Below are 52,069 nucleotides of genomic sequence, written 5' to 3'. Positions count from 1 at the left end.
ATTACACGTAAAACCATAAAGGACCAAAAATTTGGGACGTGGAACGGAGAGAGTATTAAATGTATATACATATATCCCTACTAGTATCGTCAATAAAGTTTGTGCATCCTACTCCGACGAAGTCCATTGAGGCTAAATATATCCATACGCCTATATATATCGAACTCTGAAAACATTTTTCATTGAATAAAACTTTATTTTAGGCCTATCTAGTTTTGTAGAAAAAAAAATCACCGAAAATGAAATTCTTATTCCTAATACAAATAGTACAACAAAACTAGAATCAAACAAAAAAAAGTAATATTTCTAGGTTAACAAATTGAAATCCAATTATAGAATAACCTAATTAATATAACAGTAAAATCTTCCAAATTTCATCACACAAGATGTAGATAGAAGACCTACAGCACCCCCGGATCCTTGAAAAGCAAAGACAAGGGTTCTTACGTATAGAGGATCATCTTTTTCAGATGGTACGCACAATTGTATTCCGAAAACCCTAGTACTCTGTCTCTCCGGGGTTTTTTTTTTGGGAGTTACTTGGTGACTTAAGCATCATAGGGTGTCAGAATTCAGAAACCCTAACACGCTGTCCCTACGTCCTCAAGAATCATTTTTATGATGTTTGCGTTCTAAAGCATCGGAGGGGCTTGTCCAACCAAATCCTGGTCAAGCAAGCTAACCAAATCCCGGCAAGTCTTTCAGGGGCACTACGTCGTTCGAAATGTACAGAGGCGACTCGGGCTCGATTTCCATTGGAGTCGGATTCATTTCACTACACTTGCTTTACTCTCTATCTAAACAGTCAGCTGGAATGTAGCAAGCAGCACAAGTAGCAGAGGTGAAGCATATTCTATGCAAGAGGTCATGAGTTCAAGACTTTTCTAGAGCATGAACTTTATTTATTAAAAAGAAAAGAAAAAAACTGATAAAAAAGAACAGTCAGCAGGTGGATCCTTCGCAATTTCACTGGTTGATTGCAGAAATCTTGCAAATTCAACATTCTCTCTCTTTCTCTCCGCAATCGGATCGATCAAGTTAGCTCTTACTATGCAAACAAAAAGAAGAGAAAAAGTTACACACCCAGATGAATAATACGCTTCTCATCAAGCTTCATCCGGCCGGATGTACTACATATATCGTTCAGAAATTAGAATACTGATGGAGAATGTTTAGACAACAGAAACACGTATCGTGGCAGTTATGAACACAACAGAGATAAAAGACAATAACATGATGGGCAATTTGACTGACAATTTCAGAGCATCTCTTCAAATCCTTAAAAGTTAACGGGAACACGGGGAATGGCATCTACCAAGCTTACTAAAACCAGCACTGGACGTGAACATCTATTCGGTATGGTATTGTACAAGGACCATAAAAAAGAGAGAACACAACATGTACAAGTGACGAGTTCATGAACCAGGAGATGAAATCAAACCGAGCAGAAATGGAGCTTCGGGGAAACACCGTAGTGATTATTTCTTCAGCCTCTTTTGTGCTTGACCTAGGTCCTCACCGTTGCCTGCATCCTCAAAACGTCCCATTGATGGATGCGATGGACTGTTCTGAGGATCCTGGTGAGGGATACCAAAAAGATATTTATATCACCCATCAAAAGGAAGGAGAGAGAGAGAGAGAGAGAGAGAGAGAGAGAGAGAGAGAGAGAGAGAGAGAGAGAGAGAGAGAGAGAGAGAGAGAGAGCATTGAAGCATAAAATACTAACTTTTCCCAATTTTCGACAAGTCAAGAGGAAAAACAAAAGATCATTTATGTTCACCTAAAAAATATCTACGTTACAAAAGGCTTTTACCTTAGGTATGGATATACCAGGAGTCGGTCCAGTATTTGCTCGCTTGCCTAGATCAATCTGCACTGAGATGGTGGCCTGGGACAGATCAACACCCGCACTCTGCAGTGCTTGAGTCAGGTTATTAAGTAACCTATTTAACACCAAATCCGCCCATTAGGTATCAGCTTACCAACTTTTCACTAAAATTCTCCATAATCAAGAAAAATGGTGCTTGAGAAAAAACACTTGATACCATCCTCGAAATGATCTAGAGCTGCCATGGAACATTCTACAACTATTACTTTAGTGGCGATGTTTGAATGCTGGTAATCTTGTATACGAATGAACTTTGATCACCAGGAATCAAATAACAAGCAATCCAATTCCGATGTAATCCCATTTCAGTACTAGGATTACTTCAGAAATCAATGTTATCAATACCGTTCCGTACCAGCCAGTACCGGCTGGTACGTATCGTTTTTGATAGAATCCGGTACCCTACACCTCTAATTCCGTTCCGGCTCAAATACCGGTCAGTACCGGACATACCGGCCAATACCGGATAGTACCGGACTACTTTTAAATTTATTTTTTTCTTCAAGAACCGAACAATACCAGACGGTACCGGGCAAATTCCGGACGGTACCGGACAAATACCGGATATTTTTATTTTTTTTATTTAAAAAAAGTGTATATTATACTATAAATTCTTTTAAGTAGAAAAATAACACTAATAGCGATCAATCCAAAACGGTACCTGGTATTTGACCGGTACCGGTACCTACCGTACCAGTAGGAAAACCAATACCCTGGCCGGTACAGTATTCAGAACATTGTCAGAAATGTATCAAGGCAAAAATTTATGAATTTAGAGTAAACATGTTCTTTTTTTTAAGGATTGAGTTAGAAATCCGAATACCATGGATGAGGGCATTGGGGAATAGATTCCTACATAGTTTGGGGATGTGATTACCATCAAGAATCACATTTATATTCCAGTCTGTTCCAAACACATGTATCATGGAGATACTACTCCACGTTCCCTTTCCCTCAATATTCCCACCATTCAAACTAAGCCTACAAGAAATCAAGCTAACGATACATGTGAATTGTGACTCGAAAAAAATGAACTAATGGATCAGTAAAATACATAACTAAAGGTGAACTGTGAAACCAAGATTCCTGAAGATACAACAGCTTTCAAGAACCAGTTACTTGCAGTCAAAGCATGCCCCCTAAGGCCCTAACTGAGCTATAGCAATCAAATATTGAAGTTCAGGCCTTATGAATTTGAGGTGCTAACACCAAACCAAAAGACCAAATACAAAGCCTAGAAAAGGAAAGGAAAATAACTTGCAATTTCCCGAAATAATAAAGATTAAATAGCATTATACCTTTTGATGGACTCAAACTAGATATGTTTATAGTTTCAGTACTCACCCTTGAGAATAAGCACTTCTGATATTAATTGTTCCACCTTCAACCATCAAATCCTCTTCATGATTTGACCCATCATTCCGGCTTGGGAACTCAGTAGATTGTGCCTCAGAGATCGGCCTCTGAAGAGAATGAGAAAATACACCATCGCATTGGATAGAACTAGGTATTGTTGCCTGCAACGGCATGGGCATGGCCATAGACTTGTTTGTTAATTCAGGTTGCAGATCCACCATTTTGCCACTGGGATCACCACTAGAATCGGATTCAATCGAATGCTGTTGGTTTGGATGGACCGTTGGAGAAATAGTGCTGTTATTCTCATCTAACCTCCCAGTAAAAGCTGAACCTGGACTGGAACCATTTGTTATGGGTTGAGGATGCCCAACAAAACTCTGAACACGCCAGTGACTGTTTCTCTGTTCAAGCAAAAGTAGAGACAGAGACTTGATACAACAGAAAAATGAGGAATGGTCATCACGAATCCAGGGGAAAAGGCATAACTCAACTATAGGTAATACAACCTACGAAAAGTGCCCATTGGGATGCCAAAGAGGTCCACGAGGATACAACTAAACACTATGCCAATAAAAAACTTCAAAGTGTAGGTAAAAAAAGGAACTCCTCGAAAAAAATTAGCAAATGGCCCAATATCAATTAGGCATAAGAAGTTGAACGGGATCGACTCTGATGGGTCCAAAACTGTAGCTTACAAATAGTGTATTCAGATCAAAAAATTATACAAAACCACCTAAAACAAATAACACGAGCAAGTCAACTTCAGCTTTAAGCTCCCTCCCACTACTTTATTCCATAAAAGAATTAGGTGCAAGTTACAGAGTAACCATAGAAATTAATTTCCGAAATGTTTAATCATGATATTCATCCTTCAGCTTAACTCAGACAATATTTTGATGACTGGCCTTAAAACGCCAACACATAACTCTTTTTTTTTTTGTTTTGGATAAGCGCCAACACATAACTTTTATCAAAAAAATTATACCTAATCTTTTCATAGGAGTTGGCAATGTTCTAAAAGTCGCTAGGCACTAGTCAGGCGGTCGGCCACCTACGAGCGATTAATCAGATTAATCAACGATTAACCGGTGCATATTAATTAGTAATCGGATAAGCCCCACCAGCGATTAATTGCCGATTATCGCCGATTAATTCCTTATTTTAGAACACTGGAAGTTCGACCCTCACAGATTAAGAAATTTATTTGCTTCTATATTCTTCCCATGAATCCCACTTCACCATCGAAAATTGTATCTGGCATCTTATAAATCAATATAAGAAGGTCAAATGTCGAACTTTACCCATGGCATCAGCTTTGAGGGCTCCGAAACCCACCCTTGATATGATCCCTCATACTTTTGTACCTTTTCCTGCATATAATGAACATAGTCAATCACCTGCACACAAAAGAACATGATCAGTTCACTGGAACCACTGTCAAAATTACAGAGATATTTCATGTTCCTCTACATTAGACCTACCTCCAATAAGAATGATGCTGTATCTCTCTTCTGATCGCTATGAGGTATCAAATCTCTCAATATCTGAAACCTAAACAATATGAAAAGGAAGAAAAAAAAAAGGTTCACAAGGTTTTGTCAAGCATATACTTGGGAGGCAATTACACAAAAAAGAACTGTGACATTACATCCAACATCTCAAGGCCTTTGCTCCTCTCCAATCCATAGGGAATTGGAGAATCCTCCAATTCCAATTCATGGTCAAGATTACTCTAGTAACTCAAGCCCCAAAACTCATATGGTATTCTACGGGCACCCAATTACTCCCCAAATATTTCTCAATTACATAAATGTCTTCCCTCTCCATTTTTTTTGAACGGCAAAAAAAAATCGTTAATCTTCGAAGTATACAAAAAATTCATTAATTTTTTTTGAACGGCGTCTTCTCTCCCCTTTTAACCTGCCTTTGAATTTTTTTTTTATATACTCATGAGGATTTTTTTCGACTGATATCTCTTACTAGCCCATGAGAATTTTTTTACTAATATTATATCAATAATTTTTTTTCTTTTCAGCATGGTTTTTTTCGCTGATATTATCTTATTATGTAGCTCATGAGACTTTTTTTTATTGATACTAGTGTATTTTCACGTGTGCTTCGCACTGTGTCGTGTGCCCATTGATGTAGTTGTTCTTGTATGTAAGAAAATTGAAATTAAGATTCAGTTATGGAAATTAGAAAGAAATCGTAAGAGTAAGTAATTGAACGTAAGATAATTTTTACAGAAATAATATTTTAGAAGAAATGCAAAAGGAGTTCTTTGATTAACCCTGTGAATCTGATAGTTCTTTGAACCTGCACCTGTTGTTAAAGTTGCGATATGAAATTTTCCTAATGTTTGGAATTTGGTAAATTGGTGCCTGGAATGTGATAATTGGGGAATATTAGGGGAGTAATTGGGTGCCCGTAGGATACCATATGAGTTTTAGGGCTGGAGATACTAGGGTAATCCTGACCATTGAATTGGAATTGGAGGATCCTCCAATTTCCTATGGATTGGAGAGGAGCCAGACTCCTTATCAACCACCTCTGCTCGATATACAGTACCAATCAAGAACAACTTTCCCCTCCTCCATTTTCCGCTGTCAATATGAGTCCAAAAGGAAGGTGAGTCCAAAAGGAAGGAGCTTTTGATCACCGGATCATGCTTCTAAGGGAAGTCCCCTCCTCCAATCAACAACATCCCAAGTCCCAACCAATAACCTGAAACGCTGGAGCGCCCTATCCCGCAAAGATCTAGAATAAGCGCCAAAATAATCTTAGTAGGATTAACTAAAAAAATCCACCATCGAGCCCTTTTGATTACTCGTCATTTGAAAGGGTTTGGAAAAACCACCCTCAAAAAATCATCCCTAAACCTTATACTAGTTCCCAAAAGCACGCACCATCTGGTCCCTGAGCTGGTAGTGGACCCTTCTGCACTAGCTCTCCTTATTACATGCAAATCTCATCAACAACTTGATAAGGTCTCGGTAAACAATTCTAACATTGCGAACTCCCAAACCCACTTTTCAAGGGAAAATGAACCCACTCCCAGCCCACAAGCCAGGAGTGTTTAGCAAGACGTTATTAAAAATGAGTCTTCCCCTTAGATTGATATTAGGGCTTTTTACCACTTGGTACAGAAAATAAAAAGTATTTCCCACCAGGTCATCTCCAATTAATGAAACACAAAAACCCTATGAAAGTACCTAAATCCTGAAAGTGCCTAAACACTACGATACCCTATGAAAGTGCTCAAACCCTAGGGTACCCTATAAAAGCACATTAACCATAGGGTATCCTATGAAAATGCCTAAACCCTAGTAGGGTACCTATGAAAGTGCCTAAATCGCTAAAACCCTATAATAGGAAAATGCACCCTAAAACCCCTATGAAAGTGCCTAAACCCTAGGGTATCCTAAACCCTAAAATCCTAGGGCACCCTAAAACCCTAGGGTACCCTAAAATTCTATGGTATCCTAAAACCCTAAGGTTTAAAGTACCCTAAAACCCTAGGTTAATGGTAAATGTATTTTGTAAAAAGTGGACCTAGTGGTAATTAAGTATTCTATCTTACCTTAATGGGAAATACTTTTTTATTTTCTGTACCTAGTGGTAATAATCCCTTGATATTATTGACAGTTTTTATAATGAAAAAGGAAGCCAACGGGGGGGGGGGGTTTGGGGACTCCCTATTGTCGGTTTAAATGTGCATTGTATCTCCCAAGTGGCAAATCTATTTTCAAATGTAACCATTATCACAACTCTTGGACGGACGCTAGGTGGGTCTACGTCTCACATCCTGCCAAGGTAGATGCCAGGTGGGCCAAGTCTCGGTTGACACTTGGCCAACTACATGGTTACATGTAAATAAGGAAATAAAGTTGCGCATTGACTACCACCTGTGGGTTATGGTGAGATGGTAAGCGCTTCATCCTAACAAGTGGTATAAGAGTAGGGGTGTAAACGAGCCGAGCCAAACCGAATATTGGCATGTTCTCTGGCTCGAGTTCGAATCGAGCCAGAAAGTCTCGGCTCGACAAGAATGTACAAAACTCGAGCTCGGCTCATTAGTATTCAGTCTGGAATAAACGAGCCGGCTCGGCTCGAATTCGGGCTCGAATTTGTCAACTTTTCAGCCTTGATATTGAAAAATTGGCTAAACGAGCTGAGTCGAACCGAATATTGGCATGTTCAAGCCTAGCCGAGCCGAGCCGAACCTATATATTTCAAGCCAAGACGAACCTGTTCGCGAACCTATTTATTGGCATGTTCGAGCCAAGCCGAACCTATATATTTCGAGCCGAGACGAACCTGTTCGAGCTCGGCTCGTTTATCAAACGAGCCTCAAAATCGAGCTCGAGCTTGCTCATTTATCCTTTGAACCGAGCCCTTACCGAGCCGAACTCGCGAGCTGCTCAGCTCATTTACAGCCCTATATAAGAGCCAAGGTCAAGGGTTCAATTTTCCTAAATAGCATGTTGATTGCGAGCAAGTGTTGCATTGGGGATGGTTGGGTAGAGGCCAGGTGGGCCAAGTTCAGCATACTGTTTGGGGGGAAGCCAAGTGGGCCAAGTCTCTGTTGGCCTATTTTGTGATTGGGCTCACTAAGTGGTATAAGTAAATAATAAATTAAAGTTCTGCCTTTACCAACACTTGCAGTTTTAGGTGAGATGGTTAGCGCTTCCTAAAAACAACAAACTAGCTAATCCTTGAAAGACGAACTGAAAAGAGTCGATAGCACAAACCCAGTACTACTACCTCCTAAGTTCAATAACAATAATTCCACATTCACCACCTTCTCTATAGATGCTCTTACTCATTGCTAAAATGACCCCGTGCAATAAGGACCCCTTGAAAGTTGATACAAAGCTTAATACACCTTACAACTCTTACCTATTATTACTTTCTCCCTAGAAAGATCATTTTATTGTCAGCAAATAACAGAAATCCATACCTTTGTAGCTGTGAAAGATGCATTGGTTTCTATTGGGCCAACAACTACATCGGTCGGAAACAAGTTTGGATGCGAACCTTAAATACTATGTTAAAGAAAGGAAGAAGGCTTTGCCAAAGTTCATCCCCATTTTGACCTAAAAGCCTACTTTCCACTTTCAACAAATGATAAGCTATCCTACCTAATGGCCATGAGAGTGAAAATGTAGCACCAATTAACTCAAAAAGCCTCAAAACTAGAATCCAACTCATACAGGACCTTTCACATGAATTCCACAATATGAAGCATTTAAGAATAGATACGCCATAAGCATATTGCTAAATGTAATTTGAGTGATAAAACGGATATAGTTCTCCCATTATAGTAGAAAATTCCAATGAGAGCACAAAGTTCAATTTAATCTCAAAGTTCTCCACATCAAACCTTTTGGCTTTAATCTAAGCACAAAATGAGAATGCCTAGATGTCTGCAAAACTTTCAGCCAAAAAGAGAGTAGTTTACATTACTCATAAACAACAAAGCCACCACATTATGTTCCATTGTAAACAAAGCCAAAATGGCAATATCTCAAGGAACTGGAACCAAACCTCTCATTTATCTTGCTCCTTCGGCGCTGCTCTGTGACAGAATGCTTTGATCGTGTGGCACTAGCTTTATCGTTGCTCTTCCCATCTGCTTCCACAAAACCAAATCCAAAACCATAAGACACAATTCTACCATAAACTCCTTTGGCAAACAGTTTTTGACACATATTTTAAGCAATGTTTTTCAAAACAAACCATCATTGTGGAAAACAATCAAAAATACGTTTTCAAATTTTCAAAAACTATCTCCACATGAGCATGATTAGATATGAAAACCTCATCTTTTTGCAAATTCACGCGAGCTGATTACAGTTTCTGAAAAGTGTTTCAAAATGGCAAACAAACAGTGGGTAAAACAAATATACATACAACAGTAGATTTATTCAAGGATTAGTGTGCGTGCAAACTGGCCCAGACACCTACTTATAATATATATATATATATATATATATATATATATATATATATATATATATATATATATTTGTTTAAGGAACAAGGATATACATACACAAATACGTTACCTTTACTATTGGAAGGGGGAGTTTCTTCCTCTTCTTCTTCTTCTTCTAGGTGAACCTTGGCTGATTTCATCTGGGTATAATAAATAGTGCCTGTACCGACACGAATTTCACAAAATATAATTTTTATGGTAAATAGAAAGAAACCCAATTGGAATCTTGGGTAGGGAGACATGGGAGAGAGAGATCTGTTGAACAATACCTGAGAGAAGATTATGACTGAAGTCCTTTTGATGTCTCAAAATTACAGTATTATAGAGAGAGAGAGATTATGACTGAAGTCCTTTGATGTCTCAAAATTACAGTATTAGAGAGAGAGAGAGAAGGGGGGGGTTGTAATCGGCCTCGCCGGCGACCTGCACCACCGTACCGCACTCACTATTAACTACTCCGTGGAAAATAATTCAAAATTAGAATTTTTGGGCCAGTGTTTGGCCGGCAGAGAAGCGAAGGGGTAATAGCAGGAACAAGTTAATTTGGGCTCCCCTTATCCAGTGTTTGGTTATCCTTTGCACCCGGACTACTTATCTGGGGAATTTGGATGGCGAACTTATCAGGGGACAGGGGTCTAAACCCATACTAATGCTTTGTTTGGAACTAGAGAAAATTGGAAGGAAAAAAAAAAAAGGGATGAGAGAAATGGTAATGTGCATAATATTATAATCTACTTTCTCCCCAAACCAATCAATGAAAGAGAAAATCTCATTAATTTTGAAAAATGATAATGTGAAAACTGTTTTGGTAAAAATCATTTACACCCCCTCATCTATCACTCTTTATAACTTACACCCTCTTATCTTTAAAATCGATCAGACACACCACCATCAATCTTTATCACTTAACACCCTTCCGTTTATATTTTGGACGGAAAGTGGCAAGTTCCATCCGAATTAATTTTTTTAGATCATTTTTACCCTCTATTTTGGGGAAAAATTTCCTTCTATAGATCATTTCCCTCCTAATGCTTTCGATCATTTTTACCCTCCATTCAAGGCTAGTAGTTATAAGAAGTAGGATTCTATAAACTTTAGGAGGGAAATGATCAAAAGGAGGGAATTTTCCATCCAAAATGGAGGGTAAAAATGACCCAAAAATTTAATTGGGATGGAACATACCAATTTCCATCCAAAATATAAACGGAATGGTGTTAAAGTGATAAGATTGCTAGATGAGGAGGTGTATCTGATTAATTTTAAAGATGAGGGGGTGTAAGTGATAAAAGAGTGGGTGTAAATCATTTTGTGTAGCGATAATGCCACAACTGTTTTTGTTTAAATGCCAAAATTTTAATGCATAAAAGTTTTGTACATGTACCCACTACAGTTTTGACATACACAAAAACAGTTCTGGCATTATCAACACCCGTAATTTTGCTTTCGTTTCTTTTACACAAGTAACAAACAAGTTAAGGGCTAGTATGGCAAAAAAATAAGCCATTTAGCTTATTTATTTAAAAAAATTGCATTTATTAGTATTGCGTCAAATTTTGTGAAATATTGATTCGTCTTGTCTAAAGAATAGAAAAAGTATAAAATTGAAAATCATAATTTTTTGAATAAAAAAATAAATCAAACAAACAAACTGTTTTATTGATTTATTTTTATGTTTATTCAAAAAAAATTTGAGATTGATCGTACATATTGTTTTTGTTACAGTATTTTCTAATTTCTTACATTGAGACAAATCAATAATTAAAAACACTTGATGCAAAATAAAAAATTCAGAAAGAAATTAAACATGGTCAAAAGATAAAAGGAAAATGATTTAAACACTCCTTTTTTTTATTAATGCTGTTTGTTGGGTGAATTTACTAAACTACCCGTCAATGCTCTGTGCAATAATAAATCTTTACAAAATGCATGGATTGTTTTGTAATTTCATACACTAAAAGACAAAAAGAAGAAGAGGAGTTTATTCCAAATCCTCACCAGACTCCCCCGTCAAATCCATACTTCGATTAAAATGCATCTCCAAATCATGGCTTTTCCCACCCCAAATTCCCTTCATCCAAACCCACCTCCATCTCCAATCCCCCAAACTACTTCTCAAAACGGACGGATCCTCTGTCTCCTTCGCTTCCATCGATTCCGAAAACCCGAATCCCTACTGGAAAGTGCTGCATTGTCCAGGCGAGGACCCTAGTGCCTAGTTCCAGCCCCTGTGCTCTTGCGACGGTCTAATCCTCGTGCACGTCCATGACGGCATCGACGTCGACGGAGCCAGATCGGGTGAGTCCTTCATTCTTTGGAACCCAGCGAACGGATCGCACAGGAGGACGTCATGCCCTTATGAGCTTCCCATTACCTCACTTTACGGACTCTGTTACGATTCCGCTGCTGATGATTATAGGGTTTTTATTGTTTCGCATGATAAAGTAACCTCGGTGGCGGTTTACAGTTTGAGAAACAATTCCTGGGACATTTTTGTTGACAATCGTTATGGTCTTTATGTGTCGGTTTATCGGGCCGTTGTGAATGGAGCAGTTCACTGGGTGATGTTTTCGATGGAGTCGGGGTTGTGGGTCATCGTTTATTTTGATTTGGTGGAGGGTCAGTTCAAGGAGGTGCCACCGCCAAGCTCTTGGAAAGAAGATGATGTGATGAATTTGGTGGTGTTGGGGGGATTCCTTCGCGTGTATTGTGAAATTCGTGAAAAGCAGATTGAGGTCTATGCAATGAAAGAGTATGGGAAGAAAGAATCATGGGCTAGATTGTTTGTAATTCCTAGTCCGTCAGAAAGTAAGTGTTCTTGGGTTCATACGGTTCCTAGTTCTGCCTATGTGAAGCTGTTGTGTCTTACAAAGAAAGGTCAAGTTTTGATATCGATGGGGACAAGAGGAAGACGGTACAGTTTTACGGTATCTCGGGGGTTGGATGCCGATTCCATATGTGGAGAGTCTAGTTCCCCTGAATGAGGGGGTGTGAAGTTTTGGGGGCAAAACCATGCATGTCCGAAGTAAAGAAACATGAAGAGCAGGTAACTTGCATGTTTTACATTACATACACGTGTATATAGTATGCGGCAATGAACTGAAAACTCAGTTTGCTTTGGTTTTGGCGTCATTTCTTCCACTGGATATGGGTATTCTTGGAACATGAAACGATAAAAAGGCTTTCGTGGTTAAAATTTACGTAAGATTAATAGGTATACAAGTTCGGAAAATTTGTTTGACAAAAGGGGTTGGCTCCCCTTCCACTCTCAAACATGTTAGTTGTGTCCCACAAGTGCAAGACTAAGGTCGTCACCTGTAATCTACCGTTGCTGATTGCTGAAAACATGCCTGTTCTATAAATTTTCACAAGCATGCCAGGAGATGTTTGTGCCATTCCAGCACAAGGCATAACCACCAAAGCCCCTCACTGTCACATTCCTTTATTCAAAGTCAGACGGAAGGAGAATTGGAAAGCCAAAGACATGCAAGGAATAAGGCATTAATAAACAATTGGCAGAGCTACAAATTTTTACTAGCTCGTGGTTTTCCCTGTAAGAATATAAATGGTTCGATCTGTATAAGGAAGGGGTGTTCGGATTATCCGGGGTTTTCCTATGAATTTTCTTTAGGAACAATGGCGACTCATGTTTCGCCATTGCTAGGAATTGCAAGTTGTGGATTTGAGGAGGTGTCTGAGTTCGATTGATGTTCAAGCACTTGAACTTTAACCCAAGTCTAATATTGAAGATTGAATTCAATTCATGCTCATTAGTCGTTTCTGTCAAGTATTCATCTCCCAATTGATGGAGAGATGACCAATAAGTGTTAAATAATTACATCACTAAGTCCTCGTAAGAATTAAAAAGTTAATTTAAATCTCCCAATCTCATAATTAACATTCTACAGAGTTTTTTCTGTTCTTTCTGATTTTGCCGTAGTAATCGCTTTGAGCTTGCAATTTGAAAGGGCCCTGATGGGCCCTTTCAAATTCACGAATGGGGAGAGCCAAAACTTCAAAAAATATATTTGTAATCATATATATGCATGACTAATGATATAGTCATAGGCGATTAAAAATTGAAAATGAAGAATTATTTCAGTTGTAAACGTCAACTCCCTCTACATTGTTTAAACATAAATATTTTGATCATTGACATCAGAATCAATATAGAAGTAAGTCATGCATGATGCATCCATACTATATTGGGCAATCACTAGTTTTCCCCTAAGAAGCACAAACACGTCTACCAGCCTCACATATTCGTATTCAACAAGCCAGACATGGACACAACACGTGTTATACATGCCTAAATACTTGTCTATTGATTTTATTGTATTGTTTTAATGGGGGGCTTTGGGGACACTCTAGGACGCCTTTGGAGCACTCTTGGGACACATTAAAGATACACTAGGAGGTTAAAATGCAATTCTTAAAACTTGGCCCAAAGTTAAAATTTCCATGGATGTTGAGTTCGTGAATACTTATATTGTGACCATTGTTTTCTATCGTCATGATGTTAATAATATTTGTCTTTTTTATCTTAATTGATAGAAATGTTTGATCTCTTATATAGATTCACAAGATATCTCTATGATACAAGTATGTATTTTTACGTTCTAGCGTTCACAGCCTGGAAGAATCGAGGTGTCCACATGTTTGTGTCCTGTCCGTGTCTGTGTGCTGTATCGGGATGGCAATGGTTAGGTTTGGGTTTGGGTTTGGGTTTTGGTTTTGTTTTGATAAAACCAAAACCAAAAAACCAAACCCGAAATTTGTTACTGAAACCGTAACTATAACCAAAACAATCGGGGATCGGTTTCCGAACCCAATGGTTAACCTGTTTAATCACTGAATTAACCCGAAACCGACTGGAACTTGTAGTAACGTTTAATTTTAAACCATTGAATTCAAGCAGCCTAAAAGCATGAACTACTACCCCAAATGGCTCACAATCAAACATGAACAAACAATAACCAAATTTAATGACACACCATAGTCCATGGAAAAGCAAATCCAACTTAGTTCACAACACAATCAACATAAAATAATTCAGGGAAATAGTTTACCAACGTAATATTAATGCACCATAGACTTCAAATCCATAGAGTCAAGACAAGAAGAGATAAAATAGTTTAGGGTGGTAACTTGAGGGGCATATTCGCAAAATCCTAGTTGAAATATAGTGTTGTGAATGCTGTAATGGAGTGTTTGTGTGTGCGTGCGCTCGCGTGCGTGTGGGTACTTTTGTAAATATATTGTGGTTCGGTTTCCGTTACGGATACGGTTACAGTTCGGATTTTGGTTCAGTTATCATATAAAACCAAAACCAAAACCAAACCAACCAACATTTTCAAGTCAAAGACCGCAACCGATCCTGCAGTTAAAAAATTGGATAAAAACTGTCCTATTCGGTTCTGTTAGGTTCGGGGGAGATTTCCATCCCAATTTAGGTTCTCCACCAGAGAATACTTTATAGATATCAAACATGAACGTGAGTATCTCTAATCATCTGCTTTGTTGGGGAGAGAGAGAGAACTCAAAGTCTCTAGAAAATGCAAAATGAAGAACAAGACAATCCTACACATGAACTTGGTGGTTAGCTACGATAAGTCAACTGATTCAATAGTATCCAGTCAAGAAACAATGTGTTCATAAAAATGTTCAGACTGCGTAGATGTAGGAAAGAACGTACAATCTCTGTAAATATCAAGCACATAAGGGTATGAATTTGACGTGTGAAAAGGGATGGTGCAGGAGTTGCTTTCACATAATAGTGACAAGGCATGTTGAAAACATAGGTAGAAACCTCTTTTATGTACCTAACCTATACTTTTAAATGGTTTCTTCTGAGATAAGTCTGGTCAAACAGTGACCAATATAGAACAGTGGTCTAAACTCTAAAATGGATGAGCCAAGAACAGTGCTTCACTATGAGGGAAGGTATCCATAACAAGAGACCTATCAATCTTGCTTTTGTTATCCCCCATGTCACCCCTCTTGTTAGACCAAGTGAACCAAAACCTTCTACAAGGCATGTCTTCCATTTCAAATTTTGCCCACATTATGAGGCAGCATTCTGATCAAAGCCCTCCAACCTGTCCCCAATCATGATCACATTGAAATTCCGTTACTGAATCCAGGTGTATATAAACCAATAACAAACTTCATAAACCTCATACACCCCATGAAGCCCTTCTCTCAGTAATCTGATCTCAGGCATATAGAATAGAGACATATAACAGTTTTTGATTAGGTAAACTAACTACGCTTGCTAGGATCATTTGAGGGAAATGGAGCATGATAGAAATGTTCAGCTATTTGGGGTAACAACCCTGGCCTCCTCCATCCCTCTCTCAATGTTATTCTAATAACCAACCAATCCACAGGAAAACAAGCAGCTAGAGTTCTCACCATATTTTTCCTTCTTAGCTTTTAGACAGTATTGTTTTAAGGCATATTGTAGATTGGACATGAGATGAATTCAAAGAAATTGAACAAACATAAGAGTATATTCTGTTTGATCACTCTGTGGCCCGGTTATCTAACGATTGTGACAGGAAAAACTAATATTGATTAGCTGCAAATTTATTTTCCTCTAAATAGTTAAAAATTGATCATTAATGTTTTGTTTTTTTTTTGGTTTTGACATATTTGTATGTTTAGTAGCTTTTTTTTTTTTTTTTTTGATAAGTAAGTAATTATATTACCACAAAGGCATTAGTAGCTTCTCAACATGGATAAAAAACTATTCTTGTATATTTCTTCAATTAATTGTTGTACTGGTATGATTATGGAGGTCAAGTTTGGACACATATAACTGCAGGTTGATTGTTGAAGCTCCCTGCTTAATCTTTTTACCGACTCATATTGAGTTGCATGATTGCTTTGCCTGTAGGTTATACAGTATCTTCTAGGTACTGGCATGATTCGCACGATAAGGCAGTTTGAGAGACATAGTTATATGGTCGCATATCGATTCTCTTTTGTGAGACAACAGACTTGGCTACAACCTAGTTTTCTTATTGTAGTTGTATGATGACATGTGTGATACTTTTGTGTATTGAAGTTAGTTTTGGAGGATATGTAATGCCAATGACTGTATGAGGAGCATCTATATGCCTTGTATTCCTGAAGTTTTATATGTAAGTAATGTTGTGATTTCTGGTTTACAATAATCAAATTAGTGGATATATTTCTTCCTTTTTCTTCTAGTCTGCCAAATTGTGCCCTGTGAGCTTGACAGATTCTTGTGTTAGGTAATCTTATCAAGTAAGAAGCAGCATGCATTTGAGAACACCAAAATTGGACAAACATTTTGGGACATTCGAAGTCAAAAAGTAAACAAAAAATTGGGACGGAGAGAGTATCCTTTAGGGCTTTGATAATATTCAGTAGATAAGATGAAGGATCTAAATTGGCATGCGGTTGCCGTTCAAAAAAAAATTGGCATGTGGTTTTATCTGATCTTTTGATTAATTATGGATGATATAAACATGAAGTCCTAGAATGCAAACAGACTAATCATTAAGGGAAGTCACTTAAATGTTACTGAACAATTTTTTCTTTTCAATCGAGTGAAAAAGAAAATAGAGATTATTACTTTTCAGAGATTATTTTTAATCCGGGCCGTCCAATGTCGAAACAGACGGTTGAAATCACTCAACTTCGTAAAAAACCGTTTTGTAGCGGTTCCGCAAACAAGTATATCTCGTCTAGTCTACCTACCTTGTCTTATGTCCCAATTGTTCTCTACTTTTGTCTGCTAGTGTTTTGAACAAGCTTCTATAACCATGGCTCCTTTGTCATTTAACTTTGATCCCTTTGTCACGTGTAATGCCCGCACACACCCATGCAACACCTCAATTCCACCTTAATGTCTATAACCCTATTACTTAACTCAAAATACCCACAAACCTTCCAATTATATTAATTCCCTTTATTAACTGTTAACCAGAAGAAAAATGAAGTACACGGGTCTCAAAGGGTGAACGGAGGGCCCTGTAGAATATTCTCTCAATATTCTTTAAATGAGGAAAAGTTATTGGATAGTCTTGTTGAGGAACTAGAGAAAATTAGAAGGAAAAAAAAATGGGATGAGAGAAATGGTAATGCTTAATACTATAATTTACTTTCTCTCCAAACCAACCATGAAAGAGAAAATCTTAGTATGGAGTACATTATTTTGAAAAATGATAATGTCAAAACTGTTTTTGTTTGTGTCAAAACTTTAGTGCATAAAAATCTTGTACCTTACACATGATACAATGATTTTATGCACTACAGTTTTGACACAAATAAAAATAGTTTTGGCATTAACAACCCCTTTTTTTTTTCTTTTCTTTTTCCACAAGTAACAAACAAGTTTAGGACTGATTTGGCAAAAAATAGCCAATTGGCTTATTTATTTGTCTTTATTCATTTTTATTTTTTTTTTGCGTTTGTTAGTATTACGTTAAATTTTGTAAAAATTTGATTTGTCTCGTCGAAAAGATTAGAGAAAGTAGAAAATTATAATCGAAAATCATAGTTTTTTAATAAAAAATAAATCAAACAAATTGTCTTTTATCTTATTCTTATCTTTATCAAAAAAATTGAGATTAATCGTACGTATTTAAATAAAAAAAGAACTCGATAGTATAACTACTCCAAGCTAGAAGAGGAGAGAGAGAGAGAAATCAATGGAAGGGACTGAGGCTCCGTTCCAGAACACTCTTTAAAAAATAAATACTTATTTCACATTTTCAAATTCAAAAATAATATAAATAAAAAAAAAATTCAATTTTTTTTTCACCGTATAAAAAATCTCTATGAGATCTATCAAATAAGATCATATTGATAGAAAAATTATTTACATAAACACATAATTTTTAAGCTTGAAATTATTTTCTTACAAAATAAGTATTTATTTCCGTTCCAAGCTAGAGACAAGAAGAAGAACAAGACCCGAGCGCAGCAGCACCATATCCCCGACGAACTAGTTTTCCTCATCCTCACCGGACTCCCCCCCAAATCCGTACTCCGATTCAAATGCATCTGCAAATCATGGCTATCCATGATTTCCCACCCCAAATTCATCCAAACCCACCTTGGCCACCTCCATCTCCAATCTCCCAAACTACTTCTCCAAACGGACGGATCCCATATCTCCATCGATTCCGAAAACCCGAATCCCTATTGGAAAGTTCTGCATTGTCCGTGTGAGAACCCTAGTGCCTATTTCCAGCCCCTGTGCTCCTGCGACGGTGTAATCCTGGGGCATGTTCATGGCATCGGCATCAACTTCGACGGAACTAGATCGGGTAATGAGTCCTTTATTCTTTGGAACCCATCGAACAGATCGCACAGGAGGATATCATGCCCTTATGAGCTTCCTTTTACCTCGCTTCACGGACTCTGTTACGATTCCACTGCTGATGATTATAGGGTTTTTATTGTTTCGTACGAGAAAGTAACCTCGGTGGCGGTTTACAGTTTGAGAAACAATACCTGGGATATTTTTGTCGACAATCGTTATCGTCTTTATGTGTCGGAACATCGGGCCGCGGTTGTGAATGGAGCTGTTCACTGGGTGATGTTTTCGGACGAGTCGGGCTTGTGGGTCGTCGTTTATTTTGATTTGGTGGAGGGTCAGTTCAAGGAGGTGCCACCGCCAAGCTCTTGGAAAGAAGGTGATGAGATGAATTTGGTGGTGTTGGGGGGATTCCTTTGTGTGTATTGTAATGTTGGTAAAAAGCAGATTTAGGTCTATGCAATGAAAGAGTATGGGAAGAAAGAATCATGGGCTAGATTGTTTGTAATTCCTAGTGCGTCAGAAAGAAGGTTTCCTTGGCTTCCTAGTTCTACCTATGTGAAGCCGTTGTGTCTTACAAAGAACGGTCAAGTTTTGATATCGATAGGGACAAGTGGGTTAGGCATTTACAATCCAAAAGACTGTACGTTTTCACCGTATGGCTCTATCTGGGACGGGTGTTGGACGCCGATTCCATATGTGGAGACTCTAGTTGCAGTCAATGAGGGGGTGTGAAGTTTGGGGGCAAAACCATGCATGTCCAAAGTAAAGAAACATGAAGAGCAGAGCAGGTAACTCACACACACGCACACATATATTTTCGTGGTTGATGACAATTGGAATTTTTCAGGGTTAATGCTTAATATATTGCTTTCCATCATTGACTAATAGTTCTTGCCTTCTTGGGACAACTATACTAAAGTACACAATTGCCGACTTAGTCGGATGTAATCATGTAAATCGAACGTAATTTTAATTTGGTCTGAAGTTGTCATATTACAATTCGATTTGCAAAGAAGTCGTAATGTGTGTCAGCTTATGGAGAGCTCAACATCTTTTTTGTCCAAAAATAGGAAACAGTAGACCTGCTTCCTAAAACATTTGCTGGAAACCTAGTATAAAAGAATCATTGCCACAGCTCAATACCTTCGCGTGAACCTCAAATACCACCACTACACTTCCCGTGAGAATCAAATATTAGTTCGCTACAAAGATATCGCACTACAGTTGTGCCATAATTACTAATCCACACATGTTTTACATACGTACACGTGTATATAGTATGCTGCAATACTACTAAAGTATTAGCTTACAATGAACTGAAAACTCGGTTTGCTTTGGTTTTGGCATCATTTCTTCCTCTGGATTTGGGTATTCTTGGAACATGAACCGATAAAAAGGCTTTCGTGGTTAAAATTTACCTAAGAGGCTAAGATTAATAAGTATACAAGTTCGTAAAATTTATTCGACAAAAGGGGTCGGCTCCCCTTTCACTCTCAAACACGCAAGCGCTGCAAAGTCAAGGTCCCTGCATGGAAAATTGAACATGTCAGTTGTCTCCCACCAGCGCACGACTAAGGTCGTCACCTGTAGTCAATCGTTGCTGGTCTTACCCAGCAATTCGAATTGCTGAAAACATGCCTGTTGTATAAATTTCGCAAGCATGCCAGGAGATGTTTGTGCCATTCCAGCACAAGGCATAACCACCAAACTGACCAAAGCCCCTCACGTTCACCTTCCTTTATTCAGAGTCAGACGGAAGGAGTCAAGGAGAATTAGAAAGCCAAAGACATGCAAGCAATTCACAAATGGAGCGTCATGAAAGTAATAAGGCATGCATAAACAATTGGCAGAGCTACAAGTTTTTAGTATTTTTTTTTTTTTTTGATAAGTAAATAATTATATTAAAGAAGGCATTAAGGCCTCGTTTGATAAAAGTATTAAATGGGTGGGATTCGTAAGGAGATTGGATTATGATTGGGATTGGTAATGACTAATGAGAAGGGATTGATAATGAGTATGTTTGTTTGGAATGAGATTAGATGATGAGATTATTAATATCATGTTTGTTTCACATGGGATAGGATTGGATTAATAGTAAACATTTCCATTTTTACCCTTATGCAAAACTGAAGGATAACATATGATTAAAAAAATTAATTATGACTCTTTAGGATAAAATGATCAAATAAAATAAAATCTTCGCACCGGTTCAAACGGATAAAAAATTAGATCACTTAATTTTTTAACCATATTTTTTAAACATATAAACAATCTAAAAAAATTAAGTGCTCCAATTTTTAATCCGTTTGAACCGGTGCAAAGATTTTATTTTTTGATCATTTTATTCTAAAGGGTCATAATTAATTTTTAACTCTAGAACCCTCATATATGAGCCCTAAGATAGTCATAGAACCAAACAAAGAATAATTAGTTGAGAAAGTCATGGGTACTTTCGTCATTGTATTGGAGGGACTCCGGACTGGATTGATAATACCATGTCCCAGGAGGTATTTGTAATCCACCTTAATCCCAGGACTCACAGTCCCATGGGTAAGTTAGTCCGGCCATTGAGAGTGAAAGCAAACAAAGAATTAGCAATCCAATGCCATTAATAGTCCAATACCATGGCTGGAGCCAATTATCAAACAGGGCCTAAGGGAATGCCACCCGTATACAAAAAAAGGCCACTAGGACAAAAAAAAAAAGGCCCTATACACCACCATGTGAGTTAAACAACTCAAACCAATCTAAAAAAAGGGCATAAGTTTTTAGTATCTCATGGTTTTCCTTGTAAGAATATAAATGGTTCGATCTATATACAGAATGGGTGTTCGGATTATACGGGATTTTGCTGTGAATTTTCTTTAGGAACAATGGTGACTCCTGTTTCGCCATTGCTAGGAATTGCAAGTTGTGGATTTGAGGAGGTGTCTTGAGTTCAATTGATGTTCAAGCACTTGAACTTTAACCTATGTCTAATATTGAAGATTGAATTCAGCTCATGCTTGTTAGTCATTTCTGTCAAGTATTTATCTTCCAATCGATGGAGAGAGGACCAATAAGTGTGAGATAATTACATCACAAAGTCCTCATAAGAATGAAAAAGTTAATTTAAATCTCCCAATTTCATAATTAACATTATACAGAGTTTTTTTTTCTTTCTGATTTTGCTATAATCTTATGCTTTGAGCTTGCAATTTGCAATTCAAGGGTCAACAGTATGCAGAGTCAAAAGAGGGTCAAACTCACATACATGGGGGCCCTGATGGGCCCTTTCAAATTCACGAATGGATAGAGCCAAAACTTCGGAAAATATATTTGTAATCATTTACCAGCATATTCATGACTAATAATATAGTCATAGGCGAACAAAAATTGAAAATGAAGAATTATTTCAATTCTAAATATCAACTCCCTCAACAGTGTTTAAACATAAATATTTTGCTCATTGACATCAGATTCAATATACAAGTAAGTCATGCATGCATCCATACTATATTGGCCAATCACTACTTTCCCCCTAAGAAGCACAGAGTCACAGACATGTCTACCGGCCTCACGTATTCATGTTCAACACGTTGGCCACGTACACAACACGTGTTGTACATGCCTAAATATTCGTCTTCTAATTTTATTGCATTATTTTAATAGTTTAGGGAAGTAACTTGAGGGGCATGTGAAAGTATTATGCATCGTGATCTCATCGTATCTTGTATTTTAGGCATAGAATCGTATCGTGATAATATCGTAATCATATCTCTTTGCAATCTTCTATTTTAGGTATAGATTTCTAGGCTTTTATCTATTTAAGTTTGTGTTAGCATTATAACCATCTACTCTCAATATTTAGTAATATAGATCAGTTCTCTCTCCCATATGTTATGTGTTAAGTTATGAGTGTATATGTAATTAGCGTGTAATTGAACCCTTGTGTAATTAGATTAGGAGTTAAGGGTCTCAGTGTAATTATTCTCTTAGTCTAGTATAACTCTAACGTAATGAGAAAATAACCCTAGTTTTTGGGTTCCTAATTATTCCATCTCTCGTTTTACATGGTATCAGAGCAGTCGATACTTTAGGCGGTCTATGACTGATTTTTCAATTGGCGCCTCGCATCTCCATTGATCCCTAGCGACCCTCGTCTGTTCTTTAGCGTTGTATTTGAAGACCCATTTCCGACATATCTCTTTTCCTTCGTCAGTCCAGTCAATCGATGTAGGAGACCTTTTTTCTTGAACCTTCTGACCTGTTTCCAGTCTCTGGTATCACCGATCAGCACGGCCCGGCACTTGTCCATACTCGCCGGTCACCGACGACCACCGACGCGTACTTTCTGACCTCCGGCGACCTTGTTTTAGTCACTTTCTGTACTGGGTCAGATCCGGTGACTTTGTTTCAGTCATTTTTCTACACTAGGTCAGATTCTTTCAGGTATTTTGGCTACTGTTTTGTGTTTTTAGAACGATTTGGGATCTGCTCAGGTAGTATCAAGAATAGATTGGAGTTATTTGAGCTTTTGTTAGGGTTTATTCCACTTTCTGATATTCAACATCTCGTTAGCCTCTATTTAGTGCTCAGATTGACTGTGTTAGGGTGTATTTGGAGCTTTTGTTCTGCTGTTGAAATGTCGGATGATAAACAAAACGCTTCCGCTCGTACAAATGATGAATTGAGTCATATAGGGACTCTAGATAATTTTTCTCTGGATATTTGCCATATTAAGTTGGATGGTACCAACTATCTGATTTGGTCTTGCACTTTTACTTTGGCTATTGAGGCCAAAGGGATGTCAGAATTTATTGAGGGTTCTGTTACTCCACCTATTGAGGCTATTGCACTGAAGAAATTTAAATCTCAGAAATCGTTAGTTATGACCTGGTTTTTTAATTCTATGAGGGCTGATATTCGTCATACTTTTCTGCTTCTTGATACTCCACATAAGATTTGGACTACTGCAGCCCAAACCTATTCTCAGCAGGGTAATGATGCACAGTGTTTTGAGTTGAGGAAGAGGCTTCGTACATGGGAACAAAATCATCGTTTTGTTGCTGTGTATTTTGCTGACTTGAATGGAGCGTGGCAGGAATTTGATTATTATCAAGGATTTCAGGTTGTTTGTGCTGTTGATGCTGCTGCTTGGTTAAAGCGGTTGGAGAAGGAACGTGTTTATGATTTTTTGGCTGGACTTGATATAGAATATGATACGATTCGAGTGCAGGTGTTGGGTCGTATTCCGTTTCCGTCGTTGGGAGAGGCCTATGCTATTGTTCAGCAGAAGGAGAGTAGGAGGGGTGCTATGTTGGACACTCCTACTCCTGAGCGTTCTGCCTTGGTTGCCATTCCTCAGGGTGGGCTTGTTCCACAGAGTGGTAAATCACAGTCTGGTGCTAGCAGTGGGCCTATTGATCGAGAGTCACTCCGGTGTGATCATTGTCACAACACCGGTCATACCAGGGATTTTTGTTGGAAGCTACATGGCCGTCCCTCTCGTGGGCGAAGGGGTGGACGCGGTGGTCGAGGTCGTGGTCCTATGCGTTCTCAGGCCTAGGCCCATGTTTCGGAGTCTACATGGGTTGCTCGCTTGCCTGATTCTGGATTCAGTACTGGGGTTCAGGCATCCTCTGATCATGTTAGTAGTTTTTCTCTGGGGGAAATGCAAGCTCTCCGACGCCTAATGGCTCAGGCTGATTCTCCATCTACTATAGCTCCTACTTCTACAGCAAGTCCCACTTCATCCTATTTTGCTCACACAGGTATTCCGGCTAGTGCATTTACTGCTTCTTCTGCTATTCCTTGGATTATAGATTCCGGTGCTTCAGATCATATGACAGGTTGTTCATCTGTATTTGATTATTACTCTACTTGTTCCGGTAAGGATAAGGTCAGGATAGCAGATGGATCATTCTCTGCTATTTCAGGGAAAGGATCCGTTCGCTATTCTCCCTCTATTTCCCTCTCTTCAGTTCTACATATTCCAAACTTTGCCATTAACCTTCTGTCCGTTAGTAGTCTGACTCGTTCTGCAAATTGTTCAGCGACATTTTTTCCTACTCATTGTGTTTTTCAGGAACTGGACACGGGCAAAGTGATTGGCAGTGGTAAAGTACAGGATGGCCTCTATTTTTTGGAGTCTGCACCTCGTTCACCTATGTCATGTGGTCTTGCTCTGCAATCAGATACAAGTTCAACTCTCTCTATGTTACATCAGTGGCACCGTAGATTGGGTCATTCCTCTTTTGGAATTTTAGAGAAACTTTTTCCTACCTTAATTAAGCATTGTTCTAGGAGTCAGTTTTTTTGTGAGGCTTGTGAGCTTGGAAAACATAGACGTTCATTTTATGCACCTATTAATAAACGGAGTGCCTCTCCTTTTATGGTTATTCATTCTGATGTTTGGGGTCCTTCCCTGTTACATCTCTTAAAGGTTTTCGGTGGTTTGTCACTTTTATTGACTGTTATTCTCGTGTTACTTGGGTGTATTTACTTAAATCAAAGAATGAAGTCTTTTCTTGTTTTAAATCTTTTCATGCAATGGTGCGCACCCAATTTGATGCGAAAATAAAAATTCTCCGTAGTGACAATGGCACTGAGTATATCGATAGGACTTTTAGGGCCTTTCTAGATGAAAATGACATTCTTTTTCAGACGACTTGTGTTGACACTCCACAACAAAATGGAGTTGCTGAACGCAAAAATCGTCATCTTGCTGAGGTTGCTTGTTCTCTTTTATTCACCATGAATGTTCCCAAATACTTATGGGATGAAACGATTTTGACTGCAACTTACCTTATAAACCGTATGCCATCCAGTGTTCTTCACTTCAAAACTCCCATTGAGTGTCTTCCTGGTAGTTTTCGTGTCATGACTCTTCCTCCGAGAGTTTTTGGTTGTGTATGTTTTGTTCATGCTCCTCACCCCTCTGGTGGCAAGTTAGGTCCTAAAGCCCGTAAATGTGTTTTCATTGGGTACTCTCCTACCCAGAAGGGCTATAAGTGTTATGATCTTCACTCTAGGAAATTTTTTGTTTCCATGGATGTCACTTTTTGGGAAACCGAGCATTTTTACTCTCCTTCCACTCCATCTCTTCAGGGGGAGCATAGGCAGGAAGAGATGAGGGAGGTTTATAGTCATGGTCAGGGGGAGGAATTATTTTTTAATCATGGTGGGGGAGAGAAGGAAAAATCTGAAGAGGAATCAGTATCTGCCGAAAGAGCAACACATGACATTGGTGGTGATATCGAGAACAGATCACAACGGTGGCAAAGGCCTGACTTGCAGGTCTATACTAGAACTAGACGAAAAAATGGAAAGCTCTCCTGTGTGATGCCACCTTGTCAATCACAATTGCCTGCTCCAATTCTGGATTCCTCAGCCGATTCATCTGGTAATGAATCTTCTCCCATTGAACCTCCTTTTATTGATTCTGATAATCTTCTTGTTGCTCTTCGTAAAGGTGTCAGGTCATGCACCCTACATCCTATCTCCCAGTTTGTTTCTTATGACCGTTTATCTCTTTCGTACCATGCCTTTGTTTCGTCTCTTTCTTCTATATCTATTCCACATAATTGGCAGGATGCACTGGTGATACCTAAGTGGAAAGGAGCTACGATAAAGGAGATGACAGCTTTAAAAAAGAATGGCACTTGGGAGCTAGTATCATTTCCAAAAAGGAAGAAATCAGTGGGATGCAAGTGGGTTTTCACTATTAAGCAGGATGCTGATGGTACCGTTGAGAGGTACAAGGCGAGACTTGTTGCCAAGGGTTTTACTCAAACCTATGGTATTTATTACGAGGAGACGTTTGCTCCGGTAGCAAAGATGAACTCTGTACGAGCTCTACTATCTTGTGCTGCAAATTTGAATTGGCCCTTACAACAGTTTGATGTGAAGAACGCATTCCTTCATGGTGAATTAGAGGAGGAGGTGTATATGGATATACCTCCAGATTTTTCTTCCTCTGAGACTGAAGGAAAGGTTTGTAGGTTGAAGAAGGCTCTTTATGGGTTGAAGCAGTCACCTAGATCTTGGTTTGGCAGATTTTCGAAGGCTATGTTAAGGTTTTGATATAAACAGAGCCATGCAGATCATACTATGTTCATCAAGGGGGCTGCAGGTAAGATTGCTGTCCTTATTGTCTATGTTGATGATATAATAATGACAGGCAAGATGTGGACAAGATTCTTAATCTTAAGTCTAATCTGGCTCAAGAGTTTGAGATTAAGGATTTGGGATCATTGAGATACTTTCTAGGGATGGAGGTGGCGAGGTCTGATAGAGGTATTTTTATCTCCCAACGGAAGTATACACTTGATCTTTTGGAAGAGACAGGTATGTTGGGTTGCAGACCTGCGAATTCTCCTATTGAGGCGAATCATCATCTTAGTGGATCTGTGGGGGAGCACACTGATAAGGAGAGGTATCAACGACCGGTGGGTCGATTGATATACTTAGCTCACACTCGATCGGATGTTACTTATGCAGTTGGTGTTGTTAGTCAGTTTATGCATGATCCTCATACTCCACACATGGATGCAGTTTATCATATCTTGAGGTATCTCAAGTCAGCTCCAAGGAAAGGAATTCTGTTCTCTAATCATGGTCACCTGCGGTTGGAGGTTTTCACTGATGCTGACTGGGCTGGATCTGTTGATGATAGACGCTCTACTTCGGGCTACTGTACTTTCCTTGGAGTGAATTTGGTTACTTGGCGAAGTAAGAAGCAATCAGTGGTTGCCAGATCAAGCACAGAAGCAGAGTATAGAGCTATGGCTCATGGTGTTTGTGAGCTCTTGTGGCTCCAAACTTTGTTACGTGATTTAGGAATTTCTGTTTGTGGTCGTATGAAACTCTACTGTGACAATAAAGCTGCCATCAACATTGCTCATAATCCTATTCAGCATGACAGAACAAAGCACATAGAGATTGATAGGCACTTCATCAAGGAGAAGCTGAGTGATGGGTTGATATGCATGCCTTTTGTGAAATCGGAGGATCAATTAGCTGACATATTCTCAAAAGGGCTTGGTAGCAAGAGTTTCCACTCTGCTGTTTTCAAGTTGGGCTTGACTGATATCTTCGCACCAACTTGAGGGGGAGTGTTAAGTTATGAGTGTATATGTAATTAGCGTGTAATTGAACCCTTGTGTAATTAGATTAGGAGTTAAGGGTCTCAGTGTAATTATTCTCTTAGTCTAGTATAACTCTAACGTAATGAGAAAATAACCCAAGCAGATGATTAGAGATACTCACAAATCACAATCATGTTGGATATCTATAAAGTATTTTCTGGTGGAGAACCTAAATAGGGATGGCAATCTCCCCCGAACCTAAGGGAACCAATTAGGACAGTTTTTATCCGATTTTTTAACAGCAGGATTGGTTTCGGTCTTTAATTTGATAGTGTCGGTTGGTTCGGTTTTGGTTTTTTATGATAACTGCACCAAAATCCGAACTGTAACTGTATCCGTAACAGAAACTGAACCATATGTTTAAAAAGTACCCTAATACACACACACATTCCATTACAGCATTCACAATGCTATATTTCAACAAGGATTTTGTGAATATTGTGACATAATGTAAAACGAGAGATGGAATAATTAGGAATGAGGGAGAGAGAGAGAACTCAAAGTCTCTAGAAAATGAAAAATGAAGAACACGTCATAGTCCTACACAGGAACTTGGTGGTTAGCTACGATAAGTTAACTGATTTCAATAGTATCCAGTCAAGAAATGATGCATTCATAAAATGTTCAGACTGCGTAGATGTAGGAAAGCACGTACAATCTCCGTAAATATCAACCACACAAGGGTATGAATTTGACTTGTGAATAGGGATGGTGCATTATGCAACTGACGGGGGAGTTGCTTTTACATAATGGTGACAAGGCATGTCGAAAACATAGGTAGAAACCTCTTTTATATACCTGCCCTATACTTTTAAATGGTTTCTTCTGAGATAGGTCTGGTCAAACAGTGACCAATATAGAACAGTGGTCTAAACTCTAAAATGCATGAGCCAAGAACAGTGCTTCACGATCAGGGAAGGTATCCATCCGGGTGCGTTAACAAGAGACCTATCAATCTTGCTTTTGTTATCCCCTATGTCACCCTTCTTATTGGACCAAGTGAACCAAAACCTTTTAGAAGGCATGTCTTCCATTTCAAATTTTGCCCACATTATGAGGTAGTATTCTGCCCTCCAACCTGTCCCTAATCCTGATCACATTGAAATTCCGTGACTGAATCCAGGTGTATAAACCAATAACAAACTTCATAAACCTCATACGCCCCATGAAGCCCTTTCTCTCAGTAATCTGATCTTAGGCATATAGAATAGACATAGAACAGTTTTTGATTAGGTAAATTAACTACCCTTGCTAGGATCATTTGAGGGAAAGGGAGCATGATAGAAATGTTCAGCTGTTTGGGGTAATAACCCTGGCCACCTCCATCCCTCGCTCAATTTATTCTAATAACCAACCAGTCCACAGGAAAACAAGCAGGTAGAGTTCTCGCCATATTTTTCCTTCTAAGCTTTTAGACTATATTGTTTAAGGCATATTGTAGATTGGATGAATTCAATTAGCGGTGAGCAAAAAATCTGTCAAACCGCGAATCCAGTCCAAACCAATCCAATCCGAAAGGTTTGGTTCGGTTTTTTAGTAGTATGGTTTGGTCATGGTTTAAAAAAATTAGAAACCGCGTTATATAGTTTGGTTTGTGGATTCACATTTACGGTTATGGTTCTAAACCGATCCGAACCGTATAATACACATATATATAATACACACACACACACATATATATAAATATATATTTATAGTCAGATTAATTTAATTATGATTCACCCAATAAATATGGGAGCTTTAGTCAAGTATTTTCTTAATTTATTGATCCTATTAAATCCACTGTAATATTTAATTTTCCTTCCCCGCTAAGATAATGAAATGAACCTTGTTGTGGAGTGATCGTCACAAGTTGGTTTCTACCATGCTGCTAATACTACCTTTTGTTGTCTCATTTCAATTCAATAGTTTGAGGAGTTATCTTTGGCATTTTATTTGGTTAAACTATCTTACGATGTTTAGTAGTTGGCATTCTTACTTGGTTCATTTTAGTGACTTACCAGGATTTCATGTTCTTAGTTTAAGACTTGAGCCAATTATTAGTATTCTACTCTTAATTAGTTGGTTGATATTAGTGTGTTTTAGTAATTTGAATGGAATTGGTTTGAATTTAGGTTTTTTTTTTTTAATTTATCTTCGTAATTTTAAGTACTTTAAATATTTTTTGAAGACGATAGCTTAGTTCAATACAAACCATGGTTTAAAACCGAACCGTATTTTAATGGTTTGGATTGGTTTGGTTTTATGTCTTTTGTGGGGCTGGTTTGGTTTTCTAAATTTATAATCCATAAGTATTGGTTTGGTTCTTAGTTTACTATTAAACCGAACCAATACGGACTGTGCTCACCCCTAAATTCAATGAAATTGAACAAACATAAGAGTATATTCTGTTTTATCACTCTGTGGCCAGGTTATCTAAAGATTGTGACAGGAAAAACTAATATTGATTAGCTGCAAATTTATTTTCCTCTAAATACTTAAAAATTGATTATTTCTGATTTTATTTTTTGGTTTTGGCATATTAATATGTGCAGTAGGTTTTTTTTTTGAATAAGTAAACAATTATATTACCAAAAAGGCATTAGTAGCTTCTCAACACGGATAAAAAACAATTTTTGTATATTTCTTGATTTTCTTCAATTAATTGTTGTATTGATATGATTGTGGAAGTCGGACATATATAACTGCAGGTTGATTGGTATAGCTTCCTGCTCAATCTTTTTACCGACTGATATTGAGTTGCATGATTGCTTTGCCTGAAGGTTATATCTTCTAGGTACTGGCATGATTCACACGATAAGGCAGTTTGAGAGACATAGTTATATGGTCGCATATCAATTCTCTTTTATGAGACGACAGACTTTGCTACCACCTAGTTTTCTTATTCTATGACATGTATGATACTTTTGTGTATTGAAGTTAGTTTTGGAGGGTATGTAATGCCAATGACTGTATAAGGAGCATCTAGATCATATTGGAGCTTGGTCACATATCAGTGCTCAGCACTCAGTTGTATTTTAACAGAGACGTAGATTTTCATGAAGCCTAATATTCATGAAGTTTTATATTTAAGTAATGTTGTGATTTCTTACAAGAATGAAATTAGTGGATGCATTTCTTCCTTTTTCTTCTAGTCTGCGAATTGTGCCCTGTGAGCTTGACAGATTCTTGTGCTAGGTAATTTTATCAAGTAATAAGCAGCATGCATTCGGGAACATTGTAGTGATTCTACAATGTCCATCCTAGCCTTATTTACAAGAACTAGTGTTGGCTGCGGGGTGCAACCCACGTCAATTTGGTTTGAATTTTGTCCCTCCCAGAGGCCAGAGTGTTTTCTTTTCTTGGCTGAATCTTCAAAGATGGGTTATGATTTCAGTGATGCATTTATTGATTATATATAGGCTGGTGATAATGCCACAACTCTATCCTTCAGTGCCACGACAAATGAGCTAGACTGGCCATTATGCCCTCGGTAGAGAAAATAAGGCAAACCAATTGTCTTGTTGCTTTTCCTCCTTTTTTGTGTGTGTGTGTTGCTTTTCCTTCATCTTTTCTAAATGGTCGTCTACTTAACAGAGCAAACCCAAACATGCTATTGTACACAACCCCCACCCCCCCCCCCCCCCCCCCCTCTGTGTAGTTGCATCAGTCACCATTGCCGGTCCACGGCCCCTTCCATTCTCCATCGATTATTTGTAACCATATAGAATTCGTTCCGAGCCCAAAGTCTGACACATGCATATAGATAATAGAGAGAGAAACAACTTATTTCAGTTAATTGAGAGTCTTAAGACACAATGGGAAACAACTGATTTTGGAGAGAGACCCAGTTTTTCCATTTCTCTCTCTTTTGGCTGCCGGCATCTCGTAGATCGTCCCCGTTTGATGTGTTAAATGATATAGGTTCTAGATCTGGGTAGAAATTGAGTGTTGGATAGGTTTGAATGGAATTGGTGGAATGAAAATTGGAGAAATTATTGGAATGACAGAGTACAAGAGTAGAAAGAGGAGGAGAAGATAAATGGAGGGAGAAGTGAATTTGTTACAGAGAACGGGAAAGAGAGAGTCAGAGGAGATGAAGACCAGGGCAAAATTGTAAGATTACCTTCAGGAGTCATGGCACTAACGAAAACCCTCGTGGCATAATCACTGTCCTTATATATATTCTGAACATGATTTGCAGTAGAGCTGTTTTTTTTTTTTGCAGTGCGCTCATGCTTGGAAGGTTTGGTGTTCAATTCTGTGACGTGGGGAGTAGGTGGGTGTGTCCTTGACAGTGGAGCTTTGACAGCCGTATGATCGTCAACCAAGGTATACAAGTCTAAAGAGGATCATTAAGCATGCTGTATTTTTCGCTACTTCATGGCCAATTTGGCTTAGAAATTTAGCTTTGTTTGAGGGTGTGGATATTTGCTAGGTAACGTGATTAATCTTCTAGACATTAGAGTAGCTTTTTGGGTTATGGCTAAGCACAAGATTTGGCATCTGTGACAAGATGAGCCTGTTCATATTAAGGCCCCATAGGGAAATAATTACTTATTTTTTGAATTAAAAGTGATGTATTGTGAGAGAATAACCTGTTTCGTAAAACAAGAAATAAGAACTTAAAAAATAAGAAGCTTAGTGGAACGGGGCCTAATTACTTTAGCTTTCTCTTCTAAAATTCATGGAGCAGCTGTTTTGAATCTGGGTATGGCTGCTTATCTATGTAAAACTAAGTCAGTTAGTGGAGTCTTTCAGCCAAAAAATTATTTGGTCTTATCAGGCCTTCCCTACTGGCTTTCAAATACTTTACTTGACATTTGATTTCACGTAAGCAAATTTATACACACGAATTGAAAACAAACATTGAGAAAGATTTTGAAACCTAAAAAATACTATGTAGAGACTGGTCGGATTACGAATCTTGGGCACATCTGAATTGCTCGTATTCAGGCGAAGCCCATTTTTCCCCTGCATACCCAAGTGAAGCTCCTCCATGGGCTGCTGCTCAGCTCATGACACAAGCAAAACAACGGCAAAGCCCAAATCTGCCTAGCGGAGCCCAATTCGTATCTCACACTCTTTCATCTCAAATGACTAATCAACGTAATTCAAAGCACCCAATGTGCACAACAACGAGCAACGAGCGCAAGACAGAGTCGCTCTGAACTCCAATATCCACTGCAAGATGAGAACCTGATGTGCAGCTAAAGCATGAACCTCTAATCTTTAGAAAACATTTGGTATTATATTTTGTTCACCCACAGGAGCTCATTTTGCATACTACATGACGGGACAAGGCAAAGGCTAGCCGAGTTCCAATGAGGTGAATTCAACCACTAATCAGAACACCACCTTTGGCATTTGTCGTTTTTGGTAAATTTAACCATGGACTCTACTCGCGGCTGTGTATATAAGGGCTTTCAAGCTTGCTTCAAGGCCGCATACAGGTAACTCCACGGTTATATCACTGGATCAACATGGCTAGACCTATTACATCTCATTATGGGGTCAGAAGTTAGGGGATCGACGAGTAGATTATTCACGCACATATATGCCGTTGATTTCAAACATCCGTAGCAATTACATATGATTAGATTTTTCGGAAGATAATGGATGATCAGGTTTTTTTGTTATTAGTTGCACTCCCACCAAACCTCAAAATCTGAATGGCTCGAATCATGTAAGTGAACCTGGAGTGAGCCCCTATCAAACAACAGCTCGTTGTTCTTTACTTTGAGGCACAACACCAACCCAGAAACTTGTGATTGTTTCTTTATGGCCAGGCAATTGGAACTGCATTTTTTTTGGGATTTTGGCACCAATTTGATGAAAAATCTTTGGGTTCGGATTATCACCGGTTCAAGTTAGCTCGACGGAATGACAGTCCAAATCTGGACTATACATCGGGATAATCAATGCTTAGGATTTGGTCATAGACTCTTACCAGTAAGTAGGGGCGGAGGGAGCATGGGCCTAGGAGGGTCACGTGCCCCCTGTAATTTTATCACCTACTATTTTTTTATTTTTTTTACACCTATTCAAAAGATTTTGGAAGAATTGAAATTTTTGGGTACTGGGTTTATTGTTTATTGTGTTATCATGGGTTTCCAACTAAATTAATGGATCCCTTCAAGAATTAAATGCTCGTTTCACAGAGAAAAGGACGCGGGGGCTCTGCTGCCCAGGGGTGGGCAGCAGCCCCTGCCCACACTCACACACACTCACACACGGCACCGTTTCGTTAAAGAAAAAAAAAAAAACTCTTCCGCTTGCAATCCTAAGGAGCAGAAACGTGATTATGAGAGCCTTAGAGTTAAAATTTAATTATGTCTCTTTAGAATAATATGATCAGAATAATAAGATCTTCACGTCAATTCAAATGGATTGAAAATTGGAGCACTTAATTTTTTAATCATATTTTTTAATATATAAACGGTCTAAAAAATTAAGTGTGCCACTTTTTAATTCGTTTGAACAAGTACGAATATCTTATTATTCTAATCATATTATTTTAAAGAGATATAATTAACTTTTGTCTATAGGACTCTCATAATCACGTTTCTGATCTACAGGATCCTAAATAAAGAGCAGATACTTAATTATGAGAGTCCTAGAGACAAAAATTAATTATATCTCTTTAAAATAATATGATTAGAATAATAAGATATTCGTACTTGTTCAAACGAATTAAAAAGTGGCACACTTAATTTTTTAGACCGTTTATATATTAAAAAATATGATTAAAAAATTAAGTGCTCCAATTTTCAATCCGTTTGAATTGACGTGAAGATCTTATTATTCTGATCATATTATTCTAAAGAGACATAATTAAATTTTAACTCTAAGGCTCTCATAATCACGTTTCTGCTCCTTAGGATTGCAAGCGGAAGAGTTTTTTTTTTTTTTTTAAACGAAACGGTGCCGTGTGTGAGTGTGTGTGAGTGTGGGCAGGGGCTGCTGCCCACCCCTGGGCAGCAGAGCCCCCGCGTCCCACTCCCAGAGAAAAGTATCGAATTGCTACTTTTTGTGGCATATTTGGATCCATCCAACTCATTTTCTAGTTTTTCGAAGAAAGCTTTGATTTACCTTGTTGGCTTTTATCCAAAAGAGTTTGCTTCGGTAGAGCTCAGGGTACTCTCTGATCAACTCAATACATTTATTTTTGACATGCAATCTGTTATTTACTGATAATTTCTCATGATTAAAAACTAGTCACGGTTAATTGTAAAAAAAATTGGCAACAGATAATTAGACTTTTGTGCTTATGTGTTGAAGCTTTTGAATACATTATATTACAAACTATTGTGCCTAATAGAGAATATTTAAATTTTTGTGCTCAGTATTTCTTTGTTATATTTTACTGCGAATTTTTGTAGTTTGTAGTGAAAAGGACAAGATTTCTGGCTCACTCACTGTTTGCAGGAGTCTCCAAGCAAATTCGAATCATCGACTGAAGCAATGGCCGATTCATATTTTGACTGTTTCGTCCGGTCCAAATTGAAGACCGAAAAGAATCAAATTCCAAAATCCTTTTATAGGTGCGTGCGAAGCTTCTTCATTGGATTCACAGGACAATAAATGTCTTTTTTGTTTTGGATAAGGGTAAAAAGAACACTTTGGATTGTACTTGTAAAAGACTCAACGGAGAATATAGTGCCCATGGTTTGGGGAATCTGGGACCGTTACTTTTGCCAACACGATGTCGACGACACTCAAAATCTTCACGGTTAAACCACCTTCCTTTACCCACGTGCAATGCACGTGGTACTGCATGTATTTAGTAGTAGATTTGGTACAGTACACGTGTAACGCGTCTGCATATACGTATTCGAAATAAATACGTATACTTTAAGATGTTTTGTGTGTGCATGTTTGTACATTATTTCATACAATTGTTCATGGACGTACACGTACGGCAGTTGTTTATGTTTTGTAGTGAATGCATAGACTTGAGAATTTTGTAGTGAGCAAAGTTACTACACGATTGTAGTGAGCATCTCAGTCGTTTATCTTAGCAATCAACGGTCCGGCTTTGAAATAAATTCTTCTAGAGTAGAGTTATTTTCATCTGTGGGAGCCTGTTGTGACTTTGCTCGCTATAGGATCCCGAATCCGTGAATGCTGCTGCTTGTTTTTGAAGAGAGATTAGTGAATGTGGAAACCGAAATGCTACTGGTACATACAATCTGTGCACAGATTTTGTGGTGGGGCCCACCATGGGTCTCACATAAATGATCCGAGCCGTTTATTAAATGTAAAATATTTTTTCAAGGGTTCCTGTAAAAAATTAGCTCAATCCAATACCTATAGGTGCTTGATCTAATTATCTAACTTTTCATTATCCGGAAATCTGAATGAAAATTTAGATGATTGAATCGAGCACTTGTAAATATTACATTGAGCTGATTTTTTACGGGGGCTCATGAAAAAATATTTTACATTTAATGATGGCTCGGATCATTTGTGTGAGATTCATAATGGGCCCCACTATAAAATCTGTGCACAGATTGTATGTACCAGTAGCATGATTCATGTGGAAAGCATATTTGGCCCCATTTGTTTGCACTTTGCAGCTTTAATACATTTTCACATATTTTGATACAATAATACTTTTTCGTATTTTCTACTCTTTTTAAAACCTAACTATACCCCAAATTAAAAGAAGAATATTGGAGATGAATCATATTTCGGAAAGTGTTATTGTTATGAGTCGCGGACGTAGGATTGGGACTTAAGGGAGGTTCGAAACACATGTAGGAAACCACATGTATTCCGATCAAATTTTTATGATCCGAACCGTTTAATGTGTGCAGAATGTGATTTTAAGGGTGCTTGCGAGAAATTAGCAAAAAAAAGACCGGGAAATGCTTGATTTGAGCAGTTTTTATTTGAACCGTTCAATAAATAACTGTTCAAAACTGTTCGGATCAAGCCCTTTCCAGTCATTTTTTTTGTTGATTTCTCGCAAATACCCTTAAAATCATGTTCAGATCACATTGAGCGGCTCGGATCATCAAAATTTGATCGGAAACTATGGGGTGTTTTTTTGAGTGTTTCCGGAACTGCCCCGATATATATATATATTGTCACTTGGTAAGTTTGACAAAAGAGATGGAATTATGACTATATATGTAATCGTCATTTATTGTAAACGCCCAATAAAAAATGGTTAATAATTTGATATTATAAGGAGTTCTTTTCCCACAAATATGGGAATTTAACCATTTTTATGCTCCCAACGAACTTACAAGCTAGAGCCATTTCCCATTAAAATTCTCAAATTAACCTAAAAAAACTAGTGCTATTTATGCGAATATTTGAAGTCGTGTAGAAGCCTGAACACCCTGACACCGCCTTACGTCCACCGCTGCATATTATTAACCACGATTAATCAACTCAACACATGGCTCCTTGCATTCTTAATTACAGGTCTCAAGGAGAGTAATGTTTTATACAAAGATATTGAAAACGGATCAGGACATGATAGATACGTATGAAATTGGCCGATGCATGTAAACCTCACACGATGCAATATTTGAGACCCGCAAACATCAATCAATCGCAAGTATATTCATTTTCAAATTTGCATTCAAACACATGTCCAATTCATTTCTTCCTGCATCATGTCACATTTTTTGCTTTTATAACTAAGGTTCTGTTCAGTTGCACGGAAAAGATGAAAAATTAAATTTTCTGTAATTTTTTATATGTTCATGAGTTACCAAGAAGCTTACAGGATCTACAACTTCAACTTTCTCAATGAAAAATACTATCTTCCAAAATTAGTCTCGCCAAAAGAAAAGTGTTTTAGTTTTCATGTAAAATTTATTGTCAAGAGAACGCACTACAAATTAAATTTTATTTTCCTTTATTTTACCTCACTTCACTTTTTCTATGAATTCATTCCCACGTAATGTTCTTGACAACTGAACGGAGCCTAAGGTGTCTGGGCTACCTTATACGCACCTCAACTAATCTCGAAAAAACGTATACATACAAGGGTGTGTGTGTATGTGTGTGTGAATATTATATATATATATATACTCCCTCCGTTCCATAATATTTGTCCGGTCCGCAAAACGAGAACTATAAAATAATGTATTTCTTTCAAGGAAAAATTCAAATTTTTTTCATAAGTTCAAAGAACTTGTCAAGATCTAGTAAATTGTTGAATTTTTTTCCAACTTTTCTTACAAAAATTGTATTATTTTTATGTCTCCGTTTTGCGGACCGAACAAATATTATGGGACGGAGGGAGTATATATACACACACACACAGTCCGTCCCCCGTAAGGACCATCTCATTTTAATAAAATGCGGACCTCCCTTTCCCGATTGAATTTCGATAATCCGAGTCGCTCAATGTGTTCAGAACGTGATTTTTAGGGTACCCGTGAGAAATCAGCAAAAAAAATGACCGGAAAGGGCTTCATCCGAGCAGTTTTTGTTTGTTTTTTATCGAACGGTTCAAACAAAAACTGCTCGGATGAAGCCCTTCCCGGTCATTTTTTTTGCCGATTTCTTCACGAGTACCCTTAAAATCACGCTCTGAACACATTGAACGGCTCGAATCATCAAAATTCGATCGAAAAATAAGAGAAACAAGGAGGTTCGCATTTCAACTAAAATAATGACTCCCTCACTTGAGACTGACTGTATATGTATATATGTATATATATATATATATATATATATATATATATATATATATATATATATATATATATATATATATATATTGCCCACAGTATGTATCCTGAACAACGGACCCGTTAATTAAGCCGTGGGCGCGGAAAGCATGCATGAACCAGCGCAATACGCAGAAACCCACGTGCTTTCACCGCCCACCGGAATAACTTAAGACACTCCGACATCGTCGAAAGTCGGAATCGTGTGACTTGTCATTCTACTTTTATAATTATTCTCCCTCTGATTATTTAGCAGTACCCTTTCTTTTAGAGCAGGGGTGTATGGGTCAGCTTAAGCTCATCTCGAGTATTAATTTTTTTTTCGATTCGGTCAAATGCAGAATATTCACGTCGAGAATAGAAAATTCATAAAAAAAAAAATTTTTGCGACCCAACCCTAGAAATCGAAAATTGGTGATCAATTGTGCAGAAAACAATCTACCAGCCAACCGAACTATTTAGCAGTACCCTTTACAAAACCATGCATGTTGCTTGTCTTTTACTCCCGCCAAGGACGAATCTTGCCTTTACGTGGCACGAAAATATGGGACCTTTCTTTTCGTCGTTTAGCGGGGGGCAATGGTCAACCAAAAAATCTAAGCCCAACTCATCATTCGATCAAGTACATCGGACGGTTCATAATAAACTTTGTTTTCAGACTGAAAATAATGCGCTTTCATTCATGATTTTGTTATCTTCCTACACAAAAAGTACTTTATTATTGATCTGATTAAAGACATTTCCGAAAATAGACAAGTAATTTGGAGGAAAGGAGTAAGCAAAACAAGTACTTAATCCAAAGGAATTGATGCAAAACTGAAAAAAATAAAAAAAATCAAATAAATACAAAAAGATAATTCAGATGGATTATTTAGGCCAAGAAAATTGACAAATACAAAAAAAAATTAAATAAGGTAAAAAATCCAAATGGATTATAAAGGCCAAAATGAGCGTGAGTAAGCTAAATAAAGTCATTTTGCTTACTTTTTTGTTTTTTATTTAATTTTTTTTGCATTTGTTAGTTTTGTGTCAATTTTTTTTTTTGAATTATTGATTCGTTTTGATGAGAGGAATCGAAAAAATAAAAAAATTATGAACTAAACTTATATTTTTTTGAACAGCAAAAGAGCCAAATTTTCTGGCTTTCTTCAAAAAAAAAATTGAGTTTTAGATCACAATTTTTACTTTTTCAGTTTTTCTTGTTGAGATGAACTAATAATTCATAAAAATTTAAAGTGAAATTAACAAATGCAAAAAAAGAAGTCAAATGACTTATTTAGCCAAAGCATCCCTAAGTATTGATTTTGTCGATTTTTTTATGGGAATTGATTTCCACACTCCCATTTTATCATATACACTCTCTTTCTTTTTTTTATTTACGTAAATTTACTTTCTTACCCTGTCATGAGTTAACTTTTTTACACGTTAAGGGGCAATAGAGTAAATTCACACCAAATAAAGACAAAAAAAAGAGTGTATAGAGTAAAAGGCAATGTAGAAATCAATTCATTTTTTATTTATTAGACCCCGTTTTCACTAACAAAAAATACTAAAAATTTAACACATTTTACCATCTCGTTTTTACTAACAAAAAAACTTTAATATTTTACCATCTCATTTTTCAACTAAAAAAAATGCTGTTAACAAAAATTATTTTTGCTACAATAACTTTACTCATAATCTCATAATAATTTATTTACTATCGAAAACACCTAATAATTACTGCCGCAAATACTCCCTTAGTAGTTGCTTTAGTTTTACTCCTAAGACGTAAACGTGTCGATTGCTAGACGACGGATCATCCCCAAAACCGAAAGCGAGGGCACAAGGTACGATGTCCGACGAGTAATGCAGAAGGGAAGAAATAGATAAGAACACGTGGCACGATAATACCGACAATCCCGCATTAGGAAACGGGGGATGCTCCCACGAGTCCCCATCATACTCACAGGTAATTATTCAGTAAACCACCGAGAGTGTACTATCTCTCCTCACATAACACGTAGGACTTACACAAGAGTTATGCGGGACCTACATGTGAGCCTCTTGTCAGGGATGAGAATATACTCTAGGGTTTTTTGAAAGATGATGCTATAGTGTCTCCGGTCATTTTGGGGACACCGTAATTTTTGGCATAACTTTACCATTAGGAGCATAACTAAAATCAATTACAAGCATAACAGAATCCAAACAAGACATAACCAAGAAATATCTAAAAAACCAACCAATGCGGCATAACCAAGGAATATCTAAAAAATCAACCAAGGCGTAACTAAATCCAACAAAGACATAACAAATAAGTTATGCCTTGCTATGGTTTTGTTATGCTTGTAATGGATTTTGGTTATATTCATAATGATTTTGTTATGCCAAAAGTTATGGTGTCTCCAAAATGACCAGGGACACCGAAGTCATTCCCTTTTTTAAATAGTTTTCGCTTATTCATGGGCGGGAATGACTTCGGTGTCCCCGGTCATTTTCGGGACACCGTAACTTTTGGCATAACAAAATCACTATGAGTATAACCAAAATCTATTATGAGTATAACCAAAACCATTATAAGTATAACAGAACCATAACAAGGCATAACTTGATTGTTATACCTTGGTTGGGTTTGGTTATGCCTTGATTGGTTTTTTGGATATTCCTTGATTATGCCTTATTTGGGTTCTGTTATGCTTATAATGGATTTTAGTTATGCTCCTAATGGTAAAGTTATGCCAAAAATTACAGTGTCCCCAAAATGACCGGGGACACCATAGCATCATCCTGGATGGGCAGTCTTTGCTTCAATGGTACCGGTATGCAATGTAATATGCGGATTTGGGGATGCCGTATGGCTTCCGAGCCGTTTATTTCAGTACGGACAACTCAGGGTTAAACCAAAATCCTCGGGATCTGAACCATCCATTGTTTGGATTCAAATTCAAGTTGTCCACTACCGAAATGGATGGACGGATCGACCGTACTACAATGCTGTAGGATAGGGGTGCCCTACAGCATCCCAAAGTCCAGGAGCTAAGGCTGCGTTTTCGTTAAATTTTTTTGCTTCAAAAAAACTAGTTAATGACAATAGTGAAGTTACTTCCTCTAAATTGTATTTTAGTTGATGCATATGAGGAACATGACCTGTCTAGAAATTTGTAAAAACACAGAATTTAGCTCATTTGGTCCATATAATTTAATGGAAACACATGTCACCTTACTCTTCATTTTACTCTTCATTAGGCCCTTCATTTTCACTTTCAATTATTCATATAGGCCTCGTTTGATTCGCGGACTAAAATTGATGGGATTAACAGTCCTGGGATTAATAGTTCCTAGATTATTTATCCTGGATTACTTTCATCCATAATTTCACCCAATTCCATGTTTGATTCGGGTGGGATTAATTATGGGATAAGGAATAGGATTTTTTTTAAAAAATTCAAAAATATTTTTCGAAAAAAGAAACTTTTGAAAACAAAAAATTTTGAGAAACATTTTTATTACAAAACAATTTGGGAAAAGTTTTTTTTAAAACTAATTTTTAAAAAAAATTCTAAAAAAAAGTTGAAAATTGATTTTTTTGTATTTTTTAACAAAAATAATTTCTGAAAAGATTTTTGAAAAGGAAAATGATATTAGCACTTCCAAAATTGATGCAGGCACTCCAAAATCAATGTAACTCCAAAACCACTTTTTTTTATTTTTTGGAGTGTCAATATCATTTCCCTTTGAAAACACATGAAAGTTTTGAAAATAGTTTTTTTATAAATTTTTTGTAAAATATTTTTGAAAAATAAGAAAGGTTTGAAAAAATATATTTAAATTTTTTTTTCATCAAAACAATTTGTGAAATTAATATTTTTTAAAAAAGGTTTTTTAAAAACATTTTCTGAAATTAATATTTAACAAAATAATTCTAAAAATACTTTTTGAAATCAATCTCCATATCATTTGAAATATTTTTGAAAACAATTCCTTATTTGTTAATCCTACGTAATCCCACCCCCCCTAGGATTATTTAGTACCCCTCATGTAGGGATAAAATTAATTCTGGGATTAATAATCCCGCCAGTCATTTCGGGAACCAAACGTAGGATAACTTAAGATTAGATATATTTAGTCCTAGGGGATGATGCTATGGTGTCCCCGGTCATTTTAGAGACATCGTAATTTTTGGCATAATTTTACCATTAGGAGTATAACTAAAATCAATTACAAGCATAACAGAACCCAAACAAAGCATAACTAAGGAATATCCAAAAAAATCAACCAAGGCGTAACTAAACCCAACCAAGGCATAACAAATAAGTTATGCCTTGCTATGGTTTTGGTTATGCCTTATTATGGTTCTGTTATACTTGTAATGGGTTTTGGTTATACTCATAATAATTTTGTTATGCCAAAAGTTACAGTGTCCCCAAAATGACCGAGGACACCAAAGTCATTCCCTTAGTTGCTATCCCAGACAGTTAATCCACGAATCAAACGATGCCATAAGGTTCCTCAAGAGGGAACCAACAAATCTGTAAGGAAATAGATCCTCTCAGGTTGTACTTTTAGATTGGAAGGGACAACCCATATCGCAATTGTCCATTTGCTACAATAAATTGTTGAGATTTATTCAAAAATCCTTCCATGAAAGAGTTTACTCTTTTATTGAAGAGTTTTAAATATATCTGAAACATTAAGAGCCCGTTCCAGAATCGAAATAAGAATTTATTTTTTGTCTAATAATAAGGTGTGTTTCACAAAATGGTGAATAAGTACTTAATTTTTAAAAAGGTCATTTCAAGCTCAAAAATCATGTGCTTTCGCAAATAATTTTCCTATCACTATGGATCTTGTTTGATAGATCTCATTGAGATCTTTAATACGGTGCAAAAAAAAATTGAAAAATTATTTTTCATTTACATTATTTTTAAGTTTGAAAATGTGAAAATAAGCTGCTTATTTAAATTTTGTGGAATAAAGCACCAAAATAAGTAGTTATAAAATAAAAAGGTTTCTGGAACGAGCTCTAATTATACCAATGAACGGTTTAAGATATGGACTATCTCCTCCGGTCCAAACGTACAACCGAAGATGAGCCGGATCCAATATCTAATGACCGAGTTCCACGTCATTTACGCCCAAGTACACAATCCTGCTCAAAAGTACGGGAAAAGATGGAATATAAAATAACATTTTGAACCCCAAAGTATTGTACGATTTCCACTTCCACTTGGTCTTTAGAGGTAAACTCCCCATTTTCAGTAAATTACTGAATTGATCTTTCCCTTATACAAATTTGCTGCACAATTATTTCAACATTGATATTTCTCAGAATAATCACACGGACTTATAAAAAAAAGAAAAGAATAATCACACGAAATATATTCTACTTAAGTAAAATTTTGAAATTTAAGTAAGAACCAAGTTGCAAAAATTAATGTTTGAGAACATCCCATTGGGTCCATGACCCATTAAAGACATAACCCACTTACAACTTACCCAATTTGATCCAAACCCGCTCATTTGACACCCCTACTTTTGACCTATTTGTCGTTAAACAAAATTTACATAAAAAAATACAAAAATAAATCTAACATTTATTTAAATATATTCATAGCGACTCTAGTCTTGATACAAATCTCAAGCATACTTGGTCTCCGCCCTTGTTATTCCTCCTGTGTCAAACAACTCTACCATTGAACCATGCATCGTCTAGCAAATTGATCGCTGAAACAACCGATTTACCAGGATACAAACGTATCCATGAGTGATAATTCACCCAGTAGAATAATCTCAATCCTATCAATTCCTTACTCTACAATTAGCATTCAATAATAACAATAAGGGAAATGATATTGGCACTCCGAAAATTGATGGAGACACTCTAAAAAACAAAGGAAAATGGCTTTGGAGTTACACTGATTTTGGAGTGCCTGCATCAATTTTTAGAGTGCCAATAACATTTTCCTAACAATAAGATCACAATTGATAATACACGAGAGGTACAGAATAATAGCACATTGTCTTTTTCTTTACTATCCATCATCTTACATGAAATCTAAGGACTCTCTTCACGAGATTCTTTCCTCCCACATCCACTTAGGCTGTCAGTAAGGTGAAATAAATCTCGATATTTAAAATGTATAAAAATATGAGAAAAAAATTATCAAAGTGTGAAAGGAGCATTGAAAATCCTATTTCTATGGAGTTTTCTAACCTTACAATCAACCCAGTTCATTGACATTAGCAACACCCCGTGATACAAGAAATTCACAAAAAAAAAATGCTTGTCAAATCTTATCAGTAGTCATCTAATGAACAGACGGAAGGAAACACTATTGTAAGAAAGAAAGGACAGAAAAGTTTATGAAGCAAAATTATAAGGGTTTGATTGAGATTAACGAATTGTTTTAGTCGGTGATACACCTTCTTTAGTGCGTTTGATGCCGGAGTTTGAGTCTCTGTATATTAATTTAAAAACGCAAGCATATATTTGTTCAATTTTGATTTACGTTAATCATTATGCAAGCATGAGTAAATTTTAAAAATCATCAACAAAATATTGGAATATCTGCAAGCATTAACAAAAGAAAAAAAAAAACAACACAAGTTCAAGTTTAACGCTAATCAAATGGGAAAAATCATTCATCAGTTCTAGGAGAAAATAAACCACAGGGATTTGGTTAAGTGGGTGCATTGTACACCTCTGAGCTGGCAGGTTCGACTCTATACCACCGTCAATAAAAATGTCTGGAGACCATCGAAAGTTTGGCCTTTCGTTAATTCCAGCCTCCGAATTCGGTCAAAGTGTAAATAAAAGGACCCAGACACACAATTACTTGCAAGAATTAAGAAAAGGATTTCAAATGAAAAAATGGGCACTTGGGATACACTGGAAAGTGGTTTGCACCATTATAGCCCCTTGGGTTTGTAAATCCGCTTTTTTTTGTTCTTTTTGGATCATGTTTGAACAGCCTTGGCTCTAATAAAAAATACCAACTGGACCCCAAGCTTTTACTTTTGTGCTTTAAGCATCAATGGTCAAGCTTTGGAATTGAAGTACTCCCAGTCTTATTACTCCTACTCGGTTAAACAATTCAGTGGCGGGGTCCCCATCATCATGTGATGGGGAAAGTTTTTCTCTGCTATAAACAAAGAAATGATTACGTGCACATCTACGAATTTTTTTACCAAATTTCTTACCTAACCCTACTTACTTATGTTTGTAAGATCTTAATTGCATGAGCAGTTCCTCTCGCTAGCGGTTCGTCCTTGAGGCCATCTCATTTCACGCAAATGCGTGGAAAACAAAACTGCTACAAGAGAAAAGTGTGACATAAAATTGTGAAAGGGGGAAGAAACAAGAATTTATTCTATAGAGCTCGTCACTATAACAATCTTGCAAAAATCAAGTTGATTAGACCTAACCGTGTTCACATCAAATTTATCTCACAAATTTCCACATACTAGTAATCTTGAAAGACAAGTGTATTTTCTGAACAAAGGGTTACAGATGTCCACTTAATTTGATTTATAAGAGGTGATTTACTCCAAGATTTTTTCAAAATGATCAACGGTCCAGATCGATCATATTTTCAAATTCGAGACGTGACCCAAGTTGAGAGTACCACAGGGTAATGTGTCTTATGAGACACAAAGATTGCCCAATTTTCTAAATATACAAGTGTCACTAATATTTCAATAGGAAGTGAAACACGTGTTAGATCATTCAACGAAGTAATGCCACAAGGTAATCTTTGTAACAATTTCAAAAATTAATAAAATATTTTTTGCCGTTCAAAAAAAGAGAGGTGACAATTTGCAACCCGACTCATAAATCCGCCAATATAAGCCCACTTATAACTCAACCCAACTTGACGATATTGTATAATGGGTTGAACACATATAAATTCATATTTATATGCGTTTAAATGAGTTGAAAATGAATTCAATATGGATTGAAATTAAAAAAATTCAGACCGGCGGCGAACTATTTATCCTAGACAACAAAAACACATGTGGCCCACAAGTAGTATTTTACTGTATTTAACTCTATGTATATCTGCATTTGTAAAGCTATATGTGCATTATCATATATATGGGCCATGGCAATGGTGGTTCTCAAGTATGGGATCAAGCTAAAGGCCAAAGTATTCCACTTTAGGGTCTCCTCTTGCTCTGAATTATTATTTTTGTCTTGATAGAGACTTTCTCAAATGATGCAACTAAAAGTAAACCATACGTGTACTATAGTGTCAAATCTTCTCTTCTTAATAGGGAGGAGGGGGGAAATTCTTCAGTGCCATGGATAATTTTTAAATGTAAAATTACCAAAACATCCTATTCGATTAACCATTTAGTTTTAGTTTTAGTTTTGTTTTCAATTATTACTATATTTTTTTCTCAAATTATTACTTTCTCATCTCTCTCCAATCATTACGCCTATCTTCAATCATTATTCTATTTCTCTCTTCACCCACTATTAAAACTAAACTAAACTAAACTTTCAACCAAACACAACCAATATTTTTCCATTTTATTGAAATAGGAAAAACAAGAAAGGAAAATTACAGTTCATAAAGACAAGACTCGCTTCATAATTTGGGGCTATGCATGGGATGAGATTGATTTCGACGTGTTAGGGAATGGGATAATTCTGATCAGCCAACTTCTTCTTCTCTCTTCTCTCTTTTTTTTTTTTTTTGGACGGACTTCGGAAGGGCAAGTTTGGCAATTTTTGTGGGAAAAAATCTTTTGGGAAATTGCATGCGTATATAATTTAACAGATATGTTTGACATTTTAAATCAATAAAAATACCTGCTAGTTGCAAGTAAACGAAAGAAACCCTTGTTAATCATAGGGGTGACTGGGTGAGCATGAATCGGATTGGTCCGATTTTATAGTAAACTAAGAATCAAATCATTACCTATGAATTAAGAATTTGGAGGACCAAATCAAACCATAAAATTCATATAACCAAACCAATGCAAACCATAAAAGGTGGTTCGGTTTCGGTTTTGAACTGCGGTTCGCTTAAAATTGAGATATTATCCCCATAAACTATTTGAAGTACTTAAAATTGAATACCAAAACTTATATTAAAAGTTTAAAACTAATTAGTTATATAAAAACCACCAAAATTCACTAACATCAACTAACAAAATAAGAGTAGAATACAAGTAATTAGCGAAGGAATAGAGCCATGGAACAGAGCATTAGATTAGAAAATTAGTAACCGAGCAAAAAGGGTGAGAAATCAATTAACTTAGTCGAACCTATGTTTAGTGTATTGAAATTGTATGAATAGATTATCACATATGGAAGTTTAGGGAATTAATTTGAAAGTAAAATAATAGGGTGGTGGAATAGAGAATTAGATTAGAAAAATAATTTTATTTAATGTATCTAAACATATTATAGTATAAGTGTGCGTTATACGATTCGGATCGGTTTGAAACCAAAACGTAAATCCACAGACCAAACCATTTAACATGGTTTCTAGATTTTTAAAATCAGAACCAAACCACATCACTAAAAAACCAAACCAAACCAAACCAAACCAAACCAGTCGATTTGGATTAGTTTGAACTGGATTCACAGTTTGACGGTTATTTGCTCGCTCTAGTTAACCATGTGACAAGATATCTGATTAAAGAAAGGTGCATTTTATTTTGTTCTATGTGATATAGTGCATTCAGCTTTTGGGCATTCGTACGCTCATTTCAAGATGTTATGTCAATTTCCCCATCTTAACTTGGCATTAGTACCTTTTAGTCCCTCGGCTTTGTTCTATGATCTCCTCAAGCTCTCATCTCCCATTTGCCATCTCCGAAACCTGAAACGCCTCGGTGTCAATCTAGTAAGGGTGCGTTATTAGTAACGGGAAAAAGTTTATTGAGCTGTGTTTAATGTTACGTTCACCGAAATAAATTGGGTACGCAATTTACACCAACCTCCCTTGAGGTTTCTTTCAAAAACACTAAGCCCCAACCTTGCAACAAATTACACTGGGCCCTAACCTTGCAACAAATTACACCAGCCTTCCTTGAATGTGAATAACGTAGATCCACTCCGTTAATCTTCGGTTAGATTTGTGGATTACAAGTTACTTTACCAAGTGCCAAAGCATGAGTGTTTTGTATCCATTGAGCACAATTGATGTTCGATCTCCAAGAGAAGAAAGAGATATTGGGAATTAAATTAAGTAGGTTTTTATGACAAAATGGACACAATGGGAGCGCAGTAATTTAAGACATAATTTACGAGCAAAATGTGTGACGACCCGAATTTTCCCAGTGCCTCAAAATTAAAACATCTCCAATAATTACAAGTCCTCAAGAACAAATATACATGGTGGGCCCTAAAAAACTTCAAAATGATACTGATTTTCTGAACAATCTCTATAAAGCTTAATCCTTCAAATACTCCAACTCAGGTCCCCATTAACTTTCTCTGCACCTGAAAAATATAAAACGCCCAGGTAGTATATGCAATACGAGGACAATAAACATGGCTAGCAATAAGATTATGCTCAATAACCGAGGATAGCAAATTAAGTAGGATCATTCTGAACATTTTTCATTTGTAGCCTCATACCCGGCTCATCTCGGTAACATGCCAAGCACCACCCAAGTCAAAACTCTGTATTGGGCACATGGGCCCCATAAACATTCTGGACTCCCCGTGGGGCGGTCCATCGTACAACTTTCATAACTCTGTGACCTGGTGGGCTTAAACATATACCAATCTGTTCCATGGCTTTCAGCCAAATACTTTCTGTGTCACGATACAAGAAGTGACAATAACTGAATCAATAAGCTTAGAAATCAAATGAGTACAAATATGAGAGAATCAAAGAACACTCTTTGCAAAGAGATTTAGCTTGGAATGTATTGCACACTACCCGGTACCTTAAACGAGTATCATATGATATATGAACACCACCTCATGAATCTACTCCATAAGTTGTACGACTACTGGACTTCAAATTACCAATTATTTTCTTGCTCCAAATGATGGATAACTCACGGCTTTGCATGTGCACAAAAGAACTCTATGTAAAAATGGGAAAGAATCAATCAGGACAAAGATTCTTCACCTTATAAATTATGCACATAAACATGTAAAGCCCTAAGGTGTGCCACATGCCCTTGGATTCTATACAATCACCACGTGTATGACACTCACACCAAGCTGCTCACCACAACCGAATGCCTTCCTTTACTTCTTTTTTTTTTTTTTAAATTTTTGTCTAAAGTAAAATTAATATTAAGGAAAATACGGGATATGTAACACCCCCAGCAGACCACTGGCTCAGTACCTTGATTTTGATTCACAGGCCACACCACATGGCCCAAAAGCTTAAGCACAAGGTACTAGTAGTAACCCACAAGGTTTGTTATATGCCCATGATCATCCATATAGACTTCCGTTGTGGGACGGGGTGTTACAATCTCCCCAAGCCTCGTGCCCTCGCGAGGAGTTGAGCACTATAATCACCAATACAAATCAAACCAACAACCAAATCAAACCAAACTCCAAGGCCCACATAGTCGTGCACATGGATGGCTCTGATACCACCTGTAACGCCCAAAGTAGATCACTGGCCCACTACCCTGATTTTGATCCACTAGCCACACCACATGGCTCAAAAGCTTAAGCACAAGGTACTCGTAGTAGCCCACAAGGTTTGTTATATGCCCAAGATCATCCATGTAGACTTCCGATGTGGGATGGGGTGTTACAATCTCCCCAACTTTATAACCTCGCGCCCTCGCGAGGGGTTGAGCACTATAATCACCATTATAAATCAAACCAACAACCAAATCAAACCAAACTCCAAGGGTCCACACGGTCGTGTACATGGATGGCTTTGATATCACCTGTAACACCCCCAGCAGACCACTGGCCCAGTACCTTGATTTTGATTCACAGGCCACACCACATGGCCCAAAAGCTTAAGCACAAGGTACTAGTAGTAGCCCACAAGGTTTGTTATATGCCCAAGATCATCCATGTAGACTTCCGATGTGGGACGGGGTGTTACAGGATATTACAAAATGAGAGCAAAACAAAGTTTTTTTTAAGGTCATTAACTTAGAATCCACAAACCTGACCAAAGACTAACGGAGTGTATCTAACTGATTTATACGATTTCCATTCAAGGGAGGTCCATGTACGTAGTTGAATGATTGGGAGCACGCTATATTTTTTAGAAACCTCAGGGGAGGTTGGTGTAAATTACGCAAATAAATTTATGTATCTGTCATTTCATTGTCATTGTTAATAAAAAAAACGCCCAATCCGACGAAAATACTAATTACCCTCATTTTCTCAAAATAGAATAGATTCTGATGACAATAAAGCTCTCTGGTGTCAACCCTCCTATCATCTCACCAGCATCAAATTAAAGTCGCCCAACCAGTGCCTTCTCAAATATCCCAACAATTATAAATTAATTCCATCACTAGATCCCAATTTCTGATTTCAGACAACTCCACAAAAATTTCTTACTTTTTTTAACGGTTTTGCTAACTTCCACTCATCAGGCGGAGGATAACATATACATAATTTCAAACAAATTCAAATATCAATGCATGTCTCACGGATATTAATACACTTTCACAAGTATCAATATATTTTTGTCGAATATTAATGCACCTTTTACTTATTATCATACACCATTAGGGTGGAGGTTAGAATAATCATTTTTTCTAATTGATGTCTGTACGAGTACACATCAACACGTGCATAATCAACCCCAACATTTTTCAAGCAGTAAGGGTGTCCCATTTAAAATGATCCAAGGAACGAATTTTGAAAGGGAAAGGAACTCGACCGCGTTGTTGAGGTCATTTGTTAGTCTTTTTCGGGCACATTCCAAAGATCAGAATCGTTTTGTTTTTAATACTTGTTGAAACATCAACCAGGCAAATTATGCATACAATCTTAAAATGTACTACATTTACCTTGAAAAGATAAATTGTTAACCTATATCAAAATCTATTTGCTAAATGTGCTACGATCCTAGGTTTCTTGATTTCTGATTCATGGAATTTTGAAATGCTCAACGTACTTGACAATTTTTTAAAAAATAAACGATTTTAATCATTTAAGGAGTTTAAGGAAAGGCTAGCTCTATACGATTTGCATGATGAAATCAGAATTTTAAACCTAAGGAGAGGTTAACATATAGGGTAAAGTAGCAAGGAGGGATGTTGCACGATACCATGATCCAACCACCTATATATTCGGGCCCAAAATGCTGAGTAATTTGAACCAATAAGCCTCTAATACGTGAGATTGATACACATAAAACATAAGCTTAATTATTTACATCGACATCCGTTTATATATGTATCAAAAAAGCGTACGTAAACAAGTTGTAGTCCATGCAAGAGACTGTTTTTTAGAGTAATACATAGGTCTTACAAATCTCGGAATCCATTACTAACGAAGAGCTATAGCGAATCACTATTAACATTTCTCTTGTTTAAAAAACCTAGCTAAAGGCAGCAGACCTGTTTTGACAGTGAATGAATAGAAACTTACAAAAATAAATTACTATTGTTTAAAATTACAGATTTCTTTCTCGTGATAGCGAGTCTGTGACCACCTGTCCTCCTCCGCTGACTCCATCCTTATTAGGCTCGACCGGCGAGGAGCTGCATTTTTATTTTTATTTTTTTTAAATTTTTTATATCCGCAAAAACACCCAAAGGGCTTAGCTGTAGTATCTTGTTGTAGGTGTC

General features: G+C 37.2%; 3 protein-coding genes across 4 annotated transcripts; 2 read left to right on the top strand and 1 right to left on the bottom strand.

The window, feature by feature from the left end:
- Positions 1-1,215: 1,215 nt before the first annotated feature.
- On the bottom strand, positions 1,216-9,933 carry LOC131310527 (transcription factor BIM2-like). 2 transcript variants are annotated; one of them, XM_058337588.1, is made up of 8 exons: positions 9,515-9,933; positions 9,316-9,405; positions 8,795-8,879; positions 4,729-4,798; positions 4,549-4,644; positions 3,233-3,648; positions 1,814-1,943; positions 1,216-1,577 (listed from the first exon to the last, which is right to left on the bottom strand). In XM_058337588.1, exons 2-8 carry the CDS (start codon positions 9,383-9,385, stop codon positions 1,479-1,481), a joined length of 966 nt encoding a protein of 321 aa, XP_058193571.1. In that variant the 5' UTR covers positions 9,386-9,405; positions 9,515-9,933; the 3' UTR covers positions 1,216-1,478. The 2 variants fall into 2 exon arrangements, with proteins under 2 accessions (XP_058193571.1, XP_058193570.1); XM_058337587.1 differs by lacking the exon at positions 9,515-9,933 and having other exon boundaries at positions 9,316-9,510.
- Positions 9,934-10,416: 483 nt separating this feature from the next.
- Positions 10,417-30,790, top strand: LOC131309399 (F-box/kelch-repeat protein At3g06240-like). Its single transcript, XM_058336043.1, has 3 exons — positions 10,417-10,488; positions 11,468-12,288; positions 30,428-30,790. Exons 1-2 carry the CDS (start codon positions 10,417-10,419, stop codon positions 12,224-12,226), a joined length of 831 nt encoding a protein of 276 aa, XP_058192026.1. The 3' UTR covers positions 12,227-12,288; positions 30,428-30,790.
- Positions 22,427-24,916, top strand: LOC131310526 (uncharacterized). Its single transcript, XM_058337585.1, has 2 exons — positions 22,427-24,290; positions 24,605-24,916. The coding sequence occupies exon 1, from the start codon at positions 23,162-23,164 to the stop codon at positions 24,083-24,085; it is 924 nt and encodes a 307-aa protein (XP_058193568.1). The 5' UTR covers positions 22,427-23,161; the 3' UTR covers positions 24,086-24,290; positions 24,605-24,916.
- Positions 30,791-52,069: the final 21,279 nt, after the last annotated feature.

The sequence above is a fragment of the Rhododendron vialii genome, chromosome 12a (assembly GCF_030253575.1).
Source record: "Rhododendron vialii isolate Sample 1 chromosome 12a, ASM3025357v1".
Classification (NCBI taxonomy): domain Eukaryota; kingdom Viridiplantae; phylum Streptophyta; class Magnoliopsida; order Ericales; family Ericaceae; genus Rhododendron; species Rhododendron vialii.
This window is presented reverse-complemented; position numbering and strand designations above follow the sequence as displayed.

What these genes read in the sequence shown, in the direction of transcription:
- LOC131310527 (XM_058337587.1), bottom strand. Translation starts at nt 9,487, where the DNA reads ATGTCTCCCTACCCAAGATTCCAATTGGGTTTCTTTCTATTTACCATA. An exon ending in AGGAGCAAGATAAATGAGAG is followed by an intron (nt 4,799 to 8,794) that starts GTTTGGTTCCAG and finishes CATATTGTTTAG; the next exon opens with GTTTCAGATATTGAGAGATT. An exon ending in AGAAGTGCTTATTCTCAAGG is followed by an intron (nt 1,944 to 3,232) that starts GTGAGTACTGAA and finishes GGTGTTAAATAG; the next exon opens with GTTACTTAATAACCTGACTC.
- LOC131309399 (XM_058336043.1), top strand. Translation starts at nt 10,417, where the DNA reads ATGGAACATACCAATTTCCATCCAAAATATAAACGGAATGGTGTTAAA. An exon ending in TAAGATTGCTAGATGAGGAG is followed by an intron (nt 10,489 to 11,467) that starts GTGTATCTGATT and finishes GCCTAGTTCCAG; the next exon opens with CCCCTGTGCTCTTGCGACGG.
- LOC131310526 (XM_058337585.1), top strand. Translation starts at nt 23,162, where the DNA reads ATGTCGGATGATAAACAAAACGCTTCCGCTCGTACAAATGATGAATTG.